Source organism: Elephas maximus, chromosome 23 (assembly GCF_024166365.1).
Source record: "Elephas maximus indicus isolate mEleMax1 chromosome 23, mEleMax1 primary haplotype, whole genome shotgun sequence".
NCBI classification, from domain to species: Eukaryota; Metazoa; Chordata; class Mammalia; order Proboscidea; family Elephantidae; genus Elephas; species Elephas maximus.
Window position 1 is genome coordinate 48,136,553 of NC_064841.1, and position 72,089 is coordinate 48,208,641.

Consider the following 72,089-nt stretch of genomic DNA (forward strand, 5'->3'; position numbering starts at 1 on the left):
AATATCACGCTAGGGAAGCTGAACAGAGAACTAAAGTTAAACAAAAATCAACTTATGGCCCTGCAATTACAGCAGTTCAGACTCAGCTTCAAAATAATTTCCCCAGATAGAACAGGTTCAAACAACATATGGCTAAGACCAGGTCCAGTAACTTGCCCCTTGTTTGTTACTACCGTAAAAGCCTCGACATTTTAGAAGGAAATGTTTAAATCTAAAAAATAAACTGGGCAACCTAACATCAGATGTAGCCCAGAAGCAGATAGAATGAAGGAGTTCTGGGAACAAATCAGGGGCTTTTCCTATGGTAGCACTAAACTCTCACGGAGAAACTACTATTCAAATAAATAGAAAGCCATGTAAGTTTTAATCTGCACAGGTATTACCTTATCTGTAACAAATCCCACAATTTACAAAAGCCCTTGCCCCAGAGTAATAAAACCTCAAGAGTCTTGGAGGTTACTAATCCAGAAAAGATTTCAGCCCATTTCCACCCTGTTTCTGTCTCTTTAGGTCCTATAGAGGACATTCACCCATTTTTACTCAGCTTAGATATTCCAGTAAATTTACTAGGAAGAGATCCTTTATCCAAATGGAATCATCACATAAAATTCTCAGGAACAGGAGAAATGCGATTAGATTTACCTGAAATCAATTAACCGATAGACTCTATGAATGAAAATACTTTAAGCAAAGAAGACTATTGCTATTTTCAAGCACTCAGCTTATCACAACAAGGTCATTCCCTACTTTATCCAATTCTATGGAATGTCTTTCTTCTGTAGCTGAAAGTTTATGGGCCACTTCTTCTACTGGGTTGGTTGAGTCCTATCAACTAAACCAATTAAAATTCAAATAGGTATCTCTAAACCCTTACCTAAAAGTTCTCAATACCCCTTAAAACAAGAAGCTAAGGAAGGACTTGTTCCTATAATTCAAGACTTTTTGGCTAAAGATTTAATAATCCCTTGCACTATCCCTTGCAACACTCCAATTTCTCTATTAAGAAACCCAACACTCAGGGCTGGAGATTTGTACAAGACTTGGTGCTACTAATCGTATAGTAATTGCAAGATTTCCCATAGCTCCTAACCATCACCGGCTCCTCCCTAATGTCCTCCCTTAAGCAGCTCATTTTACAGTAGTTGACCTTTGCAATGCTTTTTTTTTTTTTTAGCATTCCAGTCCATCCAGGCAGTCAATTTTTTTTTTTTTTTTTTTTGCCTTCACTTGAGGGTGACCAACAAATTACCTGAACTGTCAGGCCCCAAGATGTTAATGAGTTCCCCAACCATTTTCTCATATTTTATATGAAGATTCAGACTTGACAGTTCACTCACAGGTCTACATTTTTACAATATGTGGATGATTTACTGGTCTGCTCTAAAATTCAATAGGCATGTCTTACTGATAGTATCCCATTGTTACAGCATTCGGCCAGAGTAGGTCACAAAGTGTCCAGAGAAAAATTAAAGTTAGCCCAACCTTTTATTAAACACTTGTGACATATTATTTCAACAAAAGGGGTCACTATAGACCCCAGAAGAAAATAGACCATCTTAGCTTGTCCTGTCCCTGCTATCAAGAAACAGTTAAGAGGATTTCTAGGGCTCTGCAGCTATTGCAGAACTTGGATATCTAATTTTTTCTTTGCTGACTCAACCTCTTCACCATTATCTTAGGAGTTTGGAGCCTGACCCCCTCCAGTTCTCTGAGGATGGCCAAAAGGCCATCACTCAACTAAAAGAAGTATTAATTAACACATCTGCTCTAGGGTTTCTTAATTATAATTTAGATTTTTCTTCACTTTTTGTCGACAAGATTTCTGGGAACACTCTAGGAGTCTTCACTCAAAAATAAAGAGGACAACAGAGACCCATTGGTTGTTATAGCATCCAGCTGAACCCTACTGTAAGGGGCTACCCCCTTTGCCTTAGAGTGGTTGCTGCAATCCCTAGAGTAGATGAGACCACAGGAGATATTGTTTTAGGAAATTTTCTTGACATTTATGTCCCTCATGGAGCATCCCCCCACATGTCTGTCAGTTTGTTTTACTGTGGGGGCTTGCGTGTTGCTGTGATGCTGGAAGCTATGCCACCAGTATTCAAATACCACCAGGGTCACCCATGGTAGGCAGGTTTCAGCTGAGCTTCCACACTAAGACAGACTAGAAAGAAGGATCCAGTGGCCTACTTGTGAAAAGAATTAGCCAGTGAAAACCTTATGAATAGTAGAGAACATTGTCTTATATAGTGCTGGAAGATGAGCTCCTCAGGTTGGAAGGCACTCAAAAGATGAGTGGGGAAGAGCTACCTCCTTAGAGTTGACCTTAATGACATGGATGGGGTCAAACTTCTGAGACGTTCATTTGCTGATGTGGCATGACTTAAAATGAGAAGAAACAGCTGCAAACATCCATTAATAATCAGAACATGGAATGTACAAAATACAAATTTAGGAAAATTGGAAATCATCAAAAATGAAATGGAATGCATAAACATTGATATCCTAGGCATTAGTGGGCTGACATTGACTAATAGTGGCCATTTTGAATTGGATAATCATATGGTATACTACATCAGGAATGATAAATTGAAGAGGAACAGTGTTGCATTCATTGTCAAAAACAGCATTTCAATGATTAACCTGAAGTGCAACACTGTCAGTGATATCCATACACCTATAAGGAAGACCAGTTAATATGACTATTATTCATATTTATGCACCAACCACTAAGGCCAAAGATGAAGAAATTGAAGATTTTTGCCAACTTCTGTGGTCTGAAATTGATCAAACATGTAATCAGGATGCATTGATAATTACTGGTGATCTATATGTGAAAACTGAAAATAAAGAAGGATTGGTAGTTGGAAAATATGGCCTTGGTAATAGAAATGATACCAAAGATTGCATGACAGAAGTTTGCAAGACTAATGACTTCTTCATTGCAAATGCCTTTTTCAACAACATAAACAACAGCTCTACACGTGGACCTTACCAGATGTAATACACAGAAATCAAATCGACTACGTATGTGGAAAAAGACAATGGAAAAGCTCAATATCATCAGTTGGAACAAGGCCAGGGGCCAACTGTGGGACAGACCATCAATTGCTCATATGCAAGTTCAAGTTGAAACTGAAGAAAATTAGAACAAATCCACGAGAGCCAAAGTACGACTTTGAGTATATCCCACCTGAATTTAGAGACCATCTCAAGAATAGATTTGTCGCATTGAACGCTAATGACCAAAGACCAGATGAATTGTGGCATGACATCAAGGGCATCGTACTTGAAGAAAGCAAGAGGTCATTAAAAAGACAAGAAAGATAGAAAAGACAAAAATGGATGTCAGAAAAGACTCTGAAACTTGCTCTTGAATGTCGAGTAGCTAAAGCAAAAGGAAGAAACACTGAAACAAAACAGCTGAACAGAAGATTTCAAAGGGTGGCTTGAGAAATCCCAGAGAACCCAACCTAAGACAGAAGGAGTAGCAGATGATGTTGCCAAAGCTATGGCTGCTCAAGAGAAATAACTGAACTCATTTGCCAAAGTAGTTTTGGATGATCAAATTTCCCTACATTTCCCGCTAGCCCAGCGAGGAGGGGTCTGTGCTATAGCTAACACCTCTTGCTTTACCTGGATTAACACCTCAGGAGAGATGGAACAAGATATTAAACTAATTCGCCAGAAGGCTACTTGGGTCCATACAACTCCACCCTCAGACTCCCCTTTCTAGATATTTTCAGCTGGCTACCCTCAGCCGTTGGGTCACGGATTAAGCCTACGTTGTCATTATCATTGTAATAATCGTACAGACTGTTAAATGTTATATGAAACTTTTGACAAATGCCGTTACCCAAAAGACCCATTTAATGCCTATGAAAAGAATAAAGTATATTGACAGTACTTATATCTCAGACAGACTCAAGCCCACTCCTTGAGTAAGCCATCAGATGTCAGGTTATTTCTCTAATGTGGCCAGTCCTGCATTAACCCTCAAGTAATAAAACCATAGAAGCAAGAGGCTAAAGCTATGGCATGGTGGAGATTTCAAATAGTGCCCAGCTGCCTTTTCACAATGTTCTGCTGCTATCCATAGTTTCATTTCATTTTTCTTGAATCCGTGGTCAGCACCCCTGGAATCAGTAGTCAGGAGATCAAACAACAAGTTGCTTTTGGGCAAATATGGTACAAAAGACCTTCTGAAATGTTAAAAATCAGGTTGTCACTTTGACGCCTGGGTGCATTTGACCCAGACTATAATATTTTCGGTTGCCTCATATGCATGTGACGATTGCATGGTGAATAAGGAAGACCAAAGAAGAATTGACACCTTTGTATTAGGGTGTTGGTGAAGAATATTGAATGTGCCATGGAGTGCCAGGGGAGTGAAAAAACCTGGCTTGAAAAAAGTTCTGCGCAGAGGTTCATTCTGTTCTGTGTGGAATCACTAATAAGTTGGAGCCAACTGAATAAGACTAACGATAACAACCTTTTCACATGCATAGTACCAGAGTTCTTAAAGACTTATTATGTAATCAGCCATGCAAAATAAACATATGTGCAAAGTCCGTGCAGAAGAAAGCCTTCTTTCAGAATAGTGGTTAGTGAACTGATCAAAGAATGTCTCTTCAAATCCTTGATCAAAAGGAGGAAATGTGTAAGGGGATTTTAAAAAATTGAGGCACGTGATAAGATCTGAAATGGCCAGTCTGAGGATGGGGTGTGATTCCCTGTTTCCTGGTTCCATTTTCACCCTAGCAGCAGCCATCTTTTATGCTTTTTCTAAGAGAGGAATGTCCAGTGACAATGACATAACTACACTGCAGCACCCCATCATATATCCTTGTAATCGTCACACTGTAACCAATCTAAGAAAGTATCATATATCCTTTAAGCCAATTGTCTTATGAGGTTGCATTACAGGAAGTCTTGCCTTACAAGTTTCCACCACAGGAAGTCCTGCTTATGAGCTCCTGCCACAGGAAGTCCCACCTTAAAATGATCTACTACCAATTGAGTGGAGCCCTGGTGGCACGGTGGTTAACAGCTTGCCTGCTAACCAAACGGTCAGCAGTTAAAATCCACCAGCCACTCCTTGGAAACACTATGGGGGCAGTTAGTCCTATAGGGTTACTATGAGTCAGAACCAACTCAATGGCACTTAACAACCACCACCAATTGAGTAATTTCTTTTGATGATTTTATCCTGTAATTACCAATCAACTAATGTCTTTCAATAATATAAAGTTAGTAAATAGCAATGAAGTAACTTATTTCATATTCTTTGTTCCCTTATTATAAAATATCATTGCCCCGTTGCCATTTTGGATTTCTGGATTACACCATATGGATTTCAGTCTAGTCCCTGCTCAAGCTGATTTCCTCTTTTTTTTTTTTTTAAATAAATCTCTGTTTTACATTAATCAGAGTACAGATGGTTACTCTATGACAATTTTATGACCAATAGCATTCATGTTATTCACTTCCAAAGGAGGAGATGATTCATATGCAGAAAATCTATTTCACCCTAAGATTAAAAACTAAAAACTTGAGAATGCAGTAATATTTTTCAATTACCTTTTAAAAGGAAAATAATAATTTTCTGAAAAAGCATTTTATTACGCAGAAAGAATAAATACTATAGTAACCTAAAGTATTCCAGCTAATAACTACTTTTTAACGGAAATATGTCCATGTACCCTGTAGGTTGCCCCCAATGGCCTCTGTCTGATCTCCTGAGGGCCTTTATCTGACTCCACTGCTCTGCTTTCTCCTCATGGTCTTTAATAGCCCCAGGTAGGATCATCACCACAATATAAGTGTTATTTTCTGAAAAGCAGGTTTCCTTTCTGCAGGGTGTTAATATTATGATTTCCTATAAATGAGGAAATTAGGAAACAGTGTAGAATTAAGCTTAGCTGAAGTTTTTTTTTTTTCCTTTTAACTCCAATTCCAGGAGGCTCTCGGTCAGTAGAGAAACTCTGGCCTAGTCATAGTGTGGCAAGATGAGTGGACACAGGTGTGTAGGGAGGCTCCTGGGTAGGGAACAGTCAAGTGTGTGTAGGAGAGGAACCCAGAAAAGATAAGGAGCACTGTTCAACCAGATGTGAAGCAAGAAGTGAATCTTCTTCCCACTCTCACCTTGATTTTTGCTGTACTTCGGGTCCTCAAATTCACACTTCATAAACCGCCAAAGGACATCCTTTTCCACTGAACTCTGACTATACAAGGTGTTTCTTTAAGGCACCAAGACTAATCAGCAAACAAAAGACTCTAATTCAGCCACTTTTTCTGTCTCTTTCCCTACCTTTCTTGAAAGGTGCAAAGGAATAAAACAATAATCTAAATAATTCTAAGTGATACAAATCTTGCCACCTCCCCCAAAGAACTCTCTCCTTTAAATTTGCAAAGTACGTAGACTCTCTACCATTTAGTGCCGAATTATTTTCTCTCTTCAATCATTTACTCTTGTTTATTAATACTCTCCAACTCAAGTATAACTTCCTAGAGGACAGAGAATGACATAATTTTAGTACAATTTTTCCTCATCACCCCATGTCTAGTACAGTTTCAAATTACATTGAGTATTAACTGATTACTTATGATCTAGAAATAGTTACACATCATGTCAACCTGTCCCAGATATGTAATATTTGCCAATTGGAACAATCCTAGAAGAGACCCTTGACATGGGTAGGCTTATATATATATATAATTTTTATTGTGCTTTAAGTGAAAGTTTACAAATCAAGTCAGTCTCTCACACAGAAACTTATATACACCTTGCTACATACTCCCAATTACTCTCCCCCTAATGAGACAGCCCGCTCTCTCCCTCCACTCTCTCTTTTCGTGTCCATTTCACCAGCTTCTAACCCCCTCCACCCTCTCATCTCCCTTCCAGGCAGGAGATGCCAACATAGTCTCAAGTGTCCACCTGATCCAAGAAGCTCGCTCCTCACCAGCATCCCTCTCCAACCCATTGTCCAGTCCAATCCATGTCTGAAGAGTTGGCTTCAGGAATGGTTCCTGTCCTGGCCCAACAGAAGGTCTGGGGACCGTGACCAACCAAGATCCTTCCAGTCTCAGTCAGACCATTAAGTCTGGTCTTTTTATGAGAACTTGGGGTCTGCATCCCACTGCTCTCCTGCTCCCTCAGGGGTTCTCTGTTGTGTTCCCTGTCAGGGCAGACATCGGTTGTAGCCGGGCACCATCTAGTTCTTCTGGTCTCAGGATGATGTAGTCTCTAGTTCATGTAGCCCTTTCTGTCTCTTGGGCTCATAATTACCTTGTGTCCTTGGTGTTCTTCATTCTCCTTTGATCCAGGTGGGTTGAGACCAATTGATGCATCTTAGATGGTTGCTTGCTAGTATTTAAGACCCCAGACACCACTCTTCAAAGTGGGATGCAGGATATTTTCTTAATAGACTTTATTGTGCCAAATGACTTAGATGTCCCCCTAAACCATGGTCCCCAAACCCCTGCCCCTGCTACACTGGCCTTCAAAGCATTCAGCTGATTCAGGAAACTTCTTTGTTTTTGGTTTAATCCAGTTGTGCTGACCTCCCCTGTATTGTGTGCTGTCTTTACCTCCACCTAAAGTAGTTCTTGTAGTTCTTAGCTACTATCTAATAGTGAATACCCCTCTCCCATCCTCCCTCCCTCCCCCCCATACCCACAAAAGAATGTGTTTTTCTCAGTTTAAACTATTTCTCAAGATCTTGTAATAGTGGTCTTATACAATATTTGTCCTTTTGCAACTAATTTTACTCAGCATAATGCCTTCCAGGTTCCTCTATGTTATGAAATGTTTCACAGATTCATCTCTGTTCTTTATCAATGCATAGTATTCCATGTGTGAATATACCATAATTTATTTATTCATTCATCCATTGATGGGCACCTTGGTGGCTTCCATCTTTTTGCTATTGTAAACAGTGCTGCAATAAACATGGGTGTGCATATATCTGTTCATGTAAAGGCTCTTATTTCTCTAGGATATATTCCAAGGAGTGGGATTGCTGGATCGTATGGTAGTTCTATTTCTAGCTTTTTAAGGAAGAGCCAAATGGATTTCCAAAGTGATTGTACCATTTTACGTTCCCACCAGCAGTGTAGAAGTGTTCCAATCTCTCCACAGCCTCTCCACATTTATTATTTTGTGTTTTTTGGATTAATGTCAGCCTTGTTGGAGTGAGATGAAATCTCATTGTAGTTTTGATCTGCATTTCTGTAATGGCTAATGATCATTTCCTCATGTATCTGTTAGCTACCTGAATGTCTTCTTTAGTGAAGTGTCTATTCATATCTTTCGGGCAGGCTTATTTTGAAAGATAGGAAAATGCAGCCTCAAGCAGAATCTGCTGTTTGAGGACATGGGCAGAGAAGGTGTTCAAGTCATAGCCTAGCTTTGCAGCCAACTCAAGGAAAGTCATCAGAAGTGGGGAGGTTAAGGGTCCATTGCCCAGAACAATGTGGATGATAGCCTCTGGGGGCAAAAAGAGTTGAGCTGGTGTTTCTGAGGGGAAACCCATTTCATAGATGTACTATGTGTGGACTACTCCAGGTGCCTGTATCACAGATACCCAGTGGCCAGAAGTGAGGAGGGTTCCCCCTGTATTCAAGGCAGAGTGGAATTTGCAGACAGTAGGACATGATGACTGAAGGCAACAAAGGAATGACTCTGGGGTTAGGGAGGGCATGGGGGTGTGGTTCCATTTGTCCTCTTTTCCAGGTATCGCACTCTTAGGGCATTTCATGGCATCAAAGGCTTCCACATAGGCCACAGCAGAAGTGGAGCAGTGGGTGAGCCTGGTACCTTGCAGAAGCCCAGGAACTCTGCAGGACCAGAGAAGCTGACAAGGGCAACATGTTTATTCATTTCAGTGGTAACAATTTTCCAGACTTGTTGCCGAGAGGAATAAGTAGCAATCTTCTCCAAGTGGCTGGGGGGTATAGCTTAAAAATTTTTAAATCTCTAAGGTCAACTTTCCCTTAGCTCACTCCTCTCCCTACCTCCAGCTCTCCTATCCCCCGTTCAAATTCACATGAACCTGAGTTTTCTGTTCTTGAGTTCAGGGACTTCTCTCTGTGCCTCTTGCTTCTCTATTCCATATCTGTTCAAAGAGTTGGAACAGAGTTTCGAACCACTGATGGGAGCAGCAGCTACCTGGGCCTGCAAAAGCCCTTATCTTGGATTTCCAGCAAGCACTGGAACATCAGTTTCATATAAATTCTATATCTCCTTACTTTTATCTGCTAATCTTCCTTTGAAGAGCATTCTCCAAAGGAGAAGGGATGGAGAAGATACAAAACAGACCTCCCCAGAAGTCCACTACTGCTTGAGTTTGGACTAGAATTTAAAGTCCTCTCCAACTCTAAAGATTCTGCTGTGTGGATATGTAAAAGAGGTGTCCCCTGGAGTCTTCCTGTCCCTTCAGATTTAGTTTAGCTAAGAAATGGCTCATTGGTGGCGTCCTTGCTCCACAGTGGAAGAAATTCTGCCCTTTCCAAATGAAAGGAAGAGAGGGACGGAAGGGAGGGATTGTGAAGTGGGGAGGCGTTCATCACACCCAGCAAGCACATTCAGCCTTGTGCACCAGGCAGCCTTGTTTGGAGTCCTCTAGCCTCCTGAGCTTAGAGGTTCCACCCTCACAGCCCCTCAGGCTGCTCCATATCCTCCCATCTCTCCTTCCCTCTCCCTCCTTCCAAAACTGTTTCAGCACTCTACATTCTTATCTGGATCCTGCAAAGTAATTCAGAGATTCCTCAGAGTCTTTTTCTGTCACTCCCAAATTCACTCTGACGCCCCCATTTGCCTAAAGAAATCCATTCTCTAATAATGGCTTTTTGTTACCAGGACACTTTCTTTAAAAAAAAAAAAAAATTATTGTGTTTTAGGTGAAAGTTTACACAACAAATTAGGATCCTCTTTAACATTTTTTATACAAATTGTTCAATGCTGTTGGTTACAATTTTTACAATGTGTCAGCATTCTCATTACATTCATTCTGTTTGTTCTGTTTCCATTGATCCATCTCCCCATCCCCTCCTTGCCTTATCATCATTGCTTTTGGGTAAATGTTGACCTTTTGGTCTCATATAGTTAATCACTTAAGGGAGCGTATTATTCACCGATGATATTACTTTATAAGCCGATCTACTATTTGGCTGAAAGGTGTTCTGCAGAAATAGCTTTAAATTAAGTTGAAAGGTTTTCTTAGGGCGATTGTTTCGGGGTTCCTCTAGTCTCTATCAATCCAGTAGGTCTGGCAGGACACCTTCTTAGAGAGCAGTTGCTGCTGGGAACAGCATTCTCCTCCAGTGGTTATATATGTTTATAAATTCATTTATCTGGTAAGCAATTTGAGTTTTGAAAGAAAAGCAAGTGTCAGCTTTCGTGGGAGCATGGGTCAGGGCGCGAGGGCTTGGAGAAGCCGTTACCTGGGCGCCCAGGGCGAGTGCCTTGCCTGCGGCGCTCGGAGTCCCGGCCCGCCAGCGGGCGCGCCAGGTTCCTCAGGCCCAGGCTACTTCGCTCCCGCCCTTCCAGCGCCGCGTCGCCGCGAGTGCTCCCGCTGCCCGGACTGGGCAGGTGCGGAGGGCGGGGCACCACCGGTTTAAAAGCGCGCAGGCCGGGAGATCCCCACAGGAGGTGGCTTAAATGCCGGGTTCGCCACGTTCGCTTTTGCCAAGTCCCCACGGAGTCCGCGCCTCAGCTGACCTCGTTCGCCGCCCGGACCGCCCTGAGCGCCCCAGGCTCTGCGCGCGCCGCCGAACTCCGCGCCTTGGAGTCGGTCCGAACCCTCGCTACCTCGCCTAGCCCAGCACCCGGTCGTCTGCATCATGGGCAAAGTGCGTGCGCCCCACGAGAAGTGCTGGCAAGGTCTGGGGAAGGGGGTGGAAGCTCGGGAACAGCGAGGAAGAAATGCCGCCTCCCAGGGACAGAAGGAGGGATAGATACTGCGGGCTGTCTGGTTTTTGAGCGTGCTCTGACCTCACAGGTTTTATCTCCCCCACGCTGGAGAGCCCCTCCCAGCCGTAAAATGTCCATGGTTCAGGCCCCAGTGCGGACTCGGGTAAAGAATTCAAACCCAAAATTCAGGAAGGGGTTATAGGGTTCTAGCCAAGCCCCAATAGCACCTGAGCGGCGCCAATTTTGAAGATGGCGCTGGAGCGGAGGGCTGGGGATTAAATGGATGGAATGAGGTCTGAGAAGATTTGCGCCAGTAGTCTTGCCTAGTCTCCGTTGGTGAGGTTCATGAGCTCAGTGGGCATTCCCCTACCCAAGAAAGGGGACCAGGGAGGGATTGCCCAAAAAGAAAGATAAGTACATGCTTACCGGTGTTTACCACACACCATGTGCTACTTACTTACATCTTGTAGCCTTGAACGCGCAGGTCATGGTCTGGGGTAAGCAGAATAAGCACCAGTAAGCAAGTGCTTACCTTGCCTATTGGGTAATCCATCCCTGTGCCCTGACATATTGGCAGCATTGTAATAGGACCGGCCTCTGCACTTAGCAAAATCAATTTTGCAAACTTCACATAAATAGTGAAGTACTTCATTTGTAATTTCTTCACCAGTAAGCACGTACTTACCTTGTTAGATAATCTGTCCCTAAACGGGACACACATCTGGTGTGTCCTATGGGAACAAGGCAGTAGGAAAACCTTGTGGCTCCTTGAAGGGATCTTGTCTAGAGTTGGGGAAATAATTTTCCACCTGCCCCCCAGGGAGGGTCACCCTAAAGAGAGGCCCTGCAGGCCTGCCCCACACAACCTTCTCCCTAAATAGGAATAGATGAAAGGGGAAAAGAAAGGGGTGTGGAATTGTTGTTTGGAGGTGGGAGACAGAAACCAGAAACTGTCCACAGCACCTTCTCCTCCAGCTCTCTTCTCCAGACCAAGGGAGTGAAGGGGGGGGGGCTCCATTCCCTGTCCCTGCATGTCCCTGACCCACAGAGAGCTCACTGGAGGCGGCTCAGCACCTCTTCAAAAATCCACTTGGGGCCAATATTGCACCCGTTTCTCTTTCAGAAAACACCAAATATTTACTCTGTGGAGTTCAGTATAACAAAAGACATCAAGAAAACAGACAAGGGGGATGGCAAGGAGAAGTACAGGGGCCCAAAGGACAAGCATTTGAACTGCAATAAGAATCACCAGATACAGGAGATTAAGGAAGAACTTGATTTGGTCAGTAGCCGTTAAGTCAAATGGGTCTCACAGATTACTGCCTTCCTGAGAGCTTGCCCCTCTTACATAATCGCTTGCCAGTTTTTACCTTGTAAAGTAAAGCTATTTGAACCAGAGCCTATTGAGGAAGACAACCAAAGCCAGTAGACCTTGATAAAAAAAAAAAAAAAAAAAAAAAACCTTGATAGGTTTCTGGATATATAACGCCCCATGAGAAAGAAGGTAGATAGCTAGATAGACATTTTAAAAAATACAAGCCCTGAAAGGGAACTAACCTAAATTTAAATCCTGCTTTGAATTAAGCTTCAGTTTTCTCTTTTGTAAAATAGGAATTAAAACTGGTGCCTACTTCTAAATGAGATAAAGTAGAACACATAGTAGATGCTCAGAAAATAGGAATTATTTACTAGCATTTAATATTGAAAACATACCTACTCTTTCCTGGAATTGCTATTTAGAACATGACCATATGTCAATCTATTATATGCCTGTTTATTACACTGAGAACATCCCTTTTGAGCATTTTGTAGAGATAAATATAACAGAGTGAAAGAATTTCCATATTATTAGCCAAAGTGTTCTGCTTCCCTGCTGAGAAAGGAGCATCTTTCTTTCTCTCATTTTGCCCAACTTTCGAATAACACCCCCCCCCCAAAAAAACAAAAACAAACCTACTGCTTTTGAGTTGATTCCGACTCATAGCGACTCTATAGGACAGAGTAGAACTGCCCCACAGGGTTTCCAAGGATTGCCTGGTGGATTCAAACTGCCGACCTTTTGATTAGCAGCCACAGCTCTTAACAACTAGTCCAGCAGGGTTTCCACCTTCTCATAAGAGTCCTTTAATTTGTGACAGAGTGCTTGGATGCTTTCGCGTTCGTGCCTCTCCTGTGCTTACAACCTTGATAACAACTAAAGTGTTCCTCCCTTCTGCACAGGGCGTCAAAGTGGTTCCAATCAGTTCAATCATGGTCGATGAAGTGAAACAGGAACAGACCTGAAGCTTTACAATTTGGCAGATTCAGCATGGTACCACGAATGCGAAAAATTATGGGTCAAAGCCCTGGAATAGAGACTTGGAAGAGGCTTAGTGATACGTTTCAGGAGCCTGATGCTCGCGACTGGATTATTGGCAGGACTGTAGGAGAGCAAGGAAACCCTGGTGGTGTGGCGGTTAAGAGCTATGGCTGTTAACCAAAATGTCGGCAGTTCTAATCCACCAGGTACTCCTTGGAAACCCTATGGGGCAGTTCTACTCTGTCCTATAGGCTTGCTATGAGTCCGAATTGACTTGAGAGCAATGGGTCTGGTTCGGTTTGGTAGGATTGCTACATACATTCTAGCAGGGCACTGACATGCAGTGCATATGCTGCCCTTGTTCTCTAAGAGGGAGATTAAGTTTCTAGAAGGGCTTAGACCTGTAATTTTTCCCATTCCTGCTATCTTTTCCGTTCACTGTAACTTCCTAAATATTCAAGTCTATTCTGGTGTTCTGGGCAATGACAGATCTAATTGCAAGCCCTGCTTCTAAATAAATGCTAACAGATCCAGGGCTCAAGCCTGTGCTGTTATCATGCTGGGCAGCAGAGGGCGCCCAGACACCCATGCACTGCTCCCTGAAGCCCAGGCTTAGAGGGAGGAAGAAAGGTATTTGGCCTCACAGCACCGCCCTTCTCCAGTGAGAGGTCCATCAATGCAGACCATGGCTTTCAGCATCCCTCAGTGGTATCTGTCCAGAGTTTAGCATACTGTACTGTGCTCTGGGCTGGTTGTTTATCTGTGGACCTCAAGAGAATAAACAGGACTGTGCCTTAATCCTTTGCGTCCCAGGCAATATCACATTCAATTAACTGTTAAATTGAATGCATGAACAAAGTAGAATCTGGCTGAGGAATGGGTAAGAAGCAGGAAAAAAAAAAAAGATATTTTATCGGAAGGCTTAATTTTGTAATGCAACATGAAACTCCTTTTCCACATAATTAAGAAAAGAAATGGCTCTGGTATCAATCCCAACATAAATATTTGTTTCCAGATTTAAGAATCAGCCACAGGGATAAATAAGAATAAATAGACTTTGTTACTCCTAAGTGCTGGGTTTTCTAGGTGAGGTAAGGAAGGCTTAACCATGGGTTTTCTGCTACAGGAAGAAGCTTTTAGTCCTTTAACCTAGTCGTTCTCAGTGGAAGAGGAGTAGTGATTCCTCTACCCCCACCCAGGGGACTCTAGGCAATGTCTGGAGACATTTCGGTGTGTCACAACTCGGGGAGGATACTTCTGGCATCTAGTGGGTAGGGGCCAAAGATACTGCTAAACATCCTACAATGTACAGGACAGCCCCCCACAGTAAAGACTTGTCTGGCCCAGAATGTCAATAGTGCCAACAGTGAAAAACCGTCCTTTAGTATAGGGTCACTGTGAGTTGGAATCAACTTAATGATGACGGACAACAGCAACAACAGCCTAATGATTCCATGGTAGAATTAGCAATTGTGGGCCATACGGCCATTTATTTGGCAGGTTTTTAGTCCATGGGGTTTCTCTCACCAGGGAACTATCTGAGTTCCATTCCATGAATAAGGAAAGGCATGCTTCTTGGTGCCAGAGACACCCAGTGGGGGCTGCATGGATAAGGAGTTGTCAGAACATAGGATCCTGGTTGTTGCTCAAGCAAATCATTGAATAAGATGTAGAGGGTCTGGTTTGGTGTTGCTCATTATCCTAATCCCTGGATTTAGGTCTGTATTAAGTATCCAGATAGCTAGTACCTGGAAGACAAGTATCTTAGGACTTACATGTGCTGGAGATCAACGTTGAGGTGCTGTACATTACTTTGTTGATGAAAGCTAAGGACAGCTACTACATGAGAAGTGACAAATTAAGCCTGAACTCTTCAGGAATGGCCAGAAAGTTCCCTAGCCCATGAATTAGGACAAGACTCTCCTGAAGCAGCGCCCTTCCCCTACTCCAGCAACCACCTGACCAAATGGAGTTTTTCCTTTTTCTCCCCCACTTCCTGGCCCTTCTCCCATCTTCAGTGCTACTCCTAGCTTTCATGGGCTGGTCAAAGCTCAAGGTTTGGGCCTTTTGTTGGAAGTATCTAATTCACTCCGTTCTTCTTCCTTTACTGGATTTCAGGATGACCACAACTCAGCATGGAGGACTTGGAAAAGAAATATGGAACAAACATCATTACAGTAAGTCATTGACCAATGATCAGGAGAGAAGCCCTCTGACCATATAAATGGAAAGGTTGTGTGCTCAGTGTGTGTAGAAAAGTAGATATCACTTTAGGGTGAATGACCTATAGCAGCAACTTTGAGAACACCAGTGGTCCACATGCCTAGAATGTGGCAGAAGAGCTGGCCAACCTCAAGGAGCTGACTTGCCTAAGCCAAGGCCCTTTCACTGAGCTATCCACTTGGTTGTACACAATCCTTTTACTGTGGTTGCAGAAAAGCTATGGTACACCCTAGAAAGATACTGATACTTTCCTGGCTGTCACAGTCAGAGGTTGCTTTTAATTCCTGTGTTGTGGTACATGGTGCTCTTCTTATCAGAGAATGGGGGAAACGGGATCTAAAAAGTAAGGATCAAGAGTAACAGTCTAGGACCCTGCTTGTTCCCACCTTCTCGTCCAAGAAGGGAGGCTCTCTCCAGGAGCACACTGGTGTGCTCACAGGCACTTCAGAAAGTACTGCTTTCTGCTGTGAATTCCAGTTCAAACGAAAATTCAAGCCTTGGTGTCTTGATACCACAAGGTTTACATACTGAATGTATGACAGAAATATCTACTATGCGCGGACCACCGTACTGAACATGGAGAAATACAAAGAGGAACAAGATAATCTCTGATATTAAGGTGTAAACAGTTCTGTAGGGGAGACAGATGTGTACAAAAATATAACATCCACTGTATTTCACTTAAATGAGTAATGAAAAGTTTAAATAATATGCTGAGAGAATGATGAATTCTGACTAGAGGAACCAGAGCAGGCTCCCTAGGTGATGCAGTGTTTGCATTGAGACTTAAGAGGGTGATTAGAATTTAATTGGCCCAGTACCCAGGGAGCCAAAGAGAACAGAACACGTTTAGATCCTGAGAGCAATCAGGGGTCACTGGAACTTAGGGTGTGGAAACAGAAGAGGTGCTGTAGAAATGAGGCTGGGGGAAGAGTAAATTAGGTGAAACTCTCAAGCACTTTGATATTAAACTAAGGAACAGAAACTACTTTAAGTGTATAAGGGGCACAATTTCTAAACAGGTAAGTGATTTAATAAGACTGGTTTTCAAAAGACAGCTTGGATAGAAGTTGTTTTGGTTGTTTTTTTTTTTAAGTGGGAGATGGAATGGGGAGTTTCTAGAAAAATGTGACAATAATTTAGGACAAAGAGAATGAGATCTGAAACAGGGCAGCAGCAGTAAGATGGGAAGTAAGGGGGCAGATTGAAGAGATGTTTTAGAGAGAGAACCAATAGGACTTGATGAGGAAGAGACTGCAAGGTTTTTTTTTTTGATGAATCACTAATTGAATTAACCAAGTAGAGAATTCAAGGGGAGAAGAAGATCTGGTCAGGTGGGAGGATTAGGGGAGATGAGAGATCAGAGATGGTAGCAGGGAGGAGATGATGAGTTTTATTTTAAATTTTATTATTTTAAATGTCTCTGGAACACCCAGGTGTAAATGTTCAACAGTCATTTAGAAAGATGAGTAGGGTTCTGGAAAAGGAATGAGAAATGGAGGGTGATGATATTAAGTTGGTTACTCTGAATCCTTTAGCTATGCTATAAACTAACTTTAAAAGTAGCTGGAAGACTGAAAAAAAAAAAAAAGCCGTTGCCATTGAGTCAATTCCAACTCAGGGTGACCCTATGGGACTGAGTAGAATTGTTTCATAGGGTTTCCAAGGAGCAGCTGGTGGATTCAAACTGCAGACCTTTTGGTTAGCAGCCGAGCTCTTAATCACTGCACCACAAACCAGAAAGGCTGGTTTCATTATTCATTAACTTTCACTTACCTTCCAGAAAACAATCAAAATTAATAAACACATCCTGTTTTCAAGATAATAAATATATCCTGTTTTCAAAACTAATGAACATATCCTGTTTTCAAAACTTTAGGGGTCTTATAACCAACACTCACTAATCTTGTGATTGTCTTGTAACTCTTTAGCAAAGTTACATGAATGTCAACCAACCAGAAATTTTGTTCAAAAATTCTCCATAGGGTTTTTATGGCTATTACCTTTCAGAAGTAGGTCACCCAGGCCTTGCTTCTGAGGTGCCTCTGGGTGGGTTCCTGTCACCAGTTAGTAGCCAAGCACTGAACTGTTTGTGCAACCCAGGGATTCTATTGATCCTAGAGAGGACCCAAAAGTGGACAAGACGTATTCCTTGCCTTTGAGTAGCTCGTGATATGAAAAAAAAAAAATCCATATACAAGACTTTCCAAGTAGAAGATGATCAAAACCCATTCCTGTCAATTTTGACTCATAGTGACACTGTAGTTTGTGGGGAAAAAGAAAATCCTATGACTGACATTTCAAGATTTCAAAAGAGGGTGAGTGCACCTCCATGTACCTATGGGCAACATACAGCACCAGTGAAGGCTCTTGCAAGAAGTGACTTTGTGTTTGAGCCTCAAAGGTTGGGTGGGATTTGTAACTGTTAAGATGAACAAGAACTCAGGGTAGATGTGTACAAAAGTAGAAAAGTATCCGTATTGTGCTATACAGAAACCACTGGTGGCGGCGCAGTGGTTCAGCGCTAGGCTATTAACTGAAAAGTCGGCGATTTGAACGCAACAGCTCTGCAGGAGAAAGATGTGGCAGCCTGCAACCATAAAGTTTATAACCTGGAAACCCGATGGGGCAGCTCTACTCTGTCCTGTAGGGTTGCTATGAGTCAGGATTGACTTGACGGCAACGTCCCAGAAAAGGTGACATGTTTTGTCTGTATTTACTGCTTTGCCCTTAACCCTGGTGACTAGCTTCTGCATTTCAAAAACGTCTTGGCAGAGATATATCTATCTGTAGATAGATCTCAAAGAATTTAAATTCCTTAGCAGAGCATAGTGGTTAGGAGCTTGGACACTGGAGCCAGATTACTGGGGTTGAAATTTCACACCACCATTTAATACCTGGGTGACCTTGGGCAGGTTACTTAACTTCTATGTGCCTCAATTTCCACATCTGTAACATAAGGGTAATAACAGAGCCTTCCTCATAGGGTTATTTTGAGGAGTAAATGAATAAATATGTGTACAGCACTTTAAACCATGCCTGGGTCATATTAAGCATTAAATATTCTTTAAACATGGGGAAGAGAGGGAATTGAAGCACTGGTCCTCTTGCTCCAGGACCATCTTTCGCCTGGCACATTAATTCCTAACCGCAACCTGCAGGAATGTGATCCACCCCTGAGGGAAAAGAACTATCTAATACCTATTTTGTTTTTGCTTGGCCTTCACAGGGTCTCTCCAGTGCAAGAGCTGCAGATCTCCTGGCTCGGTATGGGCCCAATGCCCTCAGCACTTCCAAGGAGACCCCAGAGATTATCAAGTTCCTCAGGCAGATGCTGGGGGGCTTTTCCATTCTTCTGTGAATGGGAGTCATTCTGAGCTGGATCACATATGGAATTGAGTACTCCAAAGATCCTTCCACACCCCTAGATGATGTAAGGCTCTGGCTGATCCCCTACATGGCTCTGTTGACTTGGAAAAAGGGGAGAACAAAACCATGAATTTAGGCCTTAGTGGGATGAGCGCTGGACTGGAGTCAGGGCACTGCCCCTGAGCACTGCACGGGCTGTAGAAAATGAATCATTGTCCCATATATAAAACAGAATTACGTCTGACTTCCTAACGTCTCAGATGTAGTGCAGGCATGAATTAAAAAATAAAATTAGAAAGCACCGTGAGTCCCTAAGGGGGGAAAAAAACACTATGTCCATGTGAAGTATTTTTGAGATCTTTCTCCTCAAAGCTAATTCTCCCCTTTAAACATGGAAAGCTCTGTGCCTGTTGAGAACTGGGTGGCAAAACCACAAAACTGAATTGGCCCACATTATGCTAAGTGAAAGATGTCCAGAAAAGGGAAATCTGTAGGAACAGTGAGCAGATTAGTGGTTATTTGGGGCTGGGGATAGAACGGGGGCGGGGAGGTGGGGGGAGGATTTACTGCAAACAGGCACGAGTCAGTGTGCTTTTCGGGGTGACGGAAATGTTCTAAGGTCTGTTTGTAGTGATGGTTGCCCAACTGTAAATTTGCTTAAAAATTGTAAAAAATAATAATTGAACTAAATAAATAAGCCTGAAATAAATAATCACTGAATTGTACACTTTAAACAGGTACATTTTATGGCATGTAAATTATATCGTACCAGATGCCACGTGTCTCACATTTCCATGGAGAGATCTAGCCCTAGGATCTGGTTCATTACTATCATTCGTTTTACTGATTGACCCCTCTCCTCATCACTCAGGTGTATTTGGGTGCCGTGCTTGTCCTGGTTGTTATTTTAATGGGCACGTTTGCTTATTACCAACAGGCAAAAAGCACCAACATCACAGCCAGCTTCAGTAAAATGATTCCTCAGGTGAGTAGCAGCCATCTTTCTTTTACTGTTTACAGTACTTTCATATGAAGAAGCATCAGCTAATGAAAAAAGCGGGGTTTTGGTGGCAGAGCATCTTTGCTCAAGCCCTGGCCCCATCACTTGCTGTCTGAGAAATCCTGAGAAAGTTACCTACTCTCTTTGAGTCTCATTTCCTCAAAGGGTTTTGAGATGATCAAATGAAGTAAGATATGGGAAAATGCTTTGTCAAGAAAAAAGTAAGACAGAAGCGTTAGTCATTGCATCACGTCTTCTGCTACTACTCTGAAGGATTTGTAAACCATTCAAGCAACATCATTATATGGGTCATTGAGGGAATAAACTGTAGAAGTTCAGGAAGTGTTCACTGGAAGCTAAGGAGATTAACCTAAGATTCTTTTTCTGGGACCATTTTGCTCCCATTCCTGAGCTCAGTGCATGTTGCCCTAGATGCGGTCAGTGTGGGAACGAGGAGTTCTGCTGTATATCCTCTAGGGAGTCCAAGCACCGCTGTTGACACAGAACAGGAGAACTGGGTTGTCCCTAGGCCAAAGAACTAACTGGTAACCAGAAGAAAAGATTATGAATGCAAAGGATACCTCCTTCCTTGCTAAAAAGCAGGAAATCTACCTCATTAGAGTTTTCCCTACTTTAGCAAGATCACTGGACCCTTTGGCTTCACCTTCAGTGCTCTTCCTGCACATGACAGCCAGTCATTCATCCTTAACTGTCACTCCCTTTCCATCAGGCCTGTGTCTCTTACTTTGCTGTACCTGCCTACAGCAGCATTTTCTGGTTCCAAGAGTATCTCTATGAGCTTCTCCTCAAGAAAAACTACTTCTGGGCGTCTTCAGACCCCAGGTGAAACACTCTTTCATTTTATTTTGTGCCATTAAACCATGAATTCTAATCCATTTCTCAGATTTGGCAGAGGTATAAACAAAGGAGGGGGATTAGCATCATTTCAGGATTTGAGACATCTGTCACATTTTTCTTTCCTAGCAAGCTCTTCTTCTCCGAGATGCAGAGAAGAAGACAATCCCATCAGAGCAGCTGGTGATGGGGGACATAGTAGAGATTAGAGGAGGAGACCAGATTCCTGCAGACATCAGATTGCTCTCTTCTCAGGGCTGCAAGGTAAGCGTCACGGGGTGCCCTTAAGGATCAAGCTTGTAACTTGTTGGCATTCTATTGGCTTTACTGATTTTAGTATATGTGAGGCAGGAAACCTAATTCTGAATATTTTTCAAACTTCTAGGTGGATAACTCGTCTCTCACTGGGGAATCCGAGCCCCAGTCCCGGTCCTGTGACTTCACTGATGACAATCCTCTGGAAACAAAGAACATTGGCTTCTATTCTACAACGTGTCTGGAAGGTAAGTCTAGCTGGCTTTAAGGGCCACATGAACTTCTCCCTCCTTAGGCCTTGTTTTTATCTTTTTACTTTCTCTTGTTACAAAGGTTTTCCCAGAGAAAACATGAAATTTGAAGAGCCTAGAGAACTGATTTTTGTCCTGTAATGTCATGTACTAATTGATCATGTAAGCCACCGAAGAGAGGACCAATAAGCTGATTGTGTTCCTCTCATAGCCTAGGACCCCTGGAATAAAATGTCTACTTCTCCTATAGGCACAGCAACTGGCATGGTCATCAACACGGGTGACCGCACCATCATTGGAAAAATTGCCTCACTGGCTTCAGGAGTTGGGAATGAGAAGACATCCATTGCCGTTGAGATCGAGCATTTTGTTCATATTGTGGCAGGAGTGGCCATCTCCCTTGGCATTATTTTCTTCGTTATCACAGTGTCCATGAAGAATCCAGTCTTGGACTCCATCATCGTCCTCATTGGCATTGTTGAAGCCAATGTGACTGAGGGCTTCCAGGCCACTGTCACTGTGAGTTCATGCTGTTAGGTAGCCACCTATACCTTGACATTGTTAACACATAACATCTATGCTAGGTAAGCTTCCACAAGCAAATGACAAACCTTCTCTATCTTTAGAGTGAAACTCCTGCTTCATCATGGACAAAAATGGAACATTCTGAATAGATTGTTTCTTAGAGGGACAAGAGGAATTGTGATATTTTTAACATTAGAAGGCATTGTCCTTGAAAACTTTCCATTTTTGGGAGATCTGTCTGTAATCTTGCACATTACTTTGCTCCTTAAGATCTAGATAAGATAGTTTTGAATCACCATTGATATAATTTAAGGAATTTCTCACAATTCTTTATAAAAAAAAATTCCTTGGCAATTCCAGCCTAGGAAGTTAGACAGTCTCCAAGCCACATTGTTTGCCTCGATTCTCTTCTCTCTCGGGAGCAAAAACTGAAATTTCTCTCATTTTCATCTGCAAAGCAATTCAGTTATTTTCTGTCCCTACCTCGGATTTAGACTTAGATCTCCCTTTGTAACGGCCCACCTAATTAAATCCTTAGTCAAAGCCACCCTTCTCCCTAGTCTCTGCTATGAAGTTCCTGTGGGTGGAGGGAGGAAGGGATTCATATGTCCAGTTGTATGTAAAAGTGGCCTACATAATCATTGGTCTGCTATTGTCCTGCTCAAGGACAGAAGAATTTTTTGAACTTCAGATTTCTTCTGACTCCATGAGAGTATTATTTGAAGAAATTGGAGCCAAGAGAACCCTTCAAGATCAGGAAGTTTAAAAAAGAGAGCTAAGAGTCTTTAAAATACAAAAAACCAAACCAAATCCTTTGCCATCGAGTCGATTCTGACTCATAGCAACCCTATAGAACAGAGTACCCACCCTCCCAGTGCCATCGAGTAGAGCTGCCCAATAGGGTTTCCAAGGAGCAGCTGGTGGTTTCAAACTGCTCACCTTTTGGTTAACAGCCATGCTCTTAACCACTACACTATCAGGGCTCCAGTAAAATATGGACCTCTGAAAATGAAACACAAATACTTCTTGATTCCCCAAAGCAACAAGCGAGTCCTTTTAAACAACCTCCTTGGCATACCCCAGTGAACATTTCTCTCACACATTCATCCTTACAAACAACATAGCAGCTGCATAGGCAAAACTCACTTCATGATTACGCATGAGTACAGGCCATAGCAACCTGGCCTCTCTCTGCCACCTCAGGATCATCTTCTTCAAAATATGAAGGGTCAAAGAAGTGTTAAAAAAAAAAAAAGAAGAAGAATTTTGGCATATAAGCCTTATAAACCACTAGGTCTGTTGTGCTACCTCTGTAATTATACTTTTATCCCCAAATCAGTTATCTCCTGAAAGTCAATCACAGCTAAACTTGCTAAGCATATGTTATTGAAACTGAGTTCAAAGTAGTTATTTTTCAACCTATTTTTATTTTATTTTATTTATTTTGTTGTTGTTAAAACATACAGAATTCCAAGGATTCTGCTTGTACAACCCAGTGACATTAATTACATTTGTCAAGTTGTACAACCATTCTCACCCTTCATTTCTGAGTTGTTCCTCCCTTATTAACATAAACTCACTGTCTCCTAAGGTTCCTCTCTAATCTTTCGAGTTGCTGTTGTCAATTTGTCCTATATAGAGCTTAAAAGAGCATAATGCTCAAGGCAGATATTTTTCACTAGTTAAGCTAAACTGTTGTTTGGTTTTACAAAGATTTCAGGGGATATTTCTGGTTTAAGGTTTAAAGATTATCTCAGGACAATAGTTTCAGGGATTCATCCAGCCACCATGGCTCCAAAAAGTCTGGAATCCATGAGAATTTGTAATTCTATTCTGCATTTTCCCTCTTTTGATCAGAATTCTTTTACAGAATCTGTGATCAAAATGCTCAGTAATGTCTACCTATGCTTTTTTCAAAAGCTTCTTTCTCTCTCCCATTTAGGGGAAAATACTGACACTGACAGCAAAACAGATGGCCGTGAAGAACCCAGAGGCGGTAGAGACCCTCGGCTCCACTTCTATCATCTGCTCTGACAAGACTGGGACTCTGACTCAAAACAGGATGACTGTGGCCCATCTATGGTTTGACAATCAGATCTTCATGGCTGACACAAGTGAAGACCATTCACGTAAGTTTTGTGGAACATTCAACATGGTCCAAAGCTGTGGACCTGTGCATAGGGGATTGAACTAAACATGACAGTGTTGGTGTGCAGTCTCTAAGAATCATTTAAGCAGCATGGCCATTTGATAGCACACCCCAGCTCACGTTGTCCATTCTTTGTTTTCCAGACCAAACCTTTGACCAAAGCTCTGGAACCTGGGCCTCTTTATCCAAGATAATAACACTGTGTAACCGAGCTGAGTTCAAGCCAAGACAGGAAAGTGTTCCCATCATGAAGGTAAAGCTTCTGCTTAACTAGGTCTTAAATCACAGCCAGTTTGAAGCCATTCTCTCCTCTGATTTAGTGTTTGATTTATTCTCTTCAATTCAGTGAAGTTTATACTAACAAGAGCAAGTCTGACTCACGGATATGAAGAAAATTTCCTTTGCTGTGTAATTAGTTTTGAGAATTACACAAATGTTTAAAAGTTCTCAGAAATTGATTTAAGTAATTTTGAAAATTCTGTTTCATTCCAGAAAATAAATGCTTCTTTAAGTTATTTTCCCTCCCTAACTTCTTCACCATCCAAGTGGATGTAATCAAGGTTTCTTTATTACATAACTGAAGTTTAAAATACAGTTGGATGGAACTTAAGGAACTGGTGTTAGGGCGTATTCTCTATGACAATCTTTCTACTTGTCATCCAGGCCAAAACATTTAGAAGTCATCTTTGACTCTCTCCTTTCCTGTATCTAGTGAGTCGCTAAGTCCTGTCATTTATGCTTCAAAATGTATCTAATTTTATGATATTCGTGAAGAGTGTGCTTCTTAGTTCAGGCAAATGCATGAAACTAAACAGGCAGCTCCTGTCTGTAGGCGAGATGAGAAGGCAGAAAGCTGATTGAACGGATATGGGAAATCAGGGGCAGAAAGGAGGAGTGTGCTGTCCATATTATAGGGAGAGCAACTAGGGTCACATAACGATGTGTATATAAATTTTTGTATTAGAAACTAACTTGATGTGTAAATTTCACTTAAAGCACAATTAAAAAAATGTATCTAATTTTACATTTATCTCCGATACTTTTGTCTAAATAACTATAACAACCAATTAAGTTGCCTTCTTGATTCCAGTTTATCCCCCTCCCAGTCTTTCTTGCATGCCACACGTTTTTCTTAAATAATAGCACTTTTATCTTCACCTAACTTTGCTGAAAAACTTACAGTGCTATCCTATTTTCTACTTCTTGAGTTTAGAGCTCAGCCTGCCTTTTATAGCCCTCCATAATCTTACCATACCTCCATGTCCATCTTTACTTCTGGCGTTCACACTAGGATCTATCCGCTTTTATACCTTTACTTGTAGCATCCTGGTTTCTATAAGGCTTTCTTCTGGCTTCTCTTACTATAATCCAACCATCTTTCAAGATCTAGTTCAATAGCTGCTGCTTTCATGAAACATCCCAGTCCTCACTGAGCTGCAGTTTCTTTGAACCTCTCTAAATGCCAGTAGGTGGCATCATAGTTGTCTTAATCATTCACTAATTTCCATATAATCATCTTGTCTCTCCTGCTGGATTGTAAACTCTCAGTCAAAATACATGTTGGTTCGTCTGCTAAAGGCAGGTTGGTTCATTGCAAACAATTGCAAGAACCAGGTTATCTGCTGCAAATATTTATTTCCTTTAATTCCCAGAAAACTGTGATTGGAGATGCCTCAGAATCTGCTCTCTTGAAATTCTCAGAGGTGATTCTGGGTGATGTGATGGAAATTAGAAAAAGAAACCATAAAGTAACTGAAATCCCCTTTAACTCTACTAGCAAATTCCAGGTGAGTTTTTCCTCACATCTGGCAATTTTTGTTATCACTAGGATGATATTTCTATCTGCACATATCCTTTGGGTAGTATGTATTTTGAATGATGCCTGACTTTAAAAATAATCCTGAGGGATACAGGGCCTGGGCATCTGGTAAACTGAGATCAAATTTTCCTTGCTGGCTTCCTTTCTTTCCCTGAAGAAGGATAGATTAGAAAAGAAGAGTTTGTCAAGACCTGGCTGCTCCTATGCATGATTCTTTTGTATTACATACACACACACACACACCCACTCACACACACCCACTCACACACGCACACACACGCACACACACACACACACACAAACAAAACATATATATGCATATGTATTTACATATATATACATAAGAAAAGTAAACCAGGTATCATGGACTCAACTCTGACCCATGGCAACCCCATGTGTGTCAGAGTAGAACTGTGTTCTATAGGGCTTTCAAAGGATGATTTTTTGGAAGTAGATCACCAGGTTTTTCTTCCAAGGTACCTCTGGGTGAACTTGAGCCTCCAGCCTTTAGGTTAGCGGCACAGCACCCTAACCGTTTGCACCACCCGGAGACTCCCATACACCCACACATGTGCGCATGCACACACGCACACACACACAGCCAATACATACACACACACACACCAGCTTCTTGTATTAGGAGGAGTGTTTCTAGTGAAAAAAAAAGGCTGGTGACAGACCCTGACTTCAAAGTAACTTTTGTACAAGCGGAAGGCAATAGCCTAAATGAAAGGGAGAGGGGAGGGGGCAGAACTAACCTTACTGCACACCTAGTATATATCAGGCACTTTACCCACATTATTTATTGAATTCTTACCGTAAGCCTGTGAGGTAGTACTAATTAATCCCAATTTATAAATAAGGAAACAGGCACTTAAACAAGTTTTGACTTTTGTCTCTAAGTGGCACAACCAATTTTCAAACAAGTCTGCTTAACTGCAAAGTTCATACTTTCCTACCACAATAAAAAGGCAGAGCAATTTCATTTCACTCCGTGTAAGCCTTGCCCTTTGTAAAAATAAGTGAATAATCTCTCAGGTGATCAGCCACGTTCTTTCCAATCCGTTTTATAAGTAGTTGATAGGGACCTCCTTTCTACCCACTGTGCAGAAAGAATATAGCCAACCTTTCTAGTGGTCTCCCCTCACTTCAGGGGTGGTCAACAACCATCCCCATCTTCCTCTTCTGAACAGGAAAAGCAACTGCTAGTGGCCCAAGATACTGTATATCACACAGCTAGTAAGGCGCAGAGCCAGGATTCAAATCCAGGTAGTCCATGCTCCTGAGGACTATGTTAGATTATCTTCCAAGATTCAGAATCATAAGGAGGCACCATTTTACCACAGTAAAGGCATTCCTAGTCTATGAGAAATGAAGAAGAAATGAAGCCTGTACTTTTTCACGTACAGAAAGTTAGAGAAGAAAGTGGACCATTCAGAGTTGGGACTAAAAACGAGAGAGGGTCCCTGTGTAGACTCCTCCTGAAGAGTTCAGAGAAACTCTTTAGATGCTATTAGAGCCATACAGAGACACTACAAAAGAGCAAAACTCCACCCTAAACAAAGAGCTGTAGAGGTCATTATAAACTCTTTGGTGTACCACTCAACTGAAGGAAAAATGGTGAAGAGTCTCACTGATCTTAATAATATTCCCCAACTGAGACTCCCGGAAAAAAACCAAATCTGTTGCCATCGAGTCAATTCTGACTCATAGCAACCCTACAGGACAGAGTAGAACTGCCCTACAGAGTTTCCGAGGAACTGTTGGTGGATTCGAACTGCCGACCTTTTGTTTAGCAGCTGAGCTCTTAACCGCTGCATCACCAGGGCTCCAAAAAACTGAGACTAATCTATGAAAATACTTCAGCAATCTATGGCAGATTGGAAAATGAGCTGACAATGTGATAAGTTTTATATAAGAATGAATTTATTTAATTTACAATCTTGTCCTTTGTGTCATTCATGATTAAGGCCAGGGACTCTAGAGCCTGGTAGCCTGGGTTCAAATCCAAGTTAATACCTACTAGTTGTGTGACCTCAAGCAAGTCAGTTAACCTCTCTGTGCCTCAGTTTCCTCATTTGCGAAGGGGATAATAATAGTACCCACTGTCTTAAAATTGTTTTGAGTATTAAATGAGTAGTGTGTGAAGCACTTGGAACAGAACTTGGCACATGGTACACACTGTAAAAGCATCTACTATAGTATTCCTGCTTTTTTACATTTCGAAATGTGCTATCTTTTAGAAAATGATGGTGACGGTAAGATGGCAATTTTATTTGCTTGTTTAGTATTTTTACTTGTCCATAAAAAAGCTGCTATTCATAAGGTTTTCACTGGCCAATTTTTTCAGAAGTAGACTGCCAGGTCCTTCTTGGCAACACTATGTTGACCCTCTACTATTTTTTCTTTTTTTTTAATTTTACTGATCTCTTTTGCAGCCCTGGTGGCACAGTAGTTAAGAGCTCAACTGCTAACTAGTAGGTCAGCAGTTCAAATGGACCAGCCACATCTTGGAAACCTTATGGGGCAGTTCTACTCTGTCCTATAGTGTTGCTGTGAGTCAAAATCGACTCAGTGGCAACAGGTTTGGTTTGTTTCGGTTTAACATCCAATAGTCAAAAACTACTGATTGAGGATCCACTGATGGCCCCAAAGGGTAGAAATTTTCTTTGTAGTTGGCTTATTTTCTTCCAAACACTCCAGCTTCCAGAAATTCCTGTTGAGTGCTTAGAAGAGTACCTGGTGTATAATAAGGGCTATTTTAAGGATTGGAGACCTGGTAGTGCAGTAGTTAAGAGCTATGGCTGCTAATGAAAAGGTCAGCAGTACAAATCCACCAGCCGCTCCTTGGAAACCCTATAGGGCATTTCTGCTCCATCCAATAGAGTTGCTATGAGTAGGAATCGACTCGATGGCAATGGGTTTTGTTTTATTTTTTGGGTGTAAGGCCATTTTATTATTGTGATTGTTAAGAATATGTGTCAACTTGGCTGGGTCATGATTCTCAGTGGTTTGGCAGTTATGGTGTAGTTTGGCAGTCATGTGATGATCACTTTCATGATGAGACTGATATAATATGATCACCTCTATGATGGGATCTGCTGTGAGTAGCCAGTCAGATGAAAGGGAGTTTCCTTAGGGGTGTGGCCTACATCAAATATGTAAGTGAACTTTCTGGCAAGACTTCTGGGCTTTTGTTTGCTCTGGATCCTGCAGCTGGCTTCTGACATCCGGTTCTTGGAACTTGAGCTAGCAGCTTACCTGCCATCTTGCTTGCCGATCTTGGAATTTGTGAATGTTCGCAGCCTGTGAGCAACAGCTCTGCTGTCTGACCTGCTGATCTTGGGTTTGCCAGCCACTTCAGCTACGTGAATTAGGAGAAGCCTCTATCCTGACCCACGGACTTGGGATGTTCCAGCGTCTACAACTGCGTGAGCCATTTCCTTGTTATAAACATATATATATATATATAAAATATATATATGTGTGTATATATATTAGCTTTACTGGTTTTGCTTCTGTCGAAAACCCAGCCTAAGACATTTGGTACTGAGAGTAGGGTGCTGCTGTAACAAATACCTAAAATGTGGAAGTAGTTTTGAAACTGAATGAATAGGGGATGGAAGAGTTTTAAAGTGCTTAATAGTAAAAAGCTAGATTGCCTTAAAGAGACTGTTGGTGGAATTATGGACATCAAAGACAAACTATGCCACCATGGTTTCCTATTTACTCAGAAGGAAATAAGGGGAGCTCTTATACTGGAGACAGTGCAGATGGCAAGAAACAGCAGCAGAGAAATGAAAGCTGCAGAACCAAGAGACCAGTGTGAGACAGCGCTGGAGCTGGAGCTGGAGCTGGAGCTGGAGCTGGAGCTGGAGCTGGAGCTGGAGCTGGAGCTGGAGCCCAACCATGGAGTGAGAGAGCTGGAGGCTCCTTTATCAGTGTGGGGTACCTCCAGGTACTTGTTGGCGGAGCTAGGCTTGCCAAATCATGGAGCAAAAGAGCTGAGTGCCTTCCAGTTGAAGTTTACTACCCCGGCAGGGCAGACATGGGCAGCGAGGTCTGAAAGGCCAAAAGGCCAAGAAACCAGGAAACAGAAGCCGAAGAGACAAGGAAAAGAGGAAGCGGAGCTGCCTCAGTCTTAAAGGGTAGGGTCACAACCTCTGGGGTCTCAAAATGTGGAGTCACCACTCAGGTGGACCAGGAGAATGGGGCTGCCCAAAGCTGAGGGAGCAGAGTTTGCCATTCCAGTGGGCCTGGAAGATGCAGCTGAAGCCCAGTCCCACAATCCAGAGCTTGTGTCCAGTACCCAGAGTCTGGAGGGCAGGGCCATTGGCTAAATGTTGTCAGAGAACAGAGGACTATTTGCAAGCCTTGAGAGCTAATGTAATGTGTTCTGCTAACTTGCTTGGGGCCTGTTATCCCTTTTTTCTCACCAGTTTCTCCCATTTGTAATGGAAATGTCTAGCTTGTGCCTACTCCACCATTGTACTTTGGAAGCAGATAACTTGTATTCTAGATTTCACAGATGAAGAGGAATTTTTGGAACTGGACTTGGACTTGATTTAAGACTTTTGCTATGATATGATGGGGTAAATGTGTTTTGCATGTGGCAAGGACATGAATTTTGGGGGGCCAAAGAGTGGAAATGTTATAGATTGGTTCCCTCCAAAAAATATGTCAACTTGGCTAGCCCATGATTCCTGGCATTGTGTGATTATCCACCATTTTGTCATCTGATGTGATTTTCCTATGTATTGTAAATGCTACCTCTCTGATATTAATGAGATGGGATTAGTGACAGTTATGTTAATAAGACAGGACTCAATCTATAAGATTAGGTTGTATTTTAAGTCAATCTCTTTTGAGATATACAAGAAAGAAGCAGGCAGAGAGACATAGAGACCCCATACCACCAAGAAAGCAGTGCATGTCTTTTTACCCAGAGGTTCCTGTGCCTGAGAAGCTCCTAGATTAAGGGAAGATTGATCACGAGGACCTTCCCCCAGAGCCAACAGAGAGAGAAGACCCCCTCCCCTGGATCTAGTGACCCAAATTTGGACTTCTAGCCCACTAGACTGTGAGAGAATAAATTTCTCTTTGTTAAAGCCATCTACTTGTGCTTTCTCTGTTATAGCAGACTAGCACTGGGTGGATTTAGATGACAAAGGCAATTATTATGTATATACTTTTCACAATTTTTGATTATATTATTAGGATAAATCTAGAGGTAGAGTTGCCAGGTAAAATGATATACTAAAATTGTGATCCTAATTACTTAACCGTCCTCCAGAAAGGTTGTGCACGAGAATGTCTGCATCCTTACATTCCCACCATTTCCTCTGACATCAAAGCAGCAAAGCTAATCAGTTTGAACCTGAAGAGGCACAGGGTTTCCTGCTGACCTCATGCCTGCCTAAGCTCAGAGTAGTTGTGTCTAGAAAAGTGCTGCTCACAATAGGAAGGGAGAGACAGGAGTTGAGATGTGGAGGCTCAGAGCCCCCACATCTCTCAAGAGCACCTCAGGAGATCTTATTCAAGGCCCAAGATTTCAAGGACTGATGGCCGTATCTGGCCATCCTGGCCTTCTCTGAAGCAACCACTTTCTGTTTGAAAGACATGCTCCATTTAGTTTGGTTTCAAACTCAAGATGCCTCTGGCCTGGGGCCAAGTCTAGATCTCCACATATTGCTTGGCCACAAGACAAAGAGGGTAGAACATGCCTGGGGATGTCATTATTCCTCTTCCTTCTTTACATTTCAAGGACAAGTAGCTCAACAAGAGTAAGGGATGTTTTTCATCTTCCTGTCATGTTAGTAATTAAAAGTCTTGTACAGTTCATGCCCCTAGCAATTAAGATGGAATCAATAGTAGGTAACATGCTGTGTGCAACATGCTCAATTATTTCTCTCCTCCCAGCTCTCCATCCATGAGACGGATGACCCCACTGACAAACATTTCCTTATGGTGATGAAGGAGCCCCTGAGAGGATCTTGGAGAAGTGCAACACCATCATGATCAACGGCCAACAGAGGCCCCTGAATGAAAGCACAGCCGAGGCCTTCTACACAGCATACATGGAGCTCGGAGGCCTGGGTGAGTGCATGCTGAGTGAGCTTTTGGAACAGAACTCTTATCCATCACCTGATAGATGCAAGGTTCTGACCCTTGATCAGGGCACAAGATGAGGCAAGCATCTCTGAGTAATGAATTATTTAGTATAGTAGTTACGGCATCCACATGAATAATACTAAGAAGAATACGATAAACATGATGGTAAACATATAACAAAAACATATATGACAGTACAGAGAACGCTGGGGTCACTTCCAATACATAAAATCAGGGAAGATTTTATGGAAGGAGTTACATTATGAACTGGGCCTTGAATGACAGATAACATTTTGAAGGGAGGTTGGGAAAAGTATTGAAGGAAGAGATCACAACATGAGCCAGAGCACAAAGGCAGGACTGGATAAGGAAATGTAGGCAAGCGAAGCCAGCCTACTGGTGCTGACTGTTGTAGGGGGCATGAGATAGCATAGTCACAGTCACAGCATAGTCATAGATGAGAAATTAGACTGAACAGATGGGTGAGGAATTGGGGTTTTGCTCTGCAGTTCGTGGAGAGCTGCTGAAGGCTTCACATCAGGAATGAGCTAATCAAAGTTTTGGTGTGTTTTTAAGGATAATTTTTGATGGTAAGATGGGTAAACAGGGAAAGGAGAGGCATCCATCTAAGGGAGAGGTGGCTGCTCTCATTCAGGTGAAACGGGATGGGAATTTTTTCCAAGGCCATGGGAATCTGAAGGAGGGGTCAGATGCAAGAGACTTCATGGACATGGATTGGCAACTTAGCACCTAATTAGAGGAGAAAAGTACATTAAAAAAAAAAAGTCTGCGTGATTAATAAAAAAAGTAATGCCAGTAACTGAGATAGGGAATGTTGGAAATTTGGAAATACCACCATTGTGGAGGACCCTCTTTGAGGTTATTTAAGGTTTGGGGGGACAACACGTTCCATTGTGAGAGTTATGGGTTGATCAAATGACCCCTGCTCAGAACAGCAGAATGATAAAATTTAAGGTTGGTGATGAGAGTCATTAAGCATTAAAGATCTTGTCAATAGAGATGTTGGAATCCATGGAATGTGTGTTTCTAAAAGGTGTTTGAGTTTGTAAAACAGATAAAATATATAAATGAAATGATAATACTTTAGCATGCTCTAAATATTCCACGAGACTGGGTAATCTCCTTTGCAACACAGGATAGATATCAATCTGAGTAGAGTAGCTCTAGAAACTCACATTTGACCTCTCAAAGTCTATACTTTATTGATATTTGTAAAGTAGTGAACCATGCTGAGAGTAAATTAAATACAAATCTAATGAGAAGATCACAAGGTCTAAGAAGTCCCAGTAGTCACAGAAATCCCTTCTACCTCAACGTGGAGAGGCTGACACCTTCAGGGAAATAAAGGATTCTACCCCATTCCTAATAGCCTTTCTCTCATGCTTATCTGGATTAAAGAGTGAACTTCATACTATTCCCCTGATGCCCCAAGTACTTTCTCAACCTTGCGCAGTAGCATATGCTGTTTTCTCTGCCTAAAATGGCTTTTCCACCCCCAATCCTCCCTTCTTTCCCTGAAAAACATCTACTGTCTCAGGATCCAGCTCAAATGTTACCTCCTGCGTGAAGCCTTTGCTGACTCCCCAGGTAGCTGTATTATAGCTATGCTCTGTAGCACTGACTATGTTTTGTTATAACTTTATCTCTTTACCTCTCTGTCCACCAAACTGGGACATCTTCAGAAGTAAAGGCTTGGTCTTTATATCCCTAGGATATAACATGGATCCTAATGGGCACACAAGGAATGATTTCTGGATTAAATGCCTTTTCCAAAACCATACATTACAGAATTGAAAGAATTAAACAGTTCTGGTATACTATAATATCAAATAATAACTCTACCTTAATGGCAAAATATTAAAGGACTGTGAGTGTATGATAATGTGCCCCCCTTTTCTTTTGTCATGTCTTATCCTAGTTTAATTAACTCCCAAACTCATGCCCATTCCAGGTTTCTGTCATCTCTACCTGCCAGCAGACGAGTTTCCAGAAACCTATGCATTTGACATAGACACCATGAACTTTCCCACCTCCAACCTCTGTTTTGTGGGGCTCTTAAAACATTTATTTTATTTTTTTTTTCTCGATGATTGATCCTCCTCGGTCCACTGTGCCTGATGCAGTTACCAAATGCCGGAGTGCTGGGATCAAGGTGAGAGTCATTTTTCTGACTCAAAAATTTCCTCATATATGTTGTATCTCTATCTAATAAGAACTTGTGTCATAGACGATGGTCAGTATTTAGGTCTCTTTATGTAAATAACATAATTCCCTTCTTTTATCTCTACTTTCACTTACCTAGGATTTTAATAACTGTGCCATTAAAACGAAATGGTTGTATCTATGTGGAATAAACCACAACGGTAACAGCAGTGAGGAGAAAGCTATCTCCCTGTGCCCTGGAGGGGCCATGTCTTGTCCTAGACCGTGGTGGACAATTAAAGGTTTTACTCCTTGGTCTCGATATCCAGCCTCCAAAATCCGTTTATCTTCATGATATCTAAGCCAAAAATTGAGTTCTGTCACCATATTAATATCAAGACAGTTGAAAGAATGTGGGGCTGCTCCAAGTAGACATCTATCAGCCCCTTCACATATAATGTGATAGCAAAGGGAAAGAGCTTACTCTAATGTCAGGGGAGGAAATGTAAGAGGCTCAGGAGCAAGGGTTGATCCAATGGAATCGGTGTGTCCTTGAGAGACAGTTGTGTCTTAAATCCAGAACTGCCCACAAATGCAAATCACGATAATCACAAGCCATATTCTTCCAAGTCATGGTAGAGTAGGCAATATTGAACTGTTCCTACTTTAGCTGGCGTAGTTCCTCATTGTCCATATGTCTTCCTCATTGTGCTCTAGGTTATTATGGTGACAGGTGATCATCCGATCACAGCTAAAGCTGTTGCCAGGAGTGTAGGTATCATTTCGGCAAACAGTGAGACAGTGGAATACATTGCAAAATGCCTCAAGATTGCTGTGGAGCAAGTTAAGAAATGGTATGTACAGAACAGCAGAAACTGAAGTTCTTACACGTGGGACCCTATTGGTGCTAAAGAGCTGTGTTATTAGGAGCAAATCATCTTTTGGCAAAACACCCTCTCAGGCTGACACTAGACTGATTTGATCTATAATTCACATATCCGTTCATTCACTCAAAACTTTACTAAGCACCTAATATGTGCCAGGCACTATAATGATGGTCATGAATTACCCCTCATGTCTAAATTTCCCAATCCAATGAAGCAGATCTGAAAACTTGTGCCCAACTTAGAGTGAGAAAAATAGAAATAAGAAGTTTATATAAAATTACTTGCCATTGATCTAGTTGTATAATCAGGACTATTAAGAACCCATGGGATTTCACGCAGTCTCCTACCGAGCATCTTGGATATTATTTTTTCAGTTGGCTTCATAATGTGCAGCTATGTAAACAGAGTCTTCACTTCTTTTATTTGGTTGGAAATAGAATGGAAGCTTCCTAAGGAGAGACTCAATTTTTCCTTGTTTCTCCTAATTCTATTAAGCTTGTCATTCCTTTTTTCTATCCATCTACCCATTTATCCACTTATGTATTAATTCTTTTGACAAGTATTTGTTGAACGCTGACTATATACCAGGCACTGTGCTAAACACTAGAACTGTAGTAGCATACGGGAGAGACACTATCCCTGCCCTTGGGGAGCTTTCAGTCTAGCCAGGGAGACAGAAAAAAACAACTGATGTGGTGTGATGAGTATAAGGAAGGAGACATGCAGGGGACAATGGGACTGGAATTGGGAGGAGACTAAACTGGACTGTGGTGGTCAGAGGGGGCTTCCGGGATACGGTGTTGATAATTTAAAAGACTTCAAAGTCTCAAGCTAAAAATAAATATCATTGGTTTTGTTATACTTTCATGCCTGCGGAGAAAAAAGGGAAAGATCAATGAATCTCTTCTAGTTTACCCCAGCATTTATGTTCTTTAGGAATACAGAGATGCCAGATAATAAACTATTACTAAGGCAACAAATGACCAAGTAAGAAAATCAAACAGAATTGAAGTCCCTGGGCACAGCAATGGTATCAAAAGTCTAAGAATCTCCAAGGCCCCTTTGTATAAACAACATATAGAAAGCCAGATTTTGGATTTTTTGTTTATTTGTTTGGTTTTTAAAAATAATAAGATTATACGTTTTCATACAAGTCACCGCATCGAGTGGGAGAGTAAGATGGATAACTTCGTGAGCATTTTCATTTCATCACTTTATCACATCTAGCTTCATGACGGTATAATAACTGCATTTTGTCAGCTGTAGAGGGAAAGAAAACACCCTTTCCTTCTTATCTTAAATATATATGTATACATAAAAAATATATATATTTACCAGCAGTTAGGAAGGCATGTAGTTTCAGAATCAAGTGCTAGAATTCTAATATTTAGCACCAAAAGGAAAAAGCAGGACTAAAAATCTCAAAACTTGCCAGATATAAGGAAAAAGGCATTCTATGTTTTGCACCTACGACGTTTAAGCTGAGATTTGAAGGCTAAAATCTGGAGTGTTATCCAAGCAAAGGTGAGCTGAAGAGATGTCCATTCCTTGCAAAGGGAGAAAGACCTTTGAAGGCCTTAGGGCAGCAGAGAACTTGGAGGTTCTCAGAAATGAGAGCTAAGAGGATATACAGCTCAACACCACAGACTTCACTTGGCCTGGGAGGCTGCACATGGCCTTGGAGACCAAATTGGTGGTTCTGGGGTTTGTTCCAAGCACACTGGAATTTTCTGAAGAGTTTTAGCAGGGGACTGACACAGATCTGCATAATCAGAAGTCCCTGGAAGCAAACATTTATATTTCAGCAGATGATATTTTTGCTCAATGAAGACCAAATAAATTGTTCTCCCTTTATAGCACACTGCACATAGTAGATGTTCTGTAAATCTCAAATAAACAACAAAAACAACAAAGAATTATTGCCTATGTGTTTGGCATAAACGGAATTCTAGGACCCAAAACAAATAAACAGGGAGGATTTCCCCAACAATTTATTATGAAACATGTCAAGCATACAGCAAAGTTCAAAATATTTTACAGTGGAGAGTCATTTACCCATCACTTACGTGTTACGATTAATATTTTTTAAAAGGCAGTTTTTACCCTCTTTTTACTTGCTAAGCAAAGCATTGCCCCGAAAGTACCACTTCCTCACCCATTCCTGTAATGAAAAGGCTGCTTGGCTATTTTTTCTTATTGTTATATGATACCAAGAAATAACTTTTTTTTTTTTATAATTTTTATTTTGCTTTAAGTGAAAGTTTACAAATCAAGGCAGTCTCTCACACAAAAACTTGTATACACCTTGCTACATACTCCCAATTGCTCTCCCCCTAATGAGACAGCCTGCTCTCTCCCTCCAATCTCTCTTTTTGTGTTCATTTCGCCAGCTTCTAACCCCCTCTACCCTCTCATCTCCCCTCCAGGCAGGAGATGCCAACGTAGTCTCAAGTGTCCACCTGATCCAAGAAGCTCACTCTTCACCAGCATCCCTCTCCAACCCAACCCAATCCAATCCAGTCCAATCCATGTCTGAAGAGTTGGCTTCGGGAATGGTTCCTGTGCTGGGCCAACAGAAGGTCTGGGAACCGTGACCAACCAGGGACCTTCCAGTCTCAGTCAGACCACTAAGTCTGGTCTTTTTATGAGAATTTGGGGTCTGCATCCCACTGCTCTCCTGCTCCCTCAGGGGTTCTCTGTTGTGTTCCCTGTCAGGGCAGTCATCGGTTGTAGCCGGGCACCATCTAATTCTTCTGATCTCAGGATGATGTAGTCTCTGGTGCATGTGGCCCTTTCGGTCTCTTGGGCTCGTAATTACCTTGTGTCTTTGGTGTTCTTCATTCCCCTTTGATCAAGGTGGGTTGAGACCAATTGATGCATCTTAGATGGCTGCTTGCTAGCGTTTAAGACCCCAGGTGCCGCTCTTCAAAGTGGGATGCAGAATGTTTTCTTAATAGATTTTATTATGCCAATTGACTTAGATGTCCCCTGAAACCATGGTTCCCAAACCCCTGCCCCTGCTACACTGGACTTCGAAGCATTCAGTTTATTCAGGAAACTTCTTTGGTTTTGGTTTAGTCCGGTTGTGCTGACCTCCCCTGTATTGTATGCTGTCTTTCCCTTCACCTAAAGCAGTTCTTATCTACTATCTAATTAGTGAATACCCATCTCCCACCCTCCCCCCTCCCCCGTCTCATAACCACAAAAGAATGTAAGACATGACTTAATTTTTGAGCCTCAGTTTACTGTCTTGAATTGGAGACCGAACTGTTCCCAATATTCATAACTGCCGTTATCTCACTTATTAGGAGCTGAGGAAATTTGGTTCCATGTAATATCAAAGTGGTTCAACCCATGTACTGCCCAAAACAGTGCTCCAGATTCAGGTCGGGACTGTGGCCTCACCTGGTCTCTCCTGGCCGTTCTAGGGATGCTAAAGCTGCCGTGGTGACTGGCATGGCGCTGAAGGACATTAGTCCAGAACGGCTAGCCAACCACTCGGAAATTGTCTTTGCCCGGACGTCCCCACAGCAGAAGCTGATTACTGTGGAGGGGTGTCAGAGACTGGTGAGTGAATGGCATCACAGCCAGAGGGCCCAGGGGTGCTGTCATTAGGTGGAGAAATGCCAGAACAGATTTGTGTCTCCGTCCTGGACTGGGGACTTTTGAAACCTCTCAAGAGAAAGCTCTTTGCTAGTCATTGTCCTCTCACCTCTCTGCCCTCTCACTGGGTTTATACTCCACTCTGCTCCCCTTGTACACATAAGAAAGGAAGGGTGCCAGACCCTTCCATGCCACACGTTAAAGGAGGAACCCAAACTGGTTCTCTGCACTCCATCACTAAAGCTACAGGATTCTGACAGCAAAACATGTGGGTACGGTGGTAGGTGTTGGTCTATAAGAATTTAAAAATATAACGCACAGCACCTATCCACTTTAATCTACCACACACACTAGTTTTTATAATTTGGATACATCTTGTTTGCAGCTCGTTATTCTTGCTTCCTGGATTTCCTGTCTTTATATTTCCCCCCAAATAGGCCCTTAATTTCAGCTCCAGTAATCTTCCTAGCCTTAAGATGAAATCGAAACTATTGTATTCTTGCCAAACCTGTGGTCCCTTGCATCTGCGCAGTTAATTCTCTCACCATGTCCCCCACAGGGTACAGTGGTTGCTGTGACAGGGGATGGAGTTAACGACTCTCCAGCTCTGAAGAAGGCAGATATTGGAGTTGCCATGGGCACAGCGGGTTCTGATGCAGCCAAAAATGCAGCTGACGTGGTCTTACTGGATGACAACTTTGCATCCATAGTCACAGGGGTGGAAGAAGGTAAACGAGTTCTCTAGTGATCTTACCAAGGACTGGGGTCACCTGGGGGACTAAAAGCAAGTCCTATAAGGAGAAACTTTTTTTGCCTAGGTCGCCTGATCTTTGACAACCTAAAGAAAGGAATTGCTTATACCTAGAGCAAGAACGTGGCTCTGCTTTGCTCCTATTTGATCTACATTATTGTTGGGCTCCCCCTTCCTATTGGCACCATTGCTACTTGTTTCACCGACTTGGGCACAGACATCGTAAGTAGCACCAAAGGGAACAGTGGTCTGTAAACTTTTAAGAACAAGAAGGTGAACTAAATCAGTGCTTCTCAGGCTTCAGTGCCATGAGGCCTGAAGTTCCGTGTTTCTAACAAGTGGTCCACTGACCACTTCACTCCATATAGGTGCTTTTCAAGACATGAGTTCTTCGCCCTCCAAAAACACATGTGCACCTGTGCCGTTGGTCATTTCAGCCCCTGTGCCTCCCTTTTCTTTTGGGAAGATGAAGCTGTCACCAAAATAGTCCCCGCAGTGCTGGGGCCCAGTGGTAAAGTGAGCACATCACAGCCCTTCCCTTTTACATAAAAGAATCTGTGATCTGGAAGCCCTTTGCCTAAACACAGAAAGAAGTTGTGGTTCTTGTTGCTAGTTGCTTTTGAGTCTATTCTGACTCATGGCGATCCCTTTTGTGAAGAATAGAACTGTGCTCCATAAGGTTTTCAAGGCTGTTAACTTTTGGAAGCGGATCATCAGGCCTGACCTTGGAGGCACCTCTGGGTGGGTTCTAACCACCAACCTTTCATCTACGGTAAGAAGTGGCAGTTATTAAACCTCTATAAAACCAACCAACCAAACAAACCCATTGCTGTCAGGTGATTCCGACCCATAGCGACCCTAGAAGCTTTGCATTAGCCTACAGTAAGTTCCACTAAACCTTCTCCTCTTCTCGCATGTATCCGTTTAAAGATCAGGCAACTCTTTGGAACTTACTCATATGGCTGTGGTTTACACGGGTAAAAAGGTAAAAAGAACACATAGCAAGCTAGATTCACAGCAACTTGCCTCATTTGTCTCCTCTGTAGTTTTAAGTAACAACCAGGTAATCTCTACAATTCAGGTGGCCTAGAGATGTCTTTACCTCTAAGGGGAATTGAGAGTCCTATAATTTCCAATCAGATTATTCTCTAGGCCCTTTAAACTTGCTCATTTTTCTCCACTGCAGGCATTCTCCAAGTGTGATAGCCTCACTGGTAGCAATAGACCTCATCCTGGAACTTGTTAGAAAATGCAAGTTCTCTGGCCCTCAGAATCAGAAACTCTGGACGTGGGGCCCAGTGACCTGTCTTTTACAGGTCCTCCAGGTGATTCTGATGCCTGCTAAAGTTTGAGAACCAGTATTCTAGTGCATGGCATTGTGGTTTGGGGGGCATGCTAAAGGGGAGCGGGGTGGTGGGAGAAATCCACCCCTGAGGGGAAAGTCTTTTGTAACTAGTATATTTAGAACTGCTAGTACATGACGATAATAAAAAGCAGATTGATCTTTTGAACTGGCTGTTTTAAAATTCTGTACAGACAATGAACCTTGCACCCATAGATGGCCATCCCATATCCTGCCCCGCTACCACCACCACCTCCCACCAATCCTACCCACCTACTGCTATGCCACTGCTGTTATCAGTGTTCTATAGGTAGATTGTGGTTCAGGGCTAGGATTCACAGGCTCTCTCCCCTCTCTAGATTCCCTCCGTTGCCTTGGCTTATGAGAAAGCTGAAAGTGACGTAATGGACAGGAAGCCTCGCCACGAGAAGGACAGACTGGCGAACAAGCCACTCGCCCTCTACTCTTTCCCGCACATTGGTGTGATAAGGGCATCTCTTACCTGCCGCACTAGGGTCCACCCAAGAGAATTCCCTTGAGACAGGTCACAATTGTGTTTTTTCTTTTGGGATGGGGTTGGGATGACAGGAGGGACTGACAGGAATATTATAGAACCTTACTCTCTTATTCTTTTAGGCCTCATGCAATCCCTGGGAGCTTTTGTTGTCTATTTCACTGTTTACGCACAAGCGGGGTTTAGACCCAGCACTCTCATTGGCCTCCGGGTAAAATGGGAAAATGACGATATGAATGACTTGGAAGACAGCTATGGACAAGAATGGGTAAGGGAGGGGAAAGCTCTTCCCTGAGCATCCTATTGGTTCTCCCCTCCTGTCACTGTCCTGCCCTGATAGATGCTGAAAGTTCATTTTCCTGAACTGCCTTAGTGAGACACAGAGAGTGAAACTTTTCTCAGTTATTAGGGCTTTGGCCTTTGCCAGGACTCAGCCTCATCTCTCAAATTAGATCACAAGAGCTAACCTTTTTACATTAGTTTTGCAATTGGTGTGGAAGAGTGACTAGTCCAGCAACACCCACAGTTGGACCAAATAAATTAGCATTCTTTCCCTACTCACCCGGTTAAAGTGGAAATCGATATGTTTCTTTCCAAGACAAAGAGGCGATCTGCTCTCAGTCTTGGTGAAGCAGGGGAGGGAATAAAGCTTTGCAGAACTGCGTTGAAATTTCCCTAGAATATTTCCTCGTGAGTCTCATGGTCTCCTCTGCCTCTGCTCTCTGACAGACGAGGTACCAGAGGCAGTACCTAGAATGGACAGGCTACACAGCCTTCTTCATTGCCATTGTGGTCCAGCAAATAGCAGGTCTGGTCATCAGGAAAACCTGGAGAAACTCCATTTTCCAGCAAGGTCTCTTCAGGTATTGACAATTTCTGATCTCATGGCTTAACTCTGGGCCTGCAAGGCCAAGGGTCAAGAGGTCTGTTGATTCCAAGGGCCCAACTATGGCCTTGCCCTTAATGCACAAGGCATTAACTCTGCTGGGTGGCAGCAGTCTGCTGGGTGGCAGCATCACGATCCCATGTGAATTCAGAATCTGCTTCCTTTTGTATGTCTTGCAGCAACAAAGTCATCTGGGTAGGGATCGCCTCACAGATCATCACAGCGTTAATCCTCTCCTATGGCTTCGGGAGTGTCACAGCCCTGAACTTCACTGTGCTCTGGTGAGCTCACCTTGCAGTGGTGGTGGAAAGGAAAGAACCTGCCCCCATTCTGAGATATCACAAAGTAAATCAACATTAGACTTTTAGAGGTTTCTTTCCCTTTCCCAAGTCTTGCAAAAGAGAGAAAAGTATGAGTCGATTCTGTATTAGTCAAGAGGCTTTGACCAGTCCATTTGCCCAGAAGAGGAAATGGGTTTTCCACTTCAAAGGCAAATGATGCTTCTACCATCACAGCCCAGGTTAAATAAAAAGCTTTTCATCTTTATATTGTGTGATCCAATGAATTTGTTGTTATTTCCAGTCAGGCAGGGAAAATGAACCAAAGCCCTCTCCCTGTTGGTTGGGGTTGAGCCTTTCCTTGGGGTGCACTGGGATTTACCTTCCTCCCTTCTGCTTCCAGGGCTCAGTATTGGTTTGCGGCTGTGTCATATGCTATTCTGATTTGGGTGTACAACGAGGTGTGAAAATTCTTCATCAGGCTTTACCCCGGAGGTAAGTAGTAATGTGATTTGTGAGGCTTTGTTTAACAACTTCAACACACTTGATTTCTAATTGACTTTTTTTTCCTACGTCTCTAGGTCATGTAGTATTAAGACCACCTTAAAGTCTTGTGTAACCCAGATATCTGCTGGGGTCTCACTGCTCCTTAAGCTCTACATAGGATTGCTCAGACCTCCATTCCACACTCTACTGAAGGTCTAAGACCTCCCTAAGATTTCTGTAAATTCCTGGGGAACTTATATTTTCATGGCCACCTTACACAAAAAAAGGCTAATTCAGCTGAAGGTTTGCAAGAGATGGAGGTGGCAGCAGGCTTATATCATAGCAACCCAGACCATCTCAAGTTTGACTCTAAGACATCCTTTTCAAAAGTCCTCAGCCATCTTGCCATGACACAGTTTTACTGGCCGCATCAGCCCTCGTCCCAACTTCTTGCCATCTCACCAGTCCTTTTAGGCTCTAATTCCTCCCATGTTACCTTCCTTCTCTCCCAGCCTCCAAATTGTCCCTCCCCCATACCTCTCACCCACCACACACCCACTGCCCTCGAGTGGATTCCGATTCATAGCGACCCTGTAGGACCAGAGTAGAACTGCCCCATAGGGTTTCCAAGGCTATAATCTTTACACAAACAGACTGCCACATCTTTCTCCCATGGAGTGGCTAGTGGGTTGGAACCGCCGACCTTTTGGTTAGCAGCCCAGTGCTTTAACCTCTCGCCACCAGGGCTACCCCTCCCCCCACCTCTAGACCTGTAATTTAGCCTTCTTCAGCTCCTCCAAAACTGAGCTCCATTCTGCATGTCCTAATTCAAAATGCTTATTGATCCAAAGGGCCTTTCATTTACTTAGATTCCACCTCAGTTAGAAAGCCATTTCTGTTTAAAAAGGAATATTTATTTCTTGTAAAACAGCTGCAAATCACTCTCCAGCAGCACTCATTTTATGTCAATCATGAACTTTCATGTTTTCACTTAAATTTATTCATGTGTGACACGTTGACAGGCAAGAGAGCTTTCATTTTTAAATAAAAGATGTTTTGAAAAACCAGATCTAATTATGGTGTTCTAGTTTTTTTAGTTAGAGTTTTTCTTGAATGCAGAGCATAGGACACACAAAAAATAAGGCGTGATTTTAATTTTTTTTTTTTTTTAACTTTTTTCTGGCAATTAACTACAGAAGGCCAGAAAATGTAGGGCCTACTTTTTGGACTCTCCCCTCACCAGTATTCCTGCTCTGTATGCTATGCCTTCTTGATGTGCCCACATTTCTGAGTCAGGGTTTCCATGCGAGTGATACATCCTCCATAAGCAACATTCTAGGGAAAGCCGTTATCACAGCCTTCCCATCTATTGCACGCCCCAAACAAATCTGATCTGATACTGATCTGATAGAACCTGAAAATTATATTTGGTTAAACTTTTCCCACTCAAATGGCCTACCCCATCACTTTTCTCCATCACAGAGATTAAGGCATATGCTCTGCTGATGGCTCCAAAATTGGTATCTCTGGAAGAACGAAAGGGAGATTTAGAGCCATTGCTCTCTATCGTGGTTTTCTCGGGGGCCACATCTAGGGACATGAAATAGATAAAGGGACCATTATTGTTACTTTTGTAAATAAGTTATAACGTACAGTATGTACCGTGTGTGTGTGTTTAAGTTAAAATAATGTCTCTGTCCTTGGGGGTTTTAATCTCTGTTTGTAGCCGCAATTATCTCTAGACTAATCTCGTATCAGCAGCTCCAGTGAACCGGAAACCTTTTGTAGCCATAGTTTGGACAGCTTGGTAATGGCCTTCTCATTCCAATCTTGCCAAAAAGCCTATGCTTTTTGATTTCTGTTTCCTGCCATGCAGGCAGAGTGCTCTTGGCTGTGAGGGTCTGTAGTTCTGTCCTGCCAGAGCTGGCAGAAGAGGGTATAAATAGAGCACACCGCTTCAGGAATTAACTTGGGGCTGGATAACTTTTGTATTTTGTATAAACCTAGTCTTGCAAAAAGTTGGCACTCAGATATTTGTAAAATGAACAAATAACTAAGAAATCCCAGAAATGAGACTGGCTAATCAAAAAGCTTTACTAAGTTGTAGACAGAAAAAAGTTAAAAAAAAAAAAAAAATCCCATACCAGGGCTTTTTTGAGGGCACTGTTTAACTGAACCACTGAGGCCTAGCAAAATAGCAAAGTTAATTTAAATCTGAGTGGTGTGGCAGAACTCCGAAATAGATAAAAGGTGATGGTGAATTCATAGAATCTTTTTTTTTAAAAAAAAAGTTTTATTCTGATTAAAAAATTGTAGCTTGGTTTAGAAAATTTCGGCTGTACCTGAATAGTAAAGAAAATTAAAATCACCCTGTGTCTCACTACCTGGTAATATCCTTAAATGAAAAAGCAGTTACTTCTTTGGGTCCTTTTACGCATATTTTTAGGAAAAATTGAAACATAAAATTTTCTATTCTGCTTTTTCATTTATTAAAAACATGATTTTAATGACTGTACAATATTCCATAGTTGAGTGATTTTACTATAGCCCCATTGTTGAGTAGTTAATTTATTTCCTACTATTCATCTTTGTATTTAAAAAAGTTCAGCCTGTCCTTAAATCTTATACCACATCTCTGATTATTTAGAATAGATTTTTCAAAATGGAATTAAGGGGTTAAGAGCATTTTCAAGGCTCTCAGTACAGAATGCCAGATTTGTATTCAGATACACTGCAACCAATTTACATTCCCACTAGCAGTGTATAAGAAGAGAATATTTATTGCATGTAGCGTATGAGAAAATTTATCAATATGATACAAAAGATCAAATATGAGATTTTTATAATCTTTTATAATTTATCTATTCATTCATTCAACAACTATGTGTGAAGTGCCTACTATTCACCAGACTGTCCAGGCCTAAGGATACAGCCAGGAACAAGACAGATTCATGGAGCTGGTATTCTCGAGGAGGAGGCAGAAAAAATCATTACAAATTGTGATAAGGATTTTGAAAGACATAACAAAGCTTATACTGGGGAAATGTAATTAAAAACAAAATCTGCTCCCAACCCAGAAAACCTCTCTTCAAAGGCAGAAGATAAGAAAACAGTTTTATTATTGAATAAAGATTAAACCAGAGTGTGATGCATCAGAGATTGCAAAGACAGAAAGGAATCTGAACATTTATACAACCAAGTAGATGCAACCCATTTTACGCTTGTTCTCAAGGTAAACTAGGCCTGAAATAAGAGGACCTGACAGTACCATTTGTTTATCCTCAATTCACCTGGTTATTGGGGAAGTCATCAGTGTTTGCTGATTACCTTTATCCAAAAAGTAAATAAGTAAACTTCTCATGTCTTTATGTCAGGGTACAGCTTGAAGCCTGCTGATGTTAGGCTCTTACCCTCTAACAGAAACTGAGAGATAGGGAGGCTGTCTGCCTTACTCACTACATTTTAAGAAATGGTTCCCAAGTCCTTAAAAATTCCTGGGTTGTAAAACTAACAGCTTATTTAACCTGTTAAAAATAATCAAAACTCAAAGGAACTGAAACATAAGGTTTATTCTGAACAGTTATTCTATATGCATATAAGGAAACCATTCTGATTCCAAAAATAAAGTAAATGGCTTGAAGTAGGTTAGTTACAATGAAGCTTATAGAGAAAAGAGGAGGAAGAAGAATAGAAGATCAACCACTGGCTAATCTTAACATGGTTGATTGAACCCTGCCCTCCCCCTATTACTGTTATCAACAGTTATCAGGTCACAAGGTTGTCTCTTGCCCTCTACACCCACCTGCAGCCATGATACCTTTTGATATTTAAATTGAGTAAGCCTGGTTACCAACAGGAAAGAAAAGATCAGCAACTTTGGGTGTTTAATTTTGTGTCAGGAATTTTTTGAGAGTTAATGTTTGCTTTTATGGGTAAGAAAAAAACCTAATAATCAAAGTTAGATGTCTGTTATTAATATTTCTCTTTGACAAACCTTTGAAGAGGATTCCTCAAAAGAGGCAAAAGAAAAAAAAAATTACAGGGCTTCTAAGGTAAATGCTCTGAGAAAAAGGGAGAGGAGGCTCTTTTTCCCTTTTTGCAAAAGGGAAAATTACATATATATTTTCTCTTGCACTTAATAAGTTATGATGGGGGGTGTGGTCAGGAAAGTTCTTTTTGAGGGGGTGAATGAGAAGGAGCTGCTACTATAAAGAGCAGAGAGGAGAGAATTCAGAAAGCAGGTCACATGTACAAAGCTCAGAGGAAAGAGTTGTCAAGGCAGCAACATGGAGAGCAATGGAAAAACTGGTTCAACATACAGTTGGAGAAATAGTAAGGAATCTTAGCATTTAAGGTATCATAGACTATATTAAGGAGATTGAATTTCATTAAAAACCAACGTCAATCTACTGAAGATTATTAACAAAGTCAGTGACCTGATCCAATTTACATTTTAAGATCACCTTGGCTTCTGTGTAGAGACTAGTAGGAGGGTCAGGCAAGAATGGAAACTAAGAGGCCAATTAGTAGGCAAGGGTAGCTGGGACATGGACTAGGGTGGTAGCAGTTGCTGTGAGGCCAACATATGAAGCACTTACTCCTTTTGTGCCCTCAACTGGATAAACATACTTCCACGGAGGAATGTCTTAAGGATGGTCACCTAAAAAATGGATGACTTATAAAAAAACCAAACCAAACCCAGTGCTGTCAAGTCGATTCTGACTTATAGCAACCCTATAGGATGGAGTAGAACTGGCCTGTAGCGTTTCCAAGGAGCGCCTGGCAGATTCGAACTGCCGACCCTTTGGTTAGCAGCTGTAGCACTTAACCACTACACCACCAGGGTTTCCAGATGACTTATATCTGTGTTCAAATTAGACCACTAGGAAAGGCCACCAACTGCCTGGAATGAACAAGATGGGGGAAAGAGAATATATGATGCAAGTATCTTCTTGCCAGTAGACTTTTTTCTTTTAAATAATATTTTATTACATTGTTGGCAAAAGTTTGGACAGCAAATTGGGTTCCCATTTAATAATGTCTATACCTTTTTTTTTTATACAGATTGTTCAGTGACACTGGTTACAGTGTTCACAATGTGTCAACATTCTTATTATTTCTGGCCTAGTTGTTCTTTTCTCAGTAATTAGTTCCCCTGTCCCCTGCCCCTCTCCCCACCCCCTTCACCTTCTCATCTTTGCTTTAGAGTAAATGTTGACTATTTGGTCTTACATAGATGATTTTTTACAAGAGCACAGCACCGATAGGTGATACCGTTTATTTATGAGCCAATCTGTTATTTAGCTGAAAGGCGGCCTCTGGGAGTAGTTTTGGTACAAAGTTTAAAGGATATTTCAGGGTGAGAGTCTAGTCTCACCCAGTCCAATAAGAATGGAATTGTTTAAGAGTTTGAGTACTGTTTCCCAGAAGACTTCTAAAATAGAACAAGATACGTCTAAATTGATATATGCTGCACAGTTTAAGAGTCTCAAAAGTTGCTTCTCTATATTTACAAGAGTAATAAGGTCTCCACATTCATTCATTCTGTCATCATCATCTCCATTGTGCTTGGGGTTGCTGTGATTAGATGGCAGCTAGCAACAACTTCTTGTACACAGTACCGTGCTAAATGATGGAAGAAACACTAAGATTAATAAATGCAGTGCTTCTAACTAGATAGTAGACAAGAATTATTGTAGGTGAAGGGAAGGACAACACACAATGCAGGGGAAGTCAGTATCACTGGACTAAACCAAAAACTAAGAAGTTTTCTGAGCACAACCAAAAACTTCGAGGGACAGTGTAGCAGGGGCAGGGGTCTGGGGACCATGGTTTCAGGGGACATCTAGGTCAACTGGCATAACAAAGTGTCTTAAGAAAATGTTCTGCATCCCACTTTGGTGAGTGGTGTCTTGGGTGTTAAAAGCTAGCGAGAGGACATTGAAAATGCATCAATTGGTCCCAATGCACGTGGAGCAAAGAAGAATGAAGAACACCAAAGACGCAAGGAAAATATTAGCCCAAGAGACAAAAGGGGCCACATAAACCAGAGACTCCATCAGCCTGAGACCAGAAGAACTAGATGGTGCCCTGAAAGGGAACACAACAGAGAGTCCCTGAGGGAGCAGGAGAATAGTGAGGTGCAGAACTCAAATTCTAGTAAAAAGACCAGACTTAATGGTCTGACTAAGACTGGAGGCGCCCCAGAAGACATGGACCCTGGACTCTGTATTAACCCAGAACTAAAACCATTCTCGAAGCCAACTCTTCAAAGAATAGACTGGACTATAAAACATAAAATGATACTCATGAATAGTGTGCTTCTTAGTTCAAGTAGATACATGAAACTAAATGGGCAGCTCCTGTCCGGAGGTGAGATGAGAGGGGGATAACACCTGGTTGAATGGACATGGGAAATCCGGGGTGGAAAGGAGGAATGTGCGGTCACACTATAGGGATAGCAACTAGGGTCACATAACAATGTGTGTATAAATGTTTGTATGAGAAACTAAGTTGAGCTGTAATCTTTCATTTAAAGCACAATAAAAATAAATAAATAAATGCAGTGCCTGTCTCAGAGTAGAAAATGATATAACAGGGAAGATAAGACATGCTTACAAATAACTGTCAATAAAGGATCTGACATAGGCAGCAACAGGTACAAACTGCTATGGATTCTCAGAGAGATTGCCCTCAGCAAGTGACACAGGGGAGCACCCCAGAGAACAAGGCACTAGACACAGTCTTGAAAAGGTAAGATTTCAATAAGCAGAGATGCACTGAAGATATACAGAAAGGAAAAGGAAAGGCCCAGAGATGCTGATTTAAGTAAATTACATTGGTGTCATGGCAACCAGTCAGCTCCATTTGTATAGCCTTTGCTGGTTTCCATGGAGTGCAAATGCTCTTTAAGGCTTGTTTCAAGTTACCAATGAGAAGTCACAGTTGAGAAAAGATACACCGAAACAGCTCTCAGGATTCTGTTTGACACTGGGTCCAGCTTACCACATGGGCCTACCTGGGGGCTACAGTGTCTGTTTGTCTAACCCCGTAGAGACAGAAATAAGATTACCTGTGGGAGTGAAACTCTGACATATCGAGGCCCATAGCAGAGATATGCAGCAAGTCGCCATAAATAGTCTGTGATGTTAAAGATGTGTCTGTCAACAAGGGACCAAGAACAGAGACAAAGAAAAGGGACAGGCCAGGAGGCTGAAGGGCTTGATCCAGCTAATTTATGCAGTTGGTATCTCTGGCAGGCCTCATTCTAATTTGAGGGTAGACATGTCAGGCTCATAATCATCACAAAGCCAAACCTACTTTCTCTAATTCCAAGCACACATCACCTTTCTGACTTCCAAGGCAGCTAGAGGAGGGAGGCCTGGGTGGGAGTATGAAGACCTCTTGCTCTGGACAGTTGTTTTCTAATGTAAGTTAATCAATTGGCAACTCATTTACATACTTCCACCTCTTATAATTACAGGAGCTAGTCAACTCCCCTAGAGATGGCTGAAGGGCCTATTGGACCACAGTGAATCCATCAGGGTATTTAGTCAACTGACTCTTACCTGACAAACCCTGGATCTACAGTGGGAAAGCATGAATTGGTTCAAGAACGCAGTGCAGTCAGTTGTGAGGGACAAATATAAGGTAAGTAGGCTGTCACCAGACCACAGAACCCTAGAATACCTAGCTCAGTAGATAATGAAGAACTATTGAAGGTTTTTGAGCAGGGAAATGAAATGATGTTGTCTGTGCATCATGGGAAGACTTACACAGTAGCATTGCAACAGACAAGGGAGCTGGAGGCAGGACCAGCTTTCTCAGTGGTTCTCAACACTGGCTATATGTAGACATCACCTGGGAAGCTTTAAAATTTTCAGGTTCCACCCAGAAGTATTAAATCAGCATCTGTAGGGGTGAGATCTGGGCAGTGGTACTTTTAAAAGTTCCCCAGGTGATTTTAATGTGGCCACTGTCCCACTCTCATTCCTTGAGAACCAACTAAAGAGATAGATTATAGTTTTTGGGCGGGGCCAAGATGGCTGACTAGGTAAAAGCTACCTCGGATCCCTCTTGCAACAAAGACTCAGAAAAACAAGTGAATCGATGACATACATGACAATCTACGAACCCTGGCCATCAAACACAGATCTACAGAGTTGACCTGAGTGACAGAGACTGAGAACGAACAACCACGGGGAAGCAGCCACTGTTTTCGGAGCCTAGAACCAGCGTCCCAGTCAGGAAACCTTGGTGCCGGGCTTTGGACTGGGAGCAGGGGAGCTGAGCACGGCATCCTCAGAAGGGGCAAACACGGGATGCAGCCCTAGCCCCCAGAAGTGAACTTGGGGGAAGCCCAGCCAGTGCACGCAGGCAGCGCAGCGAAGCGGCTGACAAGAGGAGAAGTCACCAGGAGGCAGTGACTGGTTTTGGAGCCTGGAGTGCGAAGTCCCAGCCGGGGAACCTTGGTGCTGGGCTTTGGACTGGGGCAGAGGAACTGACCACAGCTTCTGAGACAGTGCAAGCACAGGACATGGGCCTGACCTCCGGGGCAATCTCTACCCAACCAGCGCACACAGTCAACACGCCCCTCGGGAGTCTCAGATAAAACAGTCATCCCAAGCAAGATAAGTAACTTTGTCTATATTCCAGGGTGCTACTCTCTTCTATTTATCTGAACCCTCCCCTCCCCTTCCCAGGCGGCTTCATTAACATTGGAATTTCCTGAGCCAGGGAGTGAACTGCGCTGAGGTTTTTCTTTTTTTTCTTTCTTTTTTTGGTCTTTTCTTAACCCATTCCCCTGGCCTGAGAGAAGCAGCTACAAAAAACCCAGGGACCAAAAATCCTTCCCTAATTGGACTAAAAACACAGAACCAGCTCCAGCCAAACATATGTGATCCACAGTCTTGGGCTTTCATCCCTTCAGGGAACAAGGTGGCTATTATAATGCAAAGGCAATCCTAATAGGGATCTGACTGTAATTGTTTTAGCGGATTACTGGGAAGACAAGCTTCCCAAGTCTGATATCTCTGCGTATTCAACAGCGCCCTCACTGACCCAAAACAGGGAACTGAGGGCTGAAGCTCCACCCAGGCCACATAGCCTCCTGCCTTAGGGGTCTAAGGAGGGTGACACCTACCAATCTGTAGAGGTACTTGCATTGGGGGCCTAAGGTATAGCTGCAGAGCCCACCCACCAAAGTGCTTTAGGAAAAGAGACACACCTACCTCACTGGCACTTGGGGGAAGCCTGTCAGCATCCTGCTCCCCCTGGACTGTGAAGCCTTGCTGCTACTAGAATCTGGTGCACACAACTATCACCACTACTTCTCTAGTGGATAGGTGACAGTCTGCACCACACACTTGATAACCCGAAATCAGATTCTACTCAAGAATAGTGAATGGACTCTTAGGCATATATATCTGGTAACATCCCAAACCAGCTGGTAATAGGACATAAGTGATTCAAGGGCTACAACAATCAAGACAGCGCAATCTAGTAGCCGATCTACGTATAATGAAAGAAAACAAAACAAGATAAGACTCAGTGAGCAAATATAGCATAAATCACTACAATATCTTAGTGATGGCTCGGAGACAGGAGTCGATATCAAACCCCATAAAGAAGCAGACCATGATTGCTTCTACAACTCCCCAAACTAAAGAATCAAAATCTTTCCCAAATGAAGATACAATCCTGGAATTGCCAGATGCAGAATATAAAAAACTAATTTACAGAATGCTTCAAGACATCAGGTATGACCTCAGAAATGAAATAAGGCAATCTACAGAAAAAGCCAAGGAACACACTGATAAAACAGTTGAAGAACTCAAAAAGATCATTCAAGAACATAGTGGAAAAATTAATAAGCTGCAAGAATCCATAGAGAGACAGCATTCAGAAATCCAAAAGATTAACAGTACAATTACAGAATTAGACAACTCAATAGGAAGTCAGAGGAGCAGACTCGAGCAATTGGAATGCAGGCTGGGAAAAATGGAGGACCAGGGAATTGACACCAATATAGCTGAAGAAAAATCAGATAAAAGAATTAAAAAAAATGAAGAAACCGTAAGAATCATGTGGGACTCTATCAAGAAGAATAACTTGCGTGTGATTGGAGAACAGGGAGGGATAATGGAAAATACAGAGAGAATAGTTGAAGATCTGCTGGCAGAAAACTTCCCTGACATCATGAAAGACGAAAGGATATCTATCCAAGATGCTCATCGAACCCCATTTAAGATTGATCCAAAAAGAAAAACACCAAGACATATTATCATCAAACTTGCCAAAACCAAAGATAAAGAGACAATTTTAAAAGCAGCCAGGGATAAAAGAAAGGTCTCCTACAAAGGAGAATCAATAAGAATAAGTTCACACTACTCAACAGAAACCATGCAGTCAAGAAGGTAATGGGATGGCATATATAGAGCACTGAAGGAGAAAAACTGCCAGCCAAGGATCATATATCCAGCAAAACTCTCTCTGAAATATGAAGGCGAAATTAAAACATTTACAGATAAACACAAGCTTAGAGAATTTGCAAAAACCAAACCAAAGCTACCAGAAATACTAAAGGAAATTGGTCAGAAAACCAATAATATCAGATACCAGCACAACACAAGGTCACAGAACATAACATCTTAATATCAACTCAAATAGAGAAATCACAAAAACAAATTAAGATTAATTTTGAACAGAAAAAAACGCTCAAAACAGGGAATCATTGAAGTCAATATGTAAAAGATCACAATAATCAAAAAGAGGGACTAAATACAGGTGGCATAGAACTGCCATATGGAGAGGGATACAAGGCGATATGGGACAATACGAGTTAGGTTCATACTTAGAAAAATAGGGGTAAATATTAAGGTAACCACAATGAGGTATAACAACTCCATAACTCAAAATAAAAACCAAGAAAAACATAACGGCTCAGCAAACATAAAGTCAAATACTATGAAAATGAGGAACACACCATTTACAATGAAAAACATCTCAGCACAAAAAAGTAAGTGGAAAAAAGAAATTGTCAACAACACATATAAAAAGGCATCAAAATGACAACACTGAACACATACTTATGTATAATTATGCTGAATGTAAATGGACTAAACGCACCAATGAAGAGACAGAGTCTCAGACTGGATAAAGAAACACGATCTGTCTATATGCTGCCTACAAGAGACACACCTTAGACTGAGAGACACAAACAAACTAAAACTGAAAGGATGGAAAAAAATATATCAAGCAAACAGCAAGCAGAAAAGAGTAGGAGTAGCAATATTAATTTCTGACAAAATAGACTTTAGACTTAAATCCACCACAAAGGACAAAGAAGGACAGTACACAATGATTAAAGGGACAATTGACCAGGAAGACATAACCATATTGAATATTTATGCACCCAATGACAGGGCTGCAAGATACATAAAACAAACTTTAACAGAACTGAAAAGCGAGATAGACACCTCCACAATTATAGTAGCAGACTTCAACACACCACTTTCGGAGAAGGACAGGACTTACAGTAAGAAGCTCAGTAGAGATACAGAAGACCTAATTGCTACAATCAACCACCTTGACCTCATAGACTTATACAGAACACTCCACCCAACTGCTGCAAAGTATACTTTTTTTTCTAGCACAAGCGGAACATTCTCAAGAATAGACCATATATTAGGGCATCAAACAAACCTTTGCAGAATCCAAAACATCAAAATATTACAAAGCATCTTCTCAGACCACAAGGCCATAAAAGTGGAAATCAATGACAGAAAAATTAGGGAAAAGAAAACAAATACTGGGAAACTGAACAATACCCTGCTCAAAAAAGACTGGGTTATAGAAGACATTAAGGAGGGAATAAAGAAATTCATAGAATGCAACAAGAATGAAAGCACTTCCTATCAAAACCTCTGGGACACAGCAAAAGCAGTGCTCAGAGGTCAATTTATATCGATAAATGCACACATACAAAAAGAAGAAAGAGCCAAAATCAGAGAACTGTCCCTACAACTTGAACAAATAGAAAGTGAGCAACAAAAGAATCCATCAGGCACCAGAAGAAAACAAATAATAAAAATTAGAGCTGAACTAAATGAATTAGAGAACAGAAAAACAATTGAAAGAATTAACAAAGCCAAAAGCCGGTTCTTTGCAAAAATTAACCAAATTGATAAACCATTGGCTAGACTGACTAAAGAAATACAGGAAAGGAAACAAATAACCCGAATAAGAAATGAGATGGGCCACATCACAACAGACCCAACTGAAATTAAAAGAATCATATCAGATTATTACGAAAAATTGTACTCTAACAAATTTGCAAACCGAGACGAAATGGATGAATTCCTAGAAAAACACTACCTACCTAAACTAACACAATCAGAAGTAGAACAACTAAATAGACCCAAAACAAAAAAAGAGATTGAAACAGTAATCAAAAAACTCCCAACAAAAAAAGCCCTGGCCCGGACGGCTTTACTGAGAGTTCTACCAAACTTTCAGAGAAGAGTTAGTTAACACCACTACTACTGAAGGTATTTCAAAGCATAGAAAATGGCGGAATACTACCTAACATTCTATGAAGCCACCGTATCCCTGATGGCAAAACCAGGTAAAGACATCACAAAAAAAGAAAACTACAGACCTATATCCCTCATGAACATAGATGCAAAAATCCTCAACAAAATTCTAGCCATTAGAATTCAACAACATATCAAACAAATAATCCACCACGACCAAGTGGAATTTATACTAGGTATGTTTTTTTTTTTTTATGCAAGGCTCATGCAAGGATGGTTTAATATTAGAAAAACCATTAATGTAATCCACCCTATAAATAAAACAAAAAACAAAAACCACATGATCTTAGCAATTGATGCAGAAAAGGCATTTGACAAAGTCCAACACCCATTCATGATAAAAACTCTCACCAAAATTGAAATTGAAGGAAAATTCCTCAACATAATAAAGGGCATCTCTACAAAGCCAACAGCCAACATCACTCTAAATAGAGAGAACCTGAAAGCATTTCCCTTGAGAACGGGAACCAGACAAGGATGCCCTTTATCACCGCTCTTCTTCAACATTGTGCTAGAGGTCCTAGCCAGGGCAATTAGGCTAGACAAAGAAATAAAAGGCATCCGGATTGGCAAGGAGGAAGTAAAATTATCTCTATTTGCAGATGACATGATCTTATACACAGAAAACCCTAAGGAATCCTCCAGAAAACTACTGAAACTAATAGAAGAGTTTGGCAGAGTCTCAGGTTATAAGATAAACGTACAAAAATCACTTGGATTCCTCTACATCAACAAAAAGAACATCGAAGAGGAAATCACCAAAGCAATACCATTCACAGTAGCTCCCAAGAAGATAAAATACTTAGGAATAAATCTTACCAAAGATGTAAAAGACCTATACTAAGAAAACTACAAAGTGCTACTGCAAGAAACTAAAAAGGACCTACTTAAGTGGAAAAACATACCTTGCTCAGCGACAGGAAGACTTAACATAGTAAAAATGTCTATTCTACCAAAAGCCATCTATACATACAATGCACTTCCAATCCAAATTCCAATGACTTTTTTTAATGTGATGGAGAAACAAATCACCAACTTCATATGGAAGGGAAAGAAGCGCCGGATAAGTAAAGCATTACTGAAAAAGAAGAAGAAAGTGGGAGGCCTCACTCTTCCTGATTTCAGAACCTATTATACAGCCACAGTAGTCAAAACAGCCTGGTACTGGTACAACAACAGGCACATAGACCAATGGAACAGAATTGAGAACCCAGATATAAATCCATCCACATATGAGCAGCTGATATTTGACAAAGCCCCAGTGTCAGTTAATTGGGGAAAAGATAGTCTTTTTAACAAATGCTGCTGGCGTAACTGAATATCCATTTGCAAAAAAATGAAACAGGACCCATACCTCACACCATTCACAAAAACAAACGCCAAATGGATCAAAGACCTAAACATAAAGACTAAAATGATCAAGATCATGGAAGAAAAAATAGGGACAACCTTAGGAGCCCTAGTACAAGGCATAAACAGAATACAAAACATTACCAAAAATGATGAAGAGAAACCAGACAACTGGGAGCTCCTAAAAATCAAACACCTATGCTCATCTAAAGACTTCACCAAAAGACTAAAAAGACCACCTACAGACTGGGAAAGAATTTTCAGCTATGACATCTCCCACCAGCACTTGGTCTCTAAAATCTATATGATTCTGTTAAAACTCAACCACAAAAAGGCAAACAACCCAATCAAGAAGTGGGCAAAGGATATGAACACACACTTCACTAAAGAAGATATTCAGGCAGCTAACAGATACATGAGAAAATGCTCTCGATCATTAGCCATTAGAGAAATGCAAATGAAAACTACGATGAGATTCCATCTCACTCCAACAAGGCTGGCATGAATCCAAAAAACACAAAATAATAAATGTTGGAGAGGCTGCGGAGAGATTGGAACTCTTATACACTGCTGGTGGGAATGTAAAATGGTACAACCACTTTGGAAATCTATCTGGCATTATCTTAAACAGTTAGAAATAGAACTACCATACAACCTAGAAATCCCACTCCTCGGAATATACCCTAGAGAAATAAGAGCCTTTACACGAACAGATATATGCACACCCATGTTTATTGCAGCTTTGCTTACAATAGCAAAAAGCTGGAAGCAACCAAGGTGTCCATTAACAGATGAATGGTTAAATAAATTGTGGTATATTCACACAATGGAACACTACGCATCGATAAAGGACAGTGAGGAATCTGTGAAACATTTCATAACATGGAGGAACCTGGAAGGCATTATGCTGAGTGAAATTAGTCAGAGGCAAAAGGACAAATATTGTATAAGACCACTATTATAAGATCTTGAGAAATAGTATAAACTGAGAAGAACACATACTTTTGTGGTTACGAGGGGGGGAGGGAGGGAGGGTGGGAGAGGGTTTTTAATGATTAGTTAGTAGATAAGAACTACTTTAAGTGAAGGGAAGGACAATACTCAATACACGGAAGGTCAGCTCAACTGGACTGGACCAAAAGCAAAGAAGTTTCCGGGATAAACTGAATGCTTCAAAGGTCAGCGGAGCAAGGGCGGGGGCTTGGGGACTATGGCTTAAGGGGACTTCTAAGTCAATTGGCACAATAATACTATTATGAAAACATTCTGCATCCCACTTTGAAATGTGGCGTCTGGGGTCTTCAATGCTAGCAAGCGGCCATCTAAGATGCATCAATTGGTCTCAACCCACCTGGAGCAAAGGAGAATGAAGAACACCAAGGTCACATGATAACTATGAGCCCAAGAGACAGAAAGGGCCACATGAACCAGAGACTTACATCGTCCTGAGACCAGAAGAACCAGATGGTGCCCGGCCACAACCGATGACTGCCCTGACAGGGAGCACAACAGAGAACCCCTGAGGGAGCAGGAGATCAGTGGGATGCAGACCCCAAATTCTCATAAAAAAACCATACTTAATGGTCTGACGGAGACTAGAGGAATCCCGGCAGTCATGGTCCCCAAACCTTCTGTTGGCACTGGACAGGAACCATTCCTGAAAACAACTCCGCAGACACGGAAGGGACTGGACCAATGGGTTGGAGAGAGATGCTGACGAAGAGTGAGCTACTTGTATCAGGTGGACACTTGAGACTGTGTTGGCATCTCCTGTCTGGAGGGGCGATAGGAGGGTAGAGAGGGTTAGAAACTGGCAAAATTGTCACGAAAGGAGACGCTGGAAGTAGGGAGCAGGCTGACTCATTAGGGGGCGAGTAAGTGGAAGTATGGAGTAAGGTGTATATAAGCTTATATGTGACAGACTGGCTTGATTTGTTAACGTTCACTTAAAGCTCAATGAAAATTAAATAAATAATAAATAAACAAACAGAGATAGATTATAGAAACAATGATGGCAGGCAACAGCAGGAAGCTTCACAAGGCCTGGCCAGTCAACTCTAGGGAATGTGAGCAGAAGCCTGCAGGGGAGAGCTCTGAATTTCCCGAAAACCTTGGGTACCTAGGAGGATGGTTCCATGAGCAACAAAATAGGGAAGTCACAAGTCGGCACAGGTGGGGATCGGTGAGTTCCTTTGTGGAAGTTGAGTTTATGAGCTGGAGGACACACGTGAAAATGTGCAGCCTGCATATGGGCTTTCAATGAGGGTCTGTGCTGAAAATACAGCAATGTGGTGGACAAGAATCACAAGATGGACCTTGACACCAGACTACCAGTGAAAAACTACTTACTGTTGAGTTGACTGAAACTCATGGTGACCCCATGTGTGTCAGAGTCGTGCTCCATAGGGTTTTCGATGGCTGTTTTTTTAGAAGTAGGTCACCAGGCCTTTCTTCTGAGGAGCTCTGCATAGTCTTGAGCCTCCAACTTTTTGGTTAGCAACTGAACCTTTCAACCATTTGCACCACCCAGGGACTCCTGGCACCAGACTATCTAGGCTCAAATCCTGACGCCACCATTCATGAGGGGTGTCACTAGGCTAGCTAAGTTTTCTGTGTTTCTGTTTTCTTATCTGTAAGATGGAAATAAGTATATTCCTCTTGCAGGTTTTGGGAAGATTAAATAAAATATTTAGAACAGTTATCTCTTAGCAGTTCAAAAATTGTTAGATATTATTATTATCATTTTAAAAGTCCTCACTTACATTGTCCCACAGGGCCCTAACCAATAGCCTTCTGACCCCCTATTTCTGTGACCCTCCCTCACTCTGTTCCATCCATACAGGCCTTTATCCTGCTCCCTAAATATGCCAAGCAATCCGCCACCTCAGTGCCTTTGTGCTCACTGCTCACTCTGCTGAGAATGCCTTCTCTCAAGCATCCAACACACTTCTTTCCCTCACACCCTTCACAGATCTGCCTGACTCCAAACCTCTTCACTGCATCATCTCTTCACTCCAACTACCCCCACTCCAAGCAACGCATTAGTTTTCTGCACAGCAATTATTAGCATCTGACATACTATATATCTTATGTGCTGATGTGTTTTATTGTCCCTCTCCCCATATGCAAGCCCTGGAATTTAAACTCCAAATCAATTTTGTCAAGGAGGGATGAGTTAAGAAAAGACGCTTAGAAACATGGAAAGACCTCCATTGAGAAGGTAGGAGGAAAGGGAATTCCACTATGTGTGTGTGTATGTATATATATATATATATATATATATATATATATATATATATATATAGGAGCCCTGGTGGTACAATGGTTAAGAACTCAGCTGCTAACCAAAAGATTGGCCGTTCAAATCTACTAGCCACTTCTTGGAAACCCTATGGGGCAGTTCTACTCTGTTCTAACCCTTGTCAACTTGGCACCTGTACACGTCTCCTTAAACTATGCATAATCTATGAATAAAAGACAATTATAAAGTCATACTTGCACCTAACATGATACAACTAACACACATACAACCAAAAATGCACTAGCCCTCTTTATATCTTATTTTATAAGTGAAGAAAACAAAAATATTTGATGAACACATACAAGGCAGAAATGCTCTTAACAATTACGGTCTTCATTTCTACAACTAGTCACATGGTCATTACTGGTATTTAGAATTATACCTCCTCCCACCACTCATTTTGTGTTCCCTTTGCCCTCAGTAAGCATCTCAGCTGGTCGTGGTTCTTTGCCTGAAGGGGTGACCCAAAACTTCATTCCTGAAGGGTTTGAGACATTAGCAGTTATGTCAGAACTGGGTTGCTGTAGTTTTCCACTGACTTTAATCACAGGGCGTGGTAATACTTAAAAGACACCCTAAGGGATCTCCTGCATTCCAGACATACTCTTCTTTACCTCAATTGATATTACCTTATGTAATATCAAGAAACCCTGGTGGGGGAGTGGTTAAGAGCTATGGCTGCTAACCGAAAGGTCAGCAGTTGGAATTCACCAGGCCCTCCTTGGAAACCCTATGGGGCAGTTCTACTCTGTCCTACAGGGTTGTTAGGAGTCAGAATTGACTCGACGGCAATGGGTTTGGTTAATGGGTTTTATGTAATATCAATCCAATTTCTTCTTGGTAATAAGGATCAGTCATACCAGTCAATGTGGTAACTCCCTTATTTGTCTGTTGACCCAGAGGCATAAGAATCCCAAAATAGCCCCGTGGGATTACTAACTTCTAGCTTAATTGAATCAGTGATGTGTCTCCAGTTGGAAATATTTCTCCCTTTGTAATGAAGACCTCTAGACCGCAAAGCATAGAGTCGTGAAGACAGGAAGCAAAATTTCTGAGTGGGTTACTAGGGGTAGTAGTGAGTGGTGTCCCTCCTATGTCCACCACTTGAATCCTGGCTATGGAAGAAACAGCACCATATATTGGATGCTGATTTAGAGCATATGCAGCCTCCTAGAGAACATAGCCCCAACCCTGCAAGGTATTGCCACCTGACTGCTACAGTAAATAGTTGTCTTTAGAAGGCTATTCCATTGTTCTATCAAGCCAGCTGCTTCAGGATGGTGGGCAAAATAGTAAGGTCAGTGAATTCCATGAGCATGGGTACACTGCCACAATTATTTGCTGTGAAGTGAATCCCTTGATTTCAGGTGATATCTGTGTGGGATACCATGATGGTGGATAAGGCATTCTATAACCCCACGGATGGTAGTTTTGGAAGAATCATTGCGTTCAGGGAAGGCAAATCCATATCCAGAGTTAAGTGTCTATTCCAGTAATAACACTATACTGCCTTTTCCATGGTGGAAGCAGTTAAATGTACTCAACTTGCCGCCAGGTTGCTGGATGATCACCTTGAGGAATGGTGCAATATCGGGGACTCAGTTTTGGTTTCTGTTACTGGCAGATTGGGCACTCAGCAGAAACTGTAGCCAAGTAGACCTTGGTGAGTAACAGTCCATTCTGCTGAGCCTAAGCATAACCTCCAACCCTGCCATCAGGTCCACTTCATTCATGAGCCCATTGGGCAGTGATGGGAGTGGCTGTAGAGAGATGACTTGTTTCCACAGAATGTGTCATCCCACTTGATTGCTAAAATTCTCCTCTGCTGAAGTCACCCTTTGGTAAGCATTCACATGAGACACAAATATCTTCACTTCTTTGGGCCATTCAGAGAGGTCTGCCCACATATCTCTTCGCTGAACCTCCTTGTCTCCAATTTTCCAATCATGTTCTTTCCTAGTCTCTGACTATCCAGCCAAACCACTCACCAGAGCCCATGAAACAGTATACAATCACACATCTGGCCATTTCTCCTTCCAAGCAAAGTAAAAAACCAGGTGCACTGCTGGAAGTTCTGCCCATTAAGAGGACTGACCTTCACCACTGTCCTTCACGAAGGTCCCAGAAAGGGGCTGAAGTGCTGCCACTGTCCACTTTTTTTTTTTATGAACTTTTATTAAGCTTCAAGTGAACATTTACAAATTCAGTCTGTCACATATAAGTTTACATACATCTTACTCCATACTCCCACTTGCTCTCCCCCTCTTGAGTCAGCCCTTTCAGTCTCTCCTTTCGTGACAATTTTGCCAGCTTCCCTCTCTCTCTATCCTCCCGTCCCCCCTCCAGACAAGAGTTGCCAACACACTCTCAAGTGACCACCTGATATAATTAGTCCACTCTTCATCAGCATCTCTCTCCCACCCGCTGACCAGTCCCTTTCATGTCTGATGAGTTGTCTTCGGGGATGGTTCCTGTCCTGTGCCAACAGAAGGTATGGGGAGCATGGCCGCCAGGATTCCTCTAGTCTCAGTCAGACCATTAAGTATGGTCTTTTTATGAGAATTTGGGGTCTGCATCCCACTGATCTCCCGCTCCCTCAGGAGTTCTCTGTTGTGCTCCCTGTCAGGGCAGTCATCGATTGTGGCCGGGCACCAACTAGTTCTTCTGGTCTCAGGATGATGTAGGTCTCTGGTTCATGTGGCCCTTTCTGTCTCTTGGGCTCTTAGTTGTCGTGTGACCTTGGTGTTCTTCATTTTCCTTTGCTCCAGGTGGGTTGAGACCAACTGATGCATCTTAGATGGCCGCTTGTTAGCATTTAAGACCCCAGACGCCACATTTCAAAGTGGGATGCAGAATGTTTTCATACTAGAATTATTTTGCCAGTTGACTTAGAAGTCCCCTCAAACCATATTCCCCAGACCCCAGCCCCTGCTCCGCTGACCTTTGAAGCATTCATTTTATCCCGGAAACTTCTTTGCTTTTGGTCCAGTCCAATTGAGCTGACCTTCCATGTATTGAGTGTTGTCTTTCCCTTCACCCAAAGCAGTTCTTATCTACTGATTAATCAATAAAAAACCCTCTCCCTCCCTCCGTCCCTCCCCCTTTCGTAACCACAAAAGTATGTGTTCTTCTCAGTTTTTACTATTTCTCAAGATCTTATAATAGTGGTCTTATACAATATTTGTCCTTTTGCATCTGACTAATTTCACTCAGCATAATGCCTTCAGGTTCCTCCATGTTATGAAATGTTTCACAGATTCGTCACTGTTCTTTATCGATGCGTAGTATTCCATTGTGTGAATATACCACAATTTATTTACCCATTCATCCGTTGATGGACACCTTGGTTGCTTCCAGCTTTTTGCTATTGTAAACAGAGCTGCAATAAACATGGGTGTGCATATATCCGTTTGTGTGAAGGCTCCTGTGTCTCTAGGGTATATTCCGAGGAGTGGGATTTCTGGGTTGTATGGTAGTTCTATTTCTAACTGTTTAAGATAATGCCAGATAGATTTCCAAAGTGGTTGTACCATTTTACATTCCCACCAGCAGTGTGTAAGAGTTCCAATCTCTCTGCAGCCTCTCCAACATTTATTTTTTTGTGTTTTTTGGATTCATGCCAGCCTTGTTGGTGTGAGATGAAATCTCATCGTAGTTTTCATTTGCATTTCTCTAATGGCTAATGATCGAGAGCATTTTCTCATGTATCTGTTAGCTGCCTGAATATCTTCTTTAGTGAAGTGTGTGTTCATATCCTTTGCCCACTTCTTGATTGGGTTGTTTGTCTTTTTGTGGTTGAGTTTTGACAGAATCATGTAGATTTTAGAGATCAGGCTCTGGTCTGAGATGTCATAGCTGAAAATTCTTTCCCAGTCTGTAGGTGGTCCTTTTACTCTTTTGGTGAAGTCTTTAGATAAGCATACGTGTTTGATATTTAGGAGCTCCCAGTTATCGGGTTTCTCTTCATCATTTTTGGTAATGTTTTGTATTCTGTTTATGCCCTGTATTAGGGCTCCTAGGGTTGTCCCTATTTTTTCTTCCATGATCTTTATCGTTTTAGTCTTTATGTTTAGTCTTTGATCCACTTGGAGTTAGTTTTTGTGAATGGTGTGAGGTATGGGTCCTGTTTCATTCTTTTGCAAATGGATATCCAGTTATGCCAGCACCATTTGTTAAAAAGACTATCTTTTCCCCAATTGACTGACACTGGGCCTTTGTCAAATATCAGCTGCTCATACATGCATGGATTTATATCTGGGTTCTCAATTCTGTTCCATTGGTCTATGTGCCTGTTGTTGTACCAGTACCAGGCTGTTTTGACTACTGTGGCTGTATAATAGCTTCTGAAATCAGGTAGAGTGAGGCCTCCCACTTTCTTCTTCTTTTTCAGTAATGCTTTGCTTATCTGGCGCTTCTTTCCCTTCCATATGAAGTTGGTGATTTGTTTCTCTATCCCCTTAAAATATGACATTGGAATTTGGATCGGAAGTGCGTTATATGTACAGATGGCTTTTGGTAGAATAGACATTTTTACTATATTAAGTCTTCCTATCCATGAGCAAGGTATGTTTTTCCACTTAAGTAGGTCCTTTTGAATTTCTTGTAGTAGAGCTTTGTAGTTTTTTTGTATAGGTCTTTTACATCCTTGCTAAGATTTATTCCTAAGTATTTTATCTTCTTGGGAGCTACTGTGAATGGTATTGATTTGGTGATTTCCTCTTCGGTGTTCTTTTTGTTGATGTAGAGGAATCCAAGTGATTTTTGTATGTTTATTTTATAACCTGAGACTCTGCCAAACTCTTCTATTAGTTTCAGTAGTTTTCTGGAGGATTCCTTAGGGTTTTCTGTGTATAAGATCATGTCATCTGCAAATAGTCATAACTTTACTTCCTCCTTGCCAATCCGGATGCCCTTTATTTCTTTGTCTAGCCTAATTGCCCTGGCTAGGACTTCAAGTACGATGTTGAATAAGAGCAGTGATAAAGGGCATCCTTGTCTGGTTCCCGTTCTCAAGGGAAATGCTTTCAGGTTCTCTCCATTTAGAGTGATATTGGCTGTTGGCTTTGCATAGATGCCCTTTATTATGTTGAGGAATTTTCCCTCAATTCCTATTTTGGTAAGAGTTTTTTATCATAAATGGGTGTTGGACTTTGTCAAATGCCTTTTCTGCATCAATTGATAAGATCATGTGGTTTTTATCTTTTGTTTTATTTATGTGATGGATTACATTAATGGTTTTTCTGATATTAAACCAGCCTTACATACCTGGTATAAATCCCACTTGATCATGGTGAATTATTTTTTTCATGTGTTGTTGGATCCTATTGGCTAGAATTTTGTTGAGGATTTTTGCATCTATGTTCATGAGGGATATAGGTCTATAATTTTCTTTTTTTGTAATGTCTTTTCCTGGTTTTGGTATCAGGGAGATGGTGGCTTCATAGAATGAGTTGAGTAGTATTCCGTCATTTTCTATGCTTTGAAATACCTTCAGTAGTAGTGGTGTTAACTCTTCCCTGAAAGTTTGGTAGAACTCTGCAATGAAGTTGTCCGGGCCAGGGCTTTTTTTTGTTGGAAGTTTTTTGATTACCATTTCAATCTCTTTTTTTGTTATGGGTCTATTTAGTTGTTCTACTTCTGAATGTGTCAGTTTAGGGAGGTAGTGTTTTTCCAAGAATTCATCCATTTCTTCTAGGTTTTCAAATTTGTTAGAGTACAATTTTTCGAAGTAATCTGAAATGATTCTTTTAATTTCATTTGGTTCTGTTGTGATGTGGTCCTTCTCGTTTCTTATTCAGGTTATTTGTTTCCTTTCCTGTATTTCTTTAGTCAGTCTAGCCAATGGTTTATCAATTTTGTTAATTTTTTCGAAGAACCAGCTTTTGGCTTTGTTAATTCTTTCAATTGTTTTTCTGTTCTCTAATTCCTTTAGTTCAGCTCTAATTTTTATTATTTGTTTTCTTCTGGTGCCTGATGGGTTCTTTTGTTGCTCACTTTCTATTTGTTCAAGTAGTAGGGACAGTTCTCTGCTTTTGGCTCTTTCTTCTTTTTGTATGTGTGCATTTATCGATATAAATTGGCCTCTGAGCACTGCTTTTGCTGTGTCCCAGAGGTTTTGATAGGAAGTATTTTCATTCTCGTTGCATTCTATGAATTTCCTTATTCCCTCCTTGATTTCTTCTATAACCCAGTCTTCTTTCAGGAAGGTATTGTTCATTTTCTAAGTATTTGATTTCTTTTCCCTAGTTTTTCTGTGATTGATTTCTAGTTTTATTGCCTTGTGGTCTGAGAAGATGCTTTGTAATATTTCGATGTTTTGGACTCTGCAAAGGTTTGTTTTATGACCTAATATGTGGTCTATTCTAGAGAATGTTCCATGTGCGCTAGAAAAAAAAGTATACTTTGCAGCAGTTGGGTGGAGAGTTCTGTATAAGTCAATGAGGTCAAGTTGGTTGATTGTTGTAAGTAGGTCTTCCGTGTCTCTATTGAGCTTCTTACTGGATGTCCTGTCCTTCTCCGAAAGTGGTGTGTTGAAGCCTCCTACTATAATTGTGGAGGTGTCTATCTCACTTTTCAATTCTGTTAAAATTTGATTTATGTATCTTGCAGCCCTGTCATTGGGTGCATAAATATTTAATATGGTTATATCTTCCTGGTCATTTGTGCCTTTAATGATTGTGTACTGTCCTTCTTTGTCCTTTGTGGTGGATTTAAGTTTAAAGTCTATTTTGTCAGAAATTAATATTGCTACTCCTCTTCTTTTTTTGCTTATTGTTTGCTTGATATATTTTTTTCCATCCTTTGAGTTTTAGTTTGTTTGTGTCTCTAAGTCTAAAGTGTGTCTCTTGTAGGCAGCATATAGATGGATCGTGTTTCTTTATCCAGTCCGAGACTCTCTGTCTCTTTATTGGTTCATTTAGTCCATTTACATTCAGCGTAATTATACATAAGTATGTGTTTAGTGTTGTCATTTTGATGCCTTTTTATGTGTTTTGTTGACAATTTCATTTTTCCGCTTACTTTTTTGTGCTGAGACATTTTTCTTTGTAACTCGTGTGTTCCTGATTTTCTTAGTATTTGACTTTATGTTTGCTGAGTCGTTACGTTTTTCTTGGTTTTTATTTTGAGTTATGGAGTTGTTATACCTCTTTGTGGTTACCTTAATATTTACCCCTGTTTTTCTAAGTAAAAACCTAACTTGTATTGTCCTATATCGCCTTGTATCCCTCTCCATATGGCGGTTCTATGCCACCTGTATTTAGTCCTTCTTTTTGATTATTGTGATCTTTTACATATTGACTTCTATGATTCCCTGTTTTGAGCGTTTTTTTCTTTTTCAAATTAATCTTAATTTGTTTTTATGATTTCCCTATTTGAGTTGATATTAGGATGTTATGTCCTGTGACCTTGTGTTGTGCTGGTATCTGACATTATTGGTTTTCTGACCAAACAATTTCCTTTAGTATTTCTTGTAGCTTTGGTTTGTTTTTTGCAAATTCTTTAAACTTGTGTTTATCTGTAAACGTTTTAATTTCACCTTCATATTTGAGTGGGAGTTTTGCTGGATATATGAGCCTTGGCTGGCAGTTTTTCTCCTTCAGTGCTCTATATATGTCATCCCATTGCCTTCTTGCCCGCACGGTTTCTGCTGAGTAGTGTGAACTTATTCTTATTGATTCTCCTTTGTAGGAGACCTTTCTTTTATCCCTGGCTGCTTTTAAAATTGTCTCTTTATCTTTGGTTTTGGCAAGTTTGATGATAATATGTCTTGGTGTTTTTCTTTTTGGATCAATCTTAAATGGGGTTCGATGAGCATCTTGGATAGATATCCTTTCGTCTTTCATGATGTCAGGGAAGTTTTCTGCCAGCAGATGTTCAACTGTTCTCTCTGTATTTTCTGTTATCTCTCTCTGTTCTGGGACTCCAATCACACGCAAGTTATCCTTCTTGATAGAGTCCCACATGATTCTTAGGATTTCTTCATTTTTTTTAATTCTTTTATTATATTGGTGTCAATTCCCTGGTCCTCCATTTTTCCCACCCTGCATCCCAATTGCTCGAGTCTGCTCTTCTGACTTCCTATTGAGTTGTCTAATTCTGTAATTGTACTGTTAATCTTTTGGATTTCTGAATGCTGTCTCTCTATGGATTCTTGCAGCTTATTAATTTTTCCACTATGTTCTTGAATGATCTTTTTGAGTTCTTCAACTGTTTTATCAGTGTGTTCCTTGGCTTTTTCTGTAGATTGCCTTATTTCATTTCTGAGGTCATCCCTGATGTCTTGAAGCATTCTGTAAATTAGTTTTTTATATTCTGCATCTGGCAATTCCAGGATTGTATCTTCATTTGGGAAAGATTTTGATTCTTTAGTTTGGGGAGTAGTAGAAGCAATCATGACCTGCTTCTTTATGTATTTGATATCGACTCCTGTCTCCGAGCCGTCACTAAGATATTGTAGTGATTTATTCTATATTTGCTCACTGAGTCTTATCTTGTTTCGTTTTCTTTCAATATACCTAGACGGGTTACTAGATTGTGCTGTCTTGATTGTTGTAGCCCTTGCGTCACTTATGTCCTATTACCAGCTGGTTTGGGATGTTACCAGATATATAAGCCGAAGAGTCCATTCACTATTCTTGAGTAGAATCTGATTTGGGGTCATCAAGTGTGTGGTGCAGACTGTCACCTATCCACTAGAGAAGTAGTGGTGATAGTTGTGTGCACCAGATTCTAGTAGCAGCAAGGCTTCACAGTCCAGGGGGAGCAGGATGCTGACAGGCTTCCCCCAAGTGCCAGTGAGGTAGGTGTGTCTCTTTTCCTAAAGCACTTTGGTGGGTGGGCTCTGCAGCTGTACCTTAGGCCCCCAATGCAAGTACCTCTACAGATTGGTGGGTGTCACCCTCCTTAGACCCCTAAGGCAGGAGGCTATGTGGTCTGGGTGGAGCTTCAGCCCTCAGTTCCCTGTTTTGGGTCAGTGAAGGCTCTTTTGAATACACAGAGGTATCAGACCTGGGAAACTTGTCTTCCCAGTCATCCGCTAAAACAATTACAGTCAGATCCCTATCAGAAATGCCTTTGCATTATAATAGCCACCTTGTTCCCTGTAGGGATGAAAGCCCAAGACTTTGGATCACATATGCTTGGCTGGAGCTGGTTCTGTGTTTTTAGTCCAATTAGGGAAGGATTTTTGGTCCCTGGGTCTTTTGTAGCTGCTTTTCTCAGGCGAGGAGAATGGGTTAGGAAAAGACCAAAAAAAGAAAGAAAAACCGCAGAGCAGTTTACTCTCTGGCTCAGGAAATTCCAATGTTAATGAAACCGCCTGGGAAGGGAGAGAGTAGCACCCCAGAATATAGACAAAGTTACTTATCTTGCTTGGGTTGTCTGTTTTATCTGAAATTCCTGAGCGGGACGCATCGACTGTTTGCGCTGGTTGGGTAGAGATTGCCCCCGATGGTCAGGCCTGCGTCCCGGGATTGCGCTGTCTCAGAAGCCGCGGTTAGTTCCTCCATTCCCAGTCCAAAGCCCAGCATCAAGTTTCCCCGGCTGGGACTTCGCACTCCAGGCTCCAAAACCAGATGCTGCCTCCCGGTGACTTCTCCTCCTGTCAGCCGTGTCACTGCGCTGCCTGCATGCACTGACTGGGCTTCCCATGAGGTCAGTTCAGGGGGCTAGGGCTGCGCCCTGTGTTTGCGCTGCCTCAGGATGCCCTGTTCAGCTCCTCTGCGCCCAGTCCAAAGCCCGGTGCCAAGGTTTCCTGACTGGGATGCTGGCTCCAGGCTCCGAAAACAGTCGCTGTTTCCCTGTGGTTGTTCGTTCTCGGTCTCTGTCACTCAGGTCAACTCTTTAGATCTGTGTTTGATGGTAGGGTTCATAGATTGTCATGTATGTGATTGATTCACTTGTTTTTCCGAGTCTTTGTTGCAAGAGGGATCCGAGATAGCTTCTACCTAGTCAGCCATCCTGGCCCCCGCCCCAATCCTCTTTAACATAAAATTATAATCACTAAATGGAGGACAACCACAGAATACTGGGAGTCATGGCCTAATCAAGTTGATACACACATTTTGGGGGGGACATAATTCAGGCCAGGACAATCTCAAGAATAAATGTGGCACATTGAACATTAATGACCAAAGACGAGATGAGTTGTGGAATGACATCAAGGAAATCATACATGAAGAAAACAAGAGGTCATTAAAAAGACAGGAAAGAAAGAAAAGAACAAAATGGACATCAGATGAGACTCTGAAAGTTGCTCTTGAATGTTGAGTCACTAAAGTGAATGGAAGATATGGTGAAGAAAAAGACTTGAACAGAAGATTTCAAACGGCAGCTGGAGAAGACAAAGTATTATACCGACACGTACAAAAACCCAAAGTTAGAAAACCAACAGGGAAGAACATGCTTGGATTTCTCAACCTGAAAGAATTGAAGAAAAAATTCAAGTGTTGAGTTGCAATCCTGAAGGATTCTATGGACAAAGTACTGAACGAGGCAGGAAGCATCAAAGGAAGATGGAAGGTTCTCACTCCAACAAGGCTGGCATTAATCCAAAAAACACAAAATAATAAATGTTGGAGAGGCCGCGGAGAGATTGGAACTCTTATACACTGCTGGTGGAAATGTAAAATGGTACAACCACTTTGGAAATCTATCTGGCGTTATCTTAGACAGTTAGAAAAAGAACTACCATACAACCCAGAAATCCCACTCCTCGGAATATACCCTAGAGAAATAAGAGCCTTCACACAAACATATATGCACACCCATGTTTATTGCAGCTCTGTTTACAATAGCAAAAAGCTGGAAGCAACCAAGGTGTCCATCAACGGATGAATGGGTAAATAAATTGTGGTATATTCACACAATGGAATACTACTCATTGATAAAGAACAGTGATGAATCTGTGAAACATTTCATAACATGGAGGAACCTGGAAGGTATTATGCTGAATGAAATTAGTCAGAGGCAAAAGGACAATTATTGTATAAGACCACTAGTATAAGATCTTGAGAAATAGTATAAACCGAGAAGAACACATACTTTTGTGGTTACGAGGGGGGGAGGGAGGGAGGGTGGGAGAGGGTTTTTTACGGATTAATTAGTAGATAAGAACTGCTTTAGGTGAAGGGAAGGACAATACTCAATACATGGAAGGTCAGCTCAACTGGACTGGACCAAAAGCAAAGAAGTTTCCGGGATAAACTGAATGCTTCAAAGGTCAGCGGAGCAAAGGTGGGGGTTTGGGGACTATGGCTTAAGGGGACTTCTAAGTCAATTGGCAAAATAATTCTATTATGAAAACATTCTGCATCCCACTTTGAAATGTGGCTTCTGGGGTCTTAAATGCTAACAAGCGGCCATCTAAGATGCATCAATTGGTTTCAACCCACCTGGAGCAAAGGAGAATGAAGAACACCAAGGTCACACAATAACTAAGAGCCCAAGAGACAGAAAGGGCCACATGAACCAGAGACCTACATCATCCTGAGACCAGAAGAACTAGTTGGTGCCCGACCACAACCGATGACTGCCCTGACAAGGAGCACAACAGAGAACCCCTGAGGGAACAGGAGATCAGTGGGATGCAGATCCCAAATTCTCACAAAAAAACCATAGTTAATGGTCTGACTGAGACTAGAGGAATCCCGGCAGTCATGGTCCCCAAACCTTCTGTTGGCACAGGACAGGAACCATTCCCGAAGACAACTCATCAGACATGAAAGGGACTGGACAGTGGGTAGGAGAAAGATGCTGATGAAGAGTGAGCTAATTATATCAGGTGGACACTTGAGACTGTGTTGGTATCTCCTGTCTGGAGGGGGGATGGGAGGATAGAGAGAGTTGGAAGCTGGCAAAATTGTCACGAAAGGAGAGACTGGAAGGGCTGACTCATTATGGGGAGAGCAAGTGGGAGTACGGAGTAAGGTGTATATAAACTTATATATGACAGTCTGACTTGATTTGTAAACGTTCACTTGAAGCTCAATAAAAGTTAATTAAAAAAAAAAAGAAGAAGATGGAAGGAACACACAGAATCACTGTACCAAAAAGAATTGGTCGATGTTCATCCATTTCAGGAGGTGGCATATGATCAAGAACCAATGGTACCGAAGAAAGAATTCCAAGCTGTACTGAAGGTATTGGGGAAAAACAAGGCTCCA

General features: G+C 41.7%; 1 pseudogene; it reads left to right on the top strand.

Moving 5' to 3' along the window:
• Positions 1-12,000: 12,000 nt before the first annotated feature.
• Positions 12,001-42,802, top strand: LOC126066245 (potassium-transporting ATPase alpha chain 2-like; annotated as a pseudogene).
• The last annotated feature ends 29,287 nt before the right edge of the window (positions 42,803-72,089 follow it).